Source organism: Chelonia mydas, chromosome 12 (assembly GCF_015237465.2).
Source record: "Chelonia mydas isolate rCheMyd1 chromosome 12, rCheMyd1.pri.v2, whole genome shotgun sequence".
NCBI lineage: Eukaryota > Metazoa > Chordata > Testudines > Cheloniidae > Chelonia > Chelonia mydas.
Window position 1 is genome coordinate 32,510,242 of NC_051252.2, and position 72,089 is coordinate 32,582,330.

The 72,089-nt window shown below is 44.2% G+C and overlaps 2 protein-coding genes, 1 long non-coding RNA gene and 1 pseudogene across 4 annotated transcripts; 2 read left to right on the top strand and 2 right to left on the bottom strand.

Annotated features, from left to right (window-relative positions):
* Window positions 1–18,614: 18,614 nt before the first annotated feature.
* Window positions 18,615–24,910, top strand: LOC102931077 (arylamine N-acetyltransferase, pineal gland isozyme NAT-3). The gene is made up of 2 exons (XM_007059269.4): window positions 18,615–18,757; window positions 21,393–24,910. The coding sequence occupies exon 2, from the start codon at window positions 21,398–21,400 to the stop codon at window positions 22,268–22,270; it is 873 nt and encodes a 290-aa protein (XP_007059331.2). The 5' UTR covers window positions 18,615–18,757; window positions 21,393–21,397; the 3' UTR covers window positions 22,271–24,910.
* LOC102941860 lies at window positions 18,630–42,497 on the top strand (annotated as a pseudogene).
* LOC119563682 lies at window positions 23,998–31,303 on the bottom strand. The gene is made up of 2 exons (XR_005222202.2): window positions 29,234–31,303; window positions 23,998–24,067 (listed from the first exon to the last, which is right to left on the bottom strand). It is a non-coding gene; the product is annotated as an uncharacterized LOC119563682 (long non-coding RNA).
* A 2,698-nt stretch (window positions 42,498–45,195) lies between the features above and the next one.
* Window positions 45,196–58,502, bottom strand: MPHOSPH6 (M-phase phosphoprotein 6). Of its 2 annotated transcripts, XM_043526163.1 has the most exons (6): window positions 58,469–58,487; window positions 58,291–58,432; window positions 50,697–50,809; window positions 49,473–49,563; window positions 46,561–46,658; window positions 45,196–46,114 (listed from the first exon to the last, which is right to left on the bottom strand). In XM_043526163.1, exons 2-6 carry the CDS (start codon window positions 58,339–58,341, stop codon window positions 45,979–45,981), a joined length of 489 nt encoding a protein of 162 aa, XP_043382098.1. In that variant the 5' UTR covers window positions 58,342–58,432; window positions 58,469–58,487; the 3' UTR covers window positions 45,196–45,978. The 2 variants fall into 2 exon arrangements, with proteins under 2 accessions (XP_043382098.1, XP_037733426.1); XM_037877498.2 differs by having other exon boundaries at window positions 58,291–58,502.
* Window positions 58,503–72,089: the final 13,587 nt, after the last annotated feature.

Sequence of the window (72,089 nt, forward strand, 5' to 3'; positions counted from 1 at the left end):
AGTTTTGAAAAGAAAAGTTTGAAAGGAACTCAAAACCTGTGATCACTGACAGCTAATAATAAATAATAATACCCAGCACTTATCCAGTGCTTGTCATCTTCAGAGTGCTTTACCATCATCAACTAATTATTTAAATGATACCTAGAGATAGTGATAAAATGCCTGCATCCTCTAGGCACCGTATAGGGCCAGATCCCTCTCTGACTTACATTGGTGTAACTCCATTGACTTCAGTGGTGCTCCTCCTTGCTCTGCACCTGCATGAGGATAAGTGAGAGGAGAATCAACCCACCTGTAATTCCTTCTGCTACTTATCCACCCGCAACACAAATGGCTCTGTAAAGAAGGGAGAAAATTATTTTGCTTTAAAAATAAGCACATTGCTACGATTTCTTAGTTCTCTCCAGTGCATCCTTCACACTCATGCCAGGAATTACAAGTTAATCCAGCCCTACTATTTCCCCTACTCAGATTCCTGGCTCCACTCTGGAAGCTTTCTCTCCTGGGAGCGATATAGGACTTCTGCTCAAACTGTGCTCGATCCAGGGCCTGGCTCAGGTAGAATTTAGATCAGTTCAGGATCACTGCAGTGACCCAACTCCCAGCTTCTCCACCCTGCCCACATGCCTGCAGTGCAGGGGGGCAGAAGCTGCTGGCATAGAGCTGGCTATACTGACTTTATGCCTCCTGGGGATTCCCCTAAACGGGCATAATCTCCAGCCATCTTATTAGGGCATATTGCTGATTATGTGGCAATACCTGAGCAGTACAAACAACCAGAAAGCAGGAGAGGATCTGGCTCTCTGTTACGATTCTCCTTTTCTCCCAAATGTCCGACATTTAGTCTTTGTGGTTTTTCTTCTTAATTTTTTGAGCAGTGCATGTGGAGCTAGTGAAATCCAAGGAGTTACGCCCACTTACACCAGGGCTTAAGTTGGTCCGAGAGGGACAAGTCTACTGATTTATGGTGGGTGGGGGGTTACATTAGGATCCTTCATTAGATGAAATAGCATTGATGTGATGTGTGTTACATTCTGAGGTGCAATCCAAACCAGTAGAGGGTTGTCACCTCTGACCCTATAACCTTTAAATGCCTTAAAACTTTGCTACTGTAGCTCTCTGCTGGGAATGTCCACAGTCAGAAACAAACATGCACTTTATGTCTGTGTATTGGGCAGTCCTGGTCCAATGTTTTGGATCCAGAAGCCTGCCTGCAATACCACGGATTTCCACTCGTCTCCACTAGTCTTGGTTAACAACTGACTTCACACTTTCCCCAGCCCAGAATTTCCCCCCAAACACGTATTATGAAATATCCAGCCCTGTCCCGGACAATCAGCGGAATGGTAACGTTCATTGCTCTTTAAAGAGTCAACATCCAACAGTTTGTTACTTTAACTGGAGTTACGAAAATGTTCAGTTCAAACACAACTCTGGACTGGTTTAGATTAAAAGTAAAACAAGTGAATTTTCATTTCAAAGACAGAGGTGTTAGGGAGTACAAGCATAAGGGTTAAAGTCGGCAATTGTGACAAAAGAAATATAGATAAAATGCTTTCTACTATCTAAAAATTAGCAAAGAAAACTTGGTTCAAAGTAAAATCCTCAGCATGTGTTTCCATCAAAATGGCTGATGGCGCTCCTGGATCAGGATATATCCTCCAAAGTCAAAAGGCTGGTACCCTTGTCTTCTTAGGTGAAGGATAGATAAATTGGGTTTCTGGACCCCTCTCTTTTATCGTCCATTGAATCTTTGAAGAAGATTCTTCTGAAGGAGACATCCAGACAAAAGTCTATTTCCAGCTGCGAAGTAGGCAACATGGAGTCTGTCTTGAAGGGCGTGTTCTGCTGCATCTTCCCCTTCTTGGGTTGTCTGCTAAAATGCAAATTATTTAGTTTCTGCCCCCTCTGGTGCAACTGAATGAACATTAGACATGTGATTGCCAATCTCCTTCCCCCCACCCCATAGTGTAACAATTGCCTTCACATCCCTGTTAGCTTGATGGGTCTGTTTATGTGGCATGTAAATACATTCTCATTGTCTTTCCAAGTACTTTGGAAGTCATTTCCAGGTGGGGAAATGACATTCCTTTGTCTAAGGTGGGTTAATTCCTGCGTGGCTGGAAAACACATTTTAAGAATTATAATTTCAGTTGATGTCCATAACTTTGCATCAGATGCTTGCATCTACATCACACAAGACATTAATAACCAGTGAGTCACGAGCTTTTCACTGACACCTTGCATGACACTTACCAGATACATTTCATGACATTAAAGACTTGGGGTACACTTGAACTGGTTAAGCCAGCTACAATTCATTACCAGATATTTTGGTGCCCCTAGCCTTCTGCCCTGGGGCTGTTCTTAAAGTCACAGTGTGTCACCAGCGTGAGATTTTCAAATCCATCCAGCATTGGCCTAAATATGCTTCCATTGAAGTCAGTGGTAAAATTCCCATTGATTTTAATGACAGCAGCATTAGGCCAATAACTGAATTCTTTTGAAAATACCGCCCTAAGGAAAGGAGACAGGAAACATTTGGTACAATAATAATTGATAATAGTATCATTAATACTCATTCAATGACATTCATTATCTTCTAGTTTGTCTGCACATTTGACATTATGCATTAAGTGGAGTTCAGTGTGACAGAATGGCGCAAATTTGCAGTGAAGACAATTCTGCTTCACAATTTATAAAGAGAGGGTCAGTTTCCCCCCCAGCTGAGCCACAAAATTCAAAGAGAGTTTAAAGCTATCAATTTTCTTTTGCTCACCTATAAGATGAAAGGAGTTCGACCTCAAGGAAACAGATTAAATTCGCATGGCAGCTTGGTAGATAAATAGAAAGACCATCCAGACAGAATACAGATCACAAAGCCACAGTGTTCTGAATCACAAATAGGAACGTCAAAAGCAAAACAAGGTGGGTTCAGAAGTGATCCAATAAAAGATATTACCTCCACCACCTTGTCTCTCTCATATCCTGGAGCCAATACAGGTGCAAAAACACGGCAACAAACGAAATATTGCAGGCATCATAATCCAATGTACCAGGGCACCTGAGGTGTTGGGATTAATATAGATAGACAAGTGGAATAACTCATTTTAAACTAACAAGAATGAAAAATAGCAAGACATATACCGCTTTGCATAAAGAAGTTCACCTAAAGCAGGATTAGGGGCTTAGCCTCAGCTCCCATTAGTGCCTATGGTAGGTTACATGCGGGCCGAGGCCCTCAAAGGTATTTCAGTGCCTAGTGCCCATTGAAATCAACCTGTTTACTAGAGAACTGGTTTAGAAGAACATAAACCTTTGTGGACATTCAAGTTGAAATTTTTCTTCTGGGTCCTACTGGTAGCAGCTGGCAATTCACTTTTGGAACAGAACAAAGGATCCATGGGCTACCCTTTTCCAGAGCTACCAGTCTTCCGACTAACAGAGATCAGTAGAAACCAGCAGAGACCCTGTTCCAAGTAAAGGTTAATCCGTCATTGAATCTCTGAAACCAAAAATGACAGTCAAGCTGCTGACCAGGAAGAAGGAAGTTCAAGAAAACCCTCCTTTACCCCTGCCTGTGCCCACAAAGGAAATAATAGTTACTCCAGCTCCTAGGAAGCCATGGTTTGAAGAGGGAGGGAAAGGTACCTGTCCCTCCCATTCCTGATTGCTGTTGTTGTAGCTGTGTTGGTCCCAGGATATTAGGTAGACAAGATAGGTGAGGTCATATCTTGTATTGGACCAAAGAGACAAGCTTTTGAGCTTACACAGACCTGAAGAAGAGCTGGAAAGCTTGTCTTATTCACCCACAGAAGTTGATCCAGTACAAGATAGTACCTCACCCACCTTGTCTCTTCCATTCATGAGGCCTTGAAGGGAAATACATGTTGGAAATTAGGATTCTTAATCACAAGGTATTCATAGAATCATAAACTTTAATATCAGAAGGGACCATTATGATCATCTAGTCTGATCTCCTGCACAATGCAGGCCACAGAATCTCACCCACCCACTCCTGTAACAAACCTCTAACCTATGTCTTCTAACCTATTTGAAGTCCTCAAATTGTGGTTTAAAGACTTCGAGGTGCAGAGAATCCTCCAGCAAGTGACCCGTGCCCCACGCTGCAGAGAAAGGCAAAAACCCCCCAGGGCCTCTGCCAATCTGCCCTGGAGGAAAATTCCTTCCTGACCCCAAATATGGCGATCAGCTAACCCCTGAGCATGTGGGCAAGACTCACCGGCCAGACACCCAGGAAAGAATTCTCTGTAGTAACTCAGATCCCACCCCATCTAACATCCCATCACAGGCCATTGGGCATATCTACCGCTAATAGCTGAAGATCAATTAATTGCCAAAATTAGGCTATCCCATCATATCATCCCTTCCATAAATTTATCGAGCTTAATCTTGAAGCCAGATATGTCTTTTGCACCCACTGCTTCCCTTGGAAGGCTGTTTCAGAACTTCACTCCTCTGATGGTTAGAAACCTTCATCTAATTTCAAGTCTAAACTTCCTGATGGCCAGTTTATATCCATTTGTTCTTGTGTCCACATTGGTACTGAGCTTAAATAATTCTTCTCCCTCCATGGTATTTATCCGTCTGATATATTTATAGAGAGCAATCATATCTCTCCTCAGCCTTCTTTTGGTTAGGCTAAACAAGCCAAACTCTTTGAGTCTCCGTTCATAAGACAGGTTATCCATTCCTTGGATCATCCTAGTAGCCCTTCTCTGTACCTGTTCCAGTTTGAATTCATCTTTCTTAAACATGGGAGACCAGAACTGCACACAGTATTCCAAATGAGGTCTCACCAGTGCCTAGTATAATGGTACTAACACCTCCTTATCTCTACTGGAAATACCTTGCCTGATGCATCCCAAGACCGCATTAGCTTTTTTCACAGCCATATCACATTGGCAGCTCATAGTCATCCTGTGATCAACCAATATTCCAAGGTCCTTCTCCTCCTCTGTTATTTCCAAGTGATGCGTCCCCAGTTTATAACAAAAATTATTGTTATTAATCCCTAAATGCATGACCTTGCACTTTCCGCTATTAAATTGCATCCTATTACTATTATTCCAGTTTACAAGGTCATCCAGATCTTTCTGTATGATAGCCCGGTCCTTCTCTGTATTGGCAATACCTCCCAGCTTCGTTTCATCCGCAAACTTTATTAGCACATTCTCACTTTTTGTGCCAAGGTCAGTAACAAAAAGATTAAATAAGATTGGTTCCCAAAGCGATCCCTGAGGAACTCCACTAGTAACCTCCTTCCAGCCTGACAGTTCACCTTTCAGTGTGACCCATTGTAGTCTCCCCTTTAACCAGTTCATTATCCACCTTTTAATTTTCATATTGATCCCCATCTTTTCCAATTTAGCTCATAATTCCCCATGTGGAAACGTATCAAATGCATTACTGAAATTGAGGTAAATTAGATCCACTGCATTTCCTTTGTCTAAAAAAATCTGTTACCTTCTCAAAGAAGGAGATCAGGTTGGTTTGACACAATCTACCTTTTGTAAAACCATGTTGTATTTTGTCCCAATAACCATTGACCTCAATGTCCTTAACTACTTTCTCCTTCAAAATTTTTTCCAAGACCTTGCATACTACAGATGTCAAACTAACAGGCCTGTAGTTACCTGGATCACATTTTTTCCCTTAAAAATAGGAACTATGTTAGCAATTCTCCAGTCATGCAGTACAACCCCTGAGTTTACAGATTCATTAAAAATTTTTGCTAATGGGCTTGCAATTTCATGTGCCAATTCCTTTAATATTCTTGGATGAAGATTATCTGGGCCCCACAATTTAGTCCCATTAAGCTGTTCAAGTTTGGCTTCTACCAAAATGTGGTCATATCTGCCTCCATATCCTCCTTCCCATTTGTCGTCCTTCCATTATCCCTAAGCTCCTCATTATCCTCATTAAAAACTGAGGCAAAGTATTTGTTTAGATATTGGGCCATGCCTAGATTATCCTTAACCTCCATTCCATCCTCAGTGTTTAGCGGTCCCACGTCATCTTTCTTTGTTTTCTTCTTATTTATATGGCTATAGAACCTTTTACTATTGGTTTTAATTCCCTTTGCAAGGTCCAACTCTACATGGCTTTTTGGCCTCTCTCACTTTATCCCTACTTGTTCTGATGAGAATCTAGCAGTAACATTTGTTCCCACATGAAGGACAATCAGTGGATTCTTTCCCGCTCCTGTTAGGATCCTCTTCAGCCTCAGGTCCACATCCCATATCTCAGCACCCGGGAGACAGCACACCCTTCTGTTCTCTGGATCAGCCCTTGTTACAGGCCTGTCTATTCTTCTCAGTAAGGAGTCCCCAATCACACAGACCTGCCTTTTCGTGGCGATGGCGCGATTCTCCACTATCTCCTGTTCCCTCTGGCTGCAGGTCCTCTCGATTCCTATTGTCCCTTGCAATCCTCTGCAACCCATCCCGTATCCTCCTGGGGCTCATATTTGGTGTTATCTCTATTGACTCTTGCCCTCTTCCTATAGGACTAGCTGGATATCTAGCTTTGCTTGGCTCCTTTTACAGATCTTATCTGGCTGACCAGTCTGTTTCTGAGGTCAGTCATGGAGCTGCAGCTCCCTATGCACCAGCCGCTCCATTCCTGACAACGGAAGTTCTGATTCCCCTGGGTGAATGCCAGGAATGGAGGGGAAGGGCTAGTGAACAAACTTTGAGCTAAGGGCTATTTCATTCCTTTCTTAGCAGGTTGATAATCAGACAGCTGGAAAAGGACTCCTGGGTCAAACCCCAGTACCCAGATCCAAGCACTTCTGAATTTTGAAGGTGTCGGAATTGTGAATGCAGGTCCAGATCAGAATTTTTAACAGTCCATTTTTCTTTAGAATGGTCTGAATCAAAACCTCAGACCCAGACACCCTTCAGCTTTGGAGTTTTTGAAATCCAGATCCAAATATGGTAGCTTCAGCTCATGTGCAGGTAAGCTGTCTGGGGCAAATTCTCTGAAGCATGCTCAGCAGATTCCCTAGTGCCATGCGCAAGGGCCTAGTCGCAGGGTGAGAGAGTCTCCACTGAGGAAGGGGAGACACAGAGTCCAGCTGTACTCCATGGCTGCTGCAGGTAGGCGATTTAACACCCTGAAATGGTGTTTTGTCCCAGCAGCTGCACTGTAAGGAAGATGTTTTAAACTAGTGAAGCCATTGGGTTTATTCTTTGCACAATGATTACTTCAGCTGTTAACAGAATTTCGTGAGCCACCACCAAAACAAGTAGGTTTATTACTGGAAGAGTATGGCTCAGGCTGCATGGGAATGATGGGATTCCCTTTTGACGCCCAAGTTCCTAGCTCAAGCTAAGAAAATTGCCCAGAAGCAGGTGGAAAATGCTGAGTGCCACTGAGCCTCACCCTTTATACTATGGCAAATCTGCTTTTTGGAAAATAGAGGCCATGGTCAGATGCCCCAGTGGTGGGTGGCATGGAAGAACCTATGTAGGTTTTCCTCTGCTTCAGCATCACCTGAGAGGTAGCTCTGTCTAGTAAACTGGCTTGTGCTAGCACATTTCTGCTTAAATATGCCATGTGTGTGGGGTGGTGGTGGTGATTGAGGGAATGGGGGGATGGACTGATTTGTTGTTGTCATTCAATACTGCATGATTTTCACAGAGATGTTACTGTCTGCCTTTGTATCCATTCATAAATACTGTTGCACACAATGCCAGGGAATGTAAGATGCGCTCTCTCTCTCTCTCTCTCTCTCCTGATGGCAGGGAGCTTGAGGAGTGATTCAAGCAAGGAAGGTGATCCGAGAAGCTGTGATTTTAATGGACTGAGGGGTGCAGTGTAGGAAACAAGGAGCTAGAGGGGAGAATGACAGTAATCAAGACATGAGATAATGACGGACTGGATGAGAGTCTGAGCTGTAGGGATTTCAGTGGGAGTTAGGTGTCTAAATACCTCTGAGGCATCTAGGCCAGAAAGAAAAGTTCAGCTCTTAGAGGAGTTACAGAGGATGATGTGGCAAGATCTGGACACTTGCCAGTGCACATAACATACATATTATTATTAGACTGAATGTGTAAACATGCGTGTTTTAAATCAGCACACTAATCCCAAGAGCACATATTGTTACTTCCAAAGGCAAACAATGACTCCCCTGGGTCATGATCATAAGTCAATAACCTGAATCAACATTACTAATCACTGGCAGGCAGGAAAGTGAGAATTGTACAGGTACAATTACTGGAATATAGTATCTAAGCAATCCTTTGCTCTTCTGTATTTATGCAAGAAGAATTGATCGCGTACGTCAGCGGTTTCACATTTCTTTTTATACTATTGTAGTCAAATTGCACCTGGATGCCAGTCCCAGTGTCTGATGAAGACCCCCAAAAACTGAACCAAAGCTTCTTTTCTGAGTGGAAACATTTGCAAGTCAAAGCAATCAGTGAATTTCATTTTTACAGGTGCCGGTCTTGGCTGAAGTTCTGAGCCAAGCACAATTTCTTTTGTACTTTGACACTATGTTTCACCGAGCAAATGAAAACAATTTTGAATTTAGCTCAGAAGAGCTTGGCTTTTTACAGACTATTTTGTCTAACTTGTCTTGAAAGACAACAGGACCTCCATAGTTAAAAGGATCTTGTGATAGAAGGGGAATTGGAAAGATCCTTTAAATAAGGATGTCTCCAGTACTTCTTGCCCTGGGATGAATAGTTTTGGTTCCAAGAGGAGAAACAGGATAACGCTAGGGGAGAAAAAAATCTTCACTTCTATGACAAAGCTGGTTACAGATATCCTGAGGCTAAGGGATAGATACTGTGGATCCTTTGGGAATGTAGAATGAACAGATACCTCTATTGGTCGGAATGGTGGGTCTGATGGGGCCATATTACACCAATGATTTTTAAACAGCACTTCCCAATGACTTTAATGGTGAGGCTCTGATTGAAAAATAATCAATGGTGTTATATCACCCATGGCATTTCAAATACCGTATATTACACCTTTACAACAGAGCCATGGTAATGTACTAGGACAAAATGGAGATTAAAGCGGAGTTGACTTTGAAGGTGTTTTCAGTTACTGAATCTGTACGGGCAAGTAAGCTAGATGAAATGCTCACATAGATTTCCTTAGGCTCAGAGAACCTGCTTAACTTGTGTTACAAAAGAACAAAGATGATCAGTTTAAAGAGTAGAGCTTTGAAGAGATGATCAGTTTAAAGAGAAAACAAACTCTTCATCTTGGGCAAGGCACATGGGATTGATTTTTGCGGATAGAATAGTTTCCCTCTTGTGTACCTGTGGCAAGAAGAAATGCAGGAAACAGAGTCAAATTCATGGCTAGGACAGGGTAAGTGATGGCAATTTTAGTGAAACCTGCGGAAAAATTGACCCTTGGAGAGTAAACACAGTGGGACAGATTCACAAGCAGGAGTAGCTCCACGGAAGTCAGTGGAGATCAACTGGTGTCAATCAGTTTAAGAGATGATCCAGTGTAGGGATACTTACATCATTTACTTACATCATTTTAATAGCATATTTTAACACCCTGGTGGGCCAGCTGACTTGGGGTGGTTTGCCATTAGACACAGACTCTTTTGGTTCTAGGATATATTGGTTAATCTGTGCTCCAGATTGGTGGTGACTGGATACACTGGCTATTCACTAGTCTAGGCGTAGTGTGTTGGGATACTGCCGGATCTCAGTTCTGCCTCCAATGGACACAGACCCACGTCGCTCACAGCCCAATTAGCACTAATTTCTACTCTGGCTGGCAGGCCTAGCAGAGATGCATATTTAAATGATAACATTTAATTGCCTGATTTTCAATGGTGGGGCACATACTTGGCCCCCTTTTATGTGTGCACAATCTAGCTTTCATGCATACCTACACATGTGCCCACACATTGGTGCAGGTGCTAGAATATGCACATACAAAAGTAATTGGGCATCATGCCAGCGTGTGGATGTATTTGGGTACAGATGCACACAATTGCTTGCAGATGGAGGCTGGGTTTGAAAATTAGGCTTTAATGCCATGAACTTTTGGAATGTGCTGCAAAAATCTATTGTAGTATTTAGCTGCTCTCACATGAGCTTGTGCCAGTTGTGAATAAAAGTCACAGAAGTTCCTGTTTGGTATTATGAGCATTACTGCAAATCTTTGGACGTTGGACTTTGGCTGGAATGGCTGCAGATTAACAATTAAACTATCAGAGATAATGAAAATGAACGCTTTAACTCTGGTGTTTTACCGGGACTGTTGGCACTGAGTGCTAGAACTCTTCACTTTCCTATAGCTTGGGCTGTGGGACTATACAAAGCAATGTAAATGTTCAGTCTTAGGCTGGAGCGAGCCTGATTGTCTACACTGCAATTTTAAGCCGTGCAGACTGAGCCCCACAAGCCCAAGACTGCTGATACATGCTTTGAGACTCAGTGCCCCCGGTTTTTTATTGCTGCATAGATGTACCCCTAAATGACTTACCCACTCGATGGTGGAGCAGAGAATTAAATGCAGGTCTTCTGAATCCCAGGCTAATAGCCTAACCACTGGATTGTCCTTCCTTTAGGAAAGTTTCTTTTTCCCAAGGCAGCTTTGGACCAGTGTACCCGAATCCTCCATAAGTTTTGTCTATGAAGGACTCAGTTAAAGAAATTCCTCTCTCTTAGGGCGAGGAAGTTGACCTTTCACAACTACTTCTAAAGGAAGTGGGAAGAGCTTTCTGGATCCAGAACGAAAAGATTCTTTGCTCAGGATTTTCAGGTGAGGCTGCTCTTCTACCAACTGGTGGTAGAATCTGCTTTTTATGAATACATTTTCCATTCATCTGCACTGATAGCTTTGGATCACACCCTTTAGTATCTGTTTCTTATGTTGACACTTACCAGTGAACAACGCAAATTTTGGGGATGATCCTCCTTCAGACAACAGGTGATACATTTTATCACATAAACAAGTCAGGTATTATGCATTCTTTCCCATCATTCAGCCGATGCCACCACAATCTCACCAAGGTTTGTCTTTTGGCATATTCTTAGGTCCGGTCTACACTAAAAAATTAAGTTGACCCAGCTATGTCACTCAGTGATGTGAAAAATCCACACCCTTGAGTGTCGTGGGTAAGCTGACCTGACCCCCAGTGTAGACAGCTCAAGGTCGACAGAAGAATTCGTCCATTGACCTAGTACTGCCTGTTGAGGAGGTGGATTTCCTACGTTGATGGGAGAACTCTTCCCATCAGCGTATGTAGTGTCTATACTGAAGTCCTACAGTGGCACCACCACAGCACTGCAATTGGGCTGCTGAAGCATTTCCGGTGTCAACAAGCCCTTAGTTCCTTTTAGACTATCAGAACTCTCAGTGATAATTGAAAATATAATACAAACTGAATTATTACTATTTTAATTCTGTTTTCCCTTAATTCTTATTGTTATATTCAACAAGAAGCTGTAACAGTATATTGAAATAGTACTATACCCTTTGCAGTGTATTGAATAGTACTATACTCTTAAAAGTTCCTTTTAATCTTAAACTAACTTTAATTCCAGACAATGTTCCCCCTAATTTTTGACAGGCCGTGTGCGCAAAAAATGTCTTCTGTGCAAATTTTTGACAGGCCGTGTGTGCAAAAAATGTCTTCTGTGCAAATTTTTGTGCGCGCGGTGTTTCGCCGTGTGCGCGGGGTTTAGGATCTGTGTGCGCGCACATGCACACAGCTTAGAGGGAACAGAGATTCCAGGTGAGTTTATTTATTCCAGCCTCCAGCATGGGAAATTTGATACCCAATTTTGTTCTACATTAGATAACTTCCAGAGTTAGCTATCAAATTAACATTCCAATGCCAAACACTAAAATGCTTTTTTTCATTTCAAATTAAACATTTGTTCATTAACCAAAATTAATACAATAAACAACTTGATTATAATTAATCCTATTTTCTAATACAAAAACATAACTCCATGTAATTGTTAAAGGACACTCCCATATGTAAAAGCATGTATATGTAACTCAGCATCTCACTGATACTAAACAACTTTATTACAATTCTTAAAACAATAGTAACTAACTACAGTTAAATTTATAACTATTTTAACTTGGATATTTAGTGAAATTTAACCCACAGCACTATACTTAGAACTTCAGATATAATCATACAAAGAAATATTTGTTGTCAATTTGATTTCTCACATAACCATCACAATCTCTCTTTGGGCTACTGGTTTTTTATTTTACAAAGATGATAAAAGTTACACTTAAGCTAGTGGTTCCCAACTTGAAAATCTTGAGGACTTCACCAAAAACTTTTATATTGATTTACATCTTACCAGGAGTCTTTTAAATGATGGCTTGTACTAGTGAATGACCCTTGGGGTTCTGCTTGTTTAGAGACAAGCAAAAGTTGTCCCCGAACCAATCTGAGGACCTGTTTTATGTCAACACCAACTGCTATCCCGCTCTTCCAACATCTTTGGTGAAGATTTAATTACGACTCTCTTAAAAGCAACTTTAGCAAATCTGCCAGAATAGTTACTTGTCTGTCTGGTAGAGATGCCTAGGTTATGGTATTCTTTTATTATCCCTATACAGTACATGAGATGTCTACAGTGGACATTTACTTTGTTGTTGTCATATATTTCATATTATACCAATTACCAATGCAATATTATGATCTTGGAAAGGTAACAATCCCTTTAGATTCGAAATGATTGGAATCTGTACAACTTAAGAAAGGTGGAAACCAAAACAACCCCAGAGGGGTGAAACAGAGGATAAATTCTTCCCTGTGAACTTCACAGCTGGGATAGTTTCAAGGATGAAAGAAGGCTGTCTGGCTGTCCTCCTTTCACACAATTTATTGCTCTTTCCAAAGAATAGATAAGGGTTCCAGTAGGCAGCATAAACCTGTAACTAATCACCAGAAAGGAAACAAAGCACTAATTCGTACCTCTCAAAGATCACCCAGAGGTTTTCTTGGCCTTATAAAATGTAGGTCTTTCAATTTCAACATTAAACCCTCTATCAATTATTCCTTAGTAATACGTTGCCATTTCTAAATACAAATAAATGACATCACACATGCCTCGATCAAAATTAACCCCTGACATGCCACTCCCGCATTTGCTAACTGAATCAGTTAGTATGGGGGTTAGTTACCATCTACAATTAAAAAGAAAAGGAGTACTTGTGGCACCTTAGAGACTAACAAATTTATTTGAGCATAAGCTTTCGTGAGCTACAGCTCACTTCAGCGGATGAAGTTGCATGCGATGAAGTGAGCTGTAGCTCACGAAAGCTTATGCTCAACTAAATGTGTTAGTCTCTAAGGTGCCACAAGTACTCCTTTTCTTTTTGCGGATACAGACTAACACGGCTGCTACTCTGAAACCTGTCATCTACAATTAGTCTCTCATCCAAGTCTTTTTCTTTGTCCCTTATACTGGGAAATTGCATATAGGATATCACCATTTGTTTGTTAAATACTCCTTGGTGGGTTCTGCCAATGTCCATGAATATTATAGTTTGGTTCAGCAAGTGAATACTACTAAACAATAGCTTAGGGTTCCCTTTTTCTTCAGGTTTATATGAGAATAAATCCACACGAGGCCTTTTCTATCTCTTGGGTAAAGGGCTAGCTCGCTAACGCTCCTCCACCCATCCCAATCCACCAATCAGGCACAGCTCTTCCTAATCAGGGCTACGCCAGAGCAACTGCTGTTGTTACAGTGCCCAGAGTGCAGCCTCAGTTGCTGTTTCCCAGCACTCTGTCACACATCTCCCCCCTTACCTGAGAGGAAGGTGTTTTCTTTCCCTCCTTACTGGAGGAGCTGCCCGGCGGGGCTCCCTTTGTCATCCTCCAGATTCTGCTTGTGGGGTCCACTCATTCTTCACTCATAGCAATCACCACTGGCGGGGGGGTGGTCACCTCCATAGCTCGGTTTCGGCCCATAACTCTTCAGGCCATGGGCGTCCTGGGGGGTTGCTCTCTCTAGTCTCCTCCTTTGTATCTGCTGGTGGCTCAAGGACTGTCCTCTGCCCCAACACTGCCACAGCCCTACAAACCTTGTGTCTGACAGCTACTGCTAATGATGACAGGGAAATACTCTTTTCCGAGCTCCTTGGACCATCCGAGAGGCAGTGTGGTCTGGTGTTCAGAGACAGCCCACGGAACTAAGCTCTGTAAAGAAAAGGAGTTAGGCACAGGTGCGAGAACTTGGGGTGCTGAGAGTGCAGCAGCACCCCCTGGCTTGAAGTGGTTTTCATCATATACAGGCACAGGCGCCGACTCCGTGGATGCTCCAGGGCTGGAGCACCCGTGGAAAAAAATTAGCGGGTGCTTAGCACCCACTGGCAGCCAAGCTCCCCTTCCACCCGCCTGCAGCCCCCACTGATCAACTCCTCCTCCTCCCTGCCAGCGCCTCCTGCAAGCCATGGAACAGCTGTTCAGCGGTGTGCAGGAGGCGCTGGGATGGAGGGAGAGGATCGGGGACAGGGCTCGCTCGGGGGAGGGCGTGGAAAGAGGCTGGGAAGAGGTGGGGTGGGGGTGGGGCCTTGTGGGAAGGGATGGGGTGGGGGTGGGGCTGGCGGTGGAGTGGGGGCAGGAAGAGGCGGGGTGGGGGCTTGGAGGAAGGGGTGGAGTTCGGGCGGAGCCTGGGGCTGAGCAGGGTTTGCCTACCCCTAGGGAAAATTAGAAGCCAGCGCCTGTGTGAACAGGGATTACAGTTTGGTTCAGTGGCTCTCAGCACTCCCTCTATACAAATTGTTCCAGCAACCCTGGAGTTAGGGTTTGGTTTATACCATATATATTCACCATCTTCTGTACATCAGTGCCTTACAGCATACAGATATTTGCAGTGTTGTTGTTGCCGTGTTGGTTTCAGGATATGAGACAGTAATATTACCTCATCCATCATGTCTCTCGATTTATAGATATGACATTCATGCATGAAATGGAGCCATAAACTAATCTGTGAATCCATTTCCTTAAAAAGTTCAATAGATTACCTTCAATAAACAGAGTTGACTTTGTGTTTCCTAATCCATTTACATGAATACTTTCCTGGAACTACATTTTCTGATTTAAAAACAAGTCAAGTTTAAACAAAAATAAGACACAAAGTTTGTGTTGACAAAAGTGACACAGCAGTTTAATCTCTTGAACTTTGATGCTTGAGAAGAGGTCTTTTCAAATGCAAATAGTTTCTTCTTTCTACAGCACAAGCCCAAAGTCCAATAGCTAACCCTGAGGTGTATAGGAACCATCAGGATTAGAACGGTAAGTACTCACATGGGTTATAAGTACATTAGAAAAAAGTATATTGTGTCCAGTCACATTCTGGGTCTGAAGAAATTGACACACTCAAAATCTGGGTTATCAAGTTCCCCACCAAGGCTCTTTTTTAAAAAATTGGTAGTTCCTTGCACATCAACTCAGCCTCAAAACTACTGGTAATGGCTCAACCAAAGGCAAGTGTTTAGGTCTGAGTTCCTTTGCCAGACCAGAAGAAGAGCTCTGTGTAGCTGGAAAGCGTGTCTGTTTCACCAACAGAAGTTGGTCCAATAAAGATATTATCTTACCTCTCTCTAATATGCTGGTACCAACATGGCTACAACATCACTACAGACAACTTTCTTTTCTGTAAACTTTATATTTGGAATAGTTTTCTGATCACTAATAATGGTTTTTTTAAGGGGCCTTTAACATAAGCCTATCAGAGTGCAAGGGAATTGCATCAGTTTGTTAGGTGTGAAGACCAAGTAAAATTACAGTGACATCTAGTGACCATTAAGATTTCACCGTGGTACCAGCGGTAACAGAAGAATATATATTTGTTGCTAGAGAGCATTTTAATCACACAGTTTTCAGAATTTGATTATTAAAGTAGGTAAGAGAATGAATTAAAATGCTGATGGATGTAATAACGTGACCAACCCTATAATTTATTGAAAACAGGCTTACAAATTCTTAAGAATGCAAAGGATGATTACAATCAGACCTGGTTAATGTGAATGCGTCACAAATAACATGTTTATTCAGCCTGAAATATGGGAGAATGTGGTTAATAAAGAGTTCTCTGTGGTCAGAGAAACAACCAGATCACCTGCCCATCCCCAATAAGAGAAATTGGAGAAATTGAATGTAGCAAAGATCTGCAATTGCCCATTTATTAAATGTATCTGTATAAACAGCTAGAGCTGTACAATTTCATGTGAAGACAAATATCAGTTATAGAACAGTTTCATGGTCACTATACTGTTGGGTTGTTAAAAACAGTGATTGTGCTTTAATTCCCACAGACTGCACATCAGTTTGAAATCCCAGGCAAGAGAACACTCTGCCTGGATCTTGGGCTGGGAAGACCTGCACTAAGACACACATGGAGGGGATAAAGTCTGAACACGGACTGTTTGGACTCATAAGACTCAGCTGTGTCCTTCTGCATTGAGCCGGGGTGCTTGCTGTCATTTTAACCCCCAAGGGGTTCCAATAGCACCCTCTTTAAGACCCACAGTGGTGACTGAATCCTAATGCCTTCACGGGGGCTGCCACAGTCCCACTCTGCCATTCCTCATCCACCCAAACTGCTCTGATGACAATAGACGTTTCAGGTATTCAAGGAATGCAGGACTGGACTCTGTGATCATCCTCAGTAAGGAATCAGAGGGCGCTCTGTTCATTTCAGAGTGGTGTGTCTGTTATACCTACCCTGTGTCCCAGCTGGGCCATCAGCAGAAGGGCTCAAACCTGGGCATCTCTGGTTCTTTGCAAAAGCCTCTACTAGAAGACCTCTCTTTGTAAGCCAATGCTTCAGCAGGCTCATCGCTCTCAGGCCAAGCCGCCGCTAGAGAGGGACAGAGCACAATGCTGAGCGGGTGGGGTTACCCTGTAAAAGAATAGTCCCCACCGCCAGCAGTGTGCCTGCTGCCCAGGAGCTCAGCTGCCATAGGAGGGGTCAGCATGCACCACTTGAACCCATTCCGGAGCCTGCTGATTAGCAGGGCTGGGGATGCTGCAGAGCCAGGGGGTTGTGACCTGGGGGATGGCGCAAATACCTTGTGCTGCTCCCAAATGACACTTTGTAGCGGACTGAAGGGAAGCTGCTGATGAGAGCTGTGGCCAGCCTTTCCCTCTGTATTGAAAGATCACTAGGAAGCAGGTTCTTTCAGGGCATGATCCAGTGCCCACTGAAATTAGTGGAAAGACCCACTAACTTCACTAGGCTCAGGGAGAGGGGAGGGATGGAAGGGGAAATATGTGAGGAGAGGGTAGAGATCTGCCCTGAAATCAAGAATGTTCTGCACGGAGGAAGCAGTTAAAAGGCTGTGTTGTGGGAAATGGATTCTTTTAGGTGTCGGACTGGCAGTGCTTACACTGAGCCTGGCTCTAGTTAGGGCTCTCAGTCCCTCACTTCCCCATAACGCCCCAAATGGGGAAATTCCTAGTGAGATTTAAAAAGCAGAAGAATGCTTAGAGTACACTGCTGTCTGATTGCTTGGGGTTTGGCTTGCTCTCCAGTAAAACACTGGGTTCTGACTCTATAAGTACGGCAGGACCTAACCTGGACAGTTAAATCTGTTAAGTGTTGAAATCTGGAAAATTATCTTTGTCTGTTTACAAACATGGAGCTTCCCAGGGGTTGTCCACCTATATCAAGCACCCTGTTCCCTTGATGATAACGTGGCTTGGACCTGAGCACAGTCACATGGAGTGAAAGACCATCCACAGATGGCAATGACAAAGAGCAAAGTATTGAGATGGGGGACAGGTTGTGCAGTGGGTTACCATAGAGATCTGTGCCTGAACTTATTTATCTGCCCAATCAGCAGTTTAGTGAAATGTTTTGTTGATATTAAATTAATATTAATTAATTAATATCAACAAAACTGAGCACAGAGAATTAATACAAAAGAATCTAGAAATAGTTGAGACTTGGGAGGAAAATAGCAAAATGAGGTTTAGCTTAGAAAAATACATACTAATCCTTAGGTGGAAAGCAATATGAGTTATATTTAGTGATGGGGGGAATCCTACATAGCAGTAGTTATTCTTTAATTCTTATGTAGCAGTAGCATCCAGAGGCTCCAAGAAGACACAGCCCCTACCCCAAAGAACTTACATTCTACAAAATCTACTGTAATCCACAAAGAAATGTAGCAGCGACAAAGGATAACAAATTAGACACTAAGCTACAATACAAGAATTTGGGTTTGCTGCCCAATCAGCACAAGGGTTTATGTTTGTGTTCAACAGTGCTAGAATCTTGTCATTCTTGTGACATATCAAATAGTGAAAATCTTCTCAGGTCAACTGTTCATGAACTTTCAGCCCTAAATTCCTGACCAACACTTAGCTGCCTAATTTCCTGAAAGAAGTATCACCCTCCGATATTATAATGTTATTGAAAAAAATAACTCTCCCTCTCCCCCACAACCAACCAGTGGATTTAGCCACTGAAAAAAACAAAACAGTGTGCATTCTAATGAGCAGAGTTAGAATCCTCATTATGTCAGTGCAACTAAAATTTGCTAGCTCATTACAGCTGAACTCCTCCCTCCTCTGGCTTTGGCGATCAGTTACAGAAGAAAGTGAAAGTGACGTGATGAAAGAAGGAATTTCTCTCAAGAGAAGCTGGAGAACTGTTGTGTATTCCCAACTTCACTGCATAAAGGACTGAAAACCAGGCCAGACGGTTTACTGCCTAAGGAAGCGAGAGTGAAAACTGATACACTTGTGGTTGAACTGTTTTTACAGGTAAGACACTTTTTAAACCTAGAATCTTTGTGGCTGATTTGGTTATAAACGCGCATTCAAATCTGGCCTATGAACAAACATTGCAGGAAGTGGCTACACTGCATAAGAATTGAGAGGGAATGTTGAACCGATTTCAGATTTGACTTCTCTTGTGTCAGTGTAACAGACTTACTGGCTTATTCTCTCAATTATCAGCCTCAGCCAGAATACACATTCACATCATCTGGCTTGGTTCAGATGCCAGTGTGAAAGGTGACCCAGAAATAACCATGACAGACGGACAGATTCAGACACTTCTGATGTTATGCCTGCTTCTGATAATTGTAAGCAATAATAAATCTTATTTTGTTTTCAAAGCCAACATACTTTCAATACATTTAAAATTAGAGCAGCAACAACACAGTAAGATTTCCCTTGAAGTGGAAAAAATCATTTAAAATACTGTCTTTACTGCTACCCAAAAAGAAACAAAAGGAATTAAAGTTGGATAGCAGGGTTGACAACTCTTGTGATATTTGGTGGTTTTCTTAAAACTTTCAAAGCTGGACTCAGGTTATTACTTGACAATCTCAGATCTCATTTTTTTTTTAAAAATATTTTTTCTAGCCCTCATGGTTGCTGTGAAAAACTTGAAAATGTGACCTCTAAATGCGCCAGTACCAGAACATAAAGAAAAAGAACCCAAATTTATTATTTTTTAAAATCTCATGATTTTTAAGCCAACTGTGTGCTTTTTGGGGGCCCGACATTTGAACTTTTGGGGTTGGTGATACTGGGATAGCTACAATTTACATTTCTATACATTCTGAACAGCACCAGTTGGGGACATTTCTGACCCTGCCTGCATATTGTCCTAATTGGGAGCAATATTGTTTTATATTTGGGGTATTTTCCCCATTTCTTTCATATGATGGGGTTTTTGTGGGTTTTTCAGTACTGCACACTGATAACTTTACCCAGATTGAATACTTCTTATATCCTTAGTGTAGTAAGTTTAAAATACACAAATCATGTAAACCAAGGAGGAAGTGCTACCTAGAGAGCAGAGCAATGGGACTTTTATCCCACGGGCTTAGGACGCCTTTTTCTTAAGGCACAGAAGGTACCTGAGAATGTTTGAGGCCTCTCGGATCAATCATGTGCTCTCTGACCAGTCATTCTGAATCTGATCCTCAGAGTAGGCTGATGTTTGGTGGTTTTAACTCTTTGGTCCTCTGGGTATAACTGTCAGCCTATTCGTCCATATCAAAATCCCTGCTTCCTTCCCAAAGAGCCACCTATCCCCTGCATTTTCTCCACCAGGTCCTGGCTTCCCTCCTGCATTGCTTACTCTGAGCTGTGATCTTGAGTAGCGATCTCTGCCCACCCAGGACATTAGATTCTGGGAACAGCCAGCTAGCCTGCGCACCTTGATTTGATCTTCAGCTGCTGATGGCTGGCTCGTCTTTCATTCCCCCAGCAATGGGAAGGAGAACCTGGTCTCATTGCTGGCCACACTGCCCTTTGTACACTGAAGTCTGGGAGTCCCCAGAGCGTGTTGAATTGATGGGTGGCGCATTCCCTAATCCCAGTGCATTTTGGGCTCCCTCTCAGGCCCGAGAGTTTCTAAAAGGCTGTGTGGCAGGAACAAGGGTGCAGATGGAGAGGGTCAGGTCCTGCTGCTGTCAGGTAAAGCGGTTGTAGATCTACTTGACCATCCTTGACAATTGACTTCCAGGCACAGGGCCTGCTGGTTGCCTCTGAAGATTGTGGGAAGGAACAGTGAGTAGGGAGAATAAGGGCAACCTATCTTCCCTGTTGTATCTCACATTATGTTGTGGGAGGGGAAAAGCCTGTTGTGGATATGATGCTCTGTCATGGTCATTGATTTCCTTCTTTTGGAAAGTGAGTGTCTTCTTCCTGCTCTGAACACCTCACTTAGACCAGTGAGGCACAAAGCTGGGGAGCTAAGCCACCAGGAATGGTGGTGAGTAAGAGGCAGAAAACGAGCCCCTCCCATTCACTCCTGCTAAGGAGAGGAGAATGGAGATGCCAGACTCACTGAAAGCCCACAGCGCCAGGAGTGCTAATCTGCTTCTAGCTCCTGTCAGCACTAAGAGCAGAAGACAGTGGGATGGATGCCCTCTGCCAACCAGCATGAATAACACAGGAAATATTTAACCAAACCGTGCCTAGAAGACTGGCCCTGTAGTTAAAGAACTGGATTGGGGTTTAGGAGTGCTGGGTGTGGTTTCTGGCTCCCACTATGACTTTGGGTACATCCTTTAAACACAGATCCTCTAACTCTCCCTGAGGTAGGCACCTAAATATCTTTGATAATCTGGGCCACAGTTGTCTCCCTGACTCAATACCCCACCTGAAAAATGGGAACAATACCACTTCCTTTGTCTGACTGGTCTATTTAGATTGTAAGCTCTTCTGGACAGGAAGTACCTCTTAAAACATGTATGTAGAGTGCCTAGCACACCTGGAGCCACGAGGCACAATGGTAAAACAAGCAAACTCATCTCCTTCTCTTCTGCAAGGGGTTTACTCATTTTAAACAGGGTGTAAAGAGGTTCTGCTCCTATGATGGATGGTGACACTCATCCAAGCATTTCAGACACATACTATTGTTCTTTTACTCACCGTACAGGTAACATGAACATCACGGAATATTTCGCCAGAATTTCTTATAATGGCTCCTACAAAAACCTGGATTTCGAGACCTTGACTGCAATATTCCAGCACCACATCAGGGCTGTTCCTTTTGAAAACCTCAGCATCCACTGCGGTGAAACCATCAAGTTAGACTTAGAACCAGTTTATGACAAAATAGTGAGGAAGAAACGCGGTGGCTGGTGCATGGAAAACAACCACCTTTTATCTTGGGTTCTGAAAACACTGGGATATGACACCACCATTATAGGAGCAAAAGTTTACAGCCCAGAAGAAAATGCATATAATGATCATATTAATCACCTTCTGCTAAAGGTGGTCCTGGATGGGAAAGCCTATATAGTGGACGGCGGCTTTGGAATGGTCTATCAAATGTGGCAGCCAATGGAACTGATTTCTGGGAAAGACCAGCCCCAGGTTCCCGGCATCTTTCGCTTCATGGAAGACAATGGGATCTGGTACTTTGAGAAAATCAAAAGGAAGCAATATAATCCCAACCAAAGCTTCTCTAATTCCAGTAATCTGGGAAAAAATGCATGTAGGAAAGTTTACCTGTTTACCCTTGAGCCACGAGAGATAGAAGATTTCAGGCCCCAGAGTGTGTATCTTCAGACATCTCCAGATTCCCTGTTTGTAACAAAGTCCATCTGTAGCCTCCAGACCACTGATGGCCTTTGGGCTTTAGTTGGGTGGAAACTCACCAAGGTAAAATACAATTACAAGGAGAACATGGATCTGATGGAATCCACAACACTTACAGATGAGGAGGTGGAAAAAACACTGAAAGACAAATTCAGAGTAATGCTAGATCATAAACTCATCCCAGTTAACAGCAGCAGATTGTCTATGTTTTAATTTATTGGCCAGAATATAATTACATACAGCAACAAAGAGAATCTCTTTCCCAGCATTCAATTATTGAAAAAAATGAAGGACTAGGCTGTCATTTTCTGCCTAGCATAGAACAAGGGGTGGCACGTAGCAGTGCTACCCCAGCAAAGAAATTGTGACTCTTGGAGCTACAATTTCTTCCCTGCTTCTCCCCTGGCTTCAGCTGGTAAATTACGTCTTCCAGGCTTATGCCAGTAGCAGAGTACTTTCCACTCTGTTGGGCTCCACTGCACTGGCTGGTGCATAGGGTGGGGTTGGGGTTGGGGGCTGGAGGCAAGTTTCTGCCCCTTCCCTGCTTCTTTAATCCCATGGAGCTGCCCTTTCCATATGCAGAATGGCAAAGTGAAGATTTTTCCAGGGACTGAGGTGAGGCTGACTGGCCTGTAGTTCCCTGGATCCTCCTTCTTCCCTTTTTCAAAGATGGGCACGACGTTAGCCTTTTTCCAGTCATCCAGAACCTCCCCTAATCGCCATGAATTTTCAAAGATAATGGCCAATGGCTCTGCAATCACATCCGCCAACTCCTTTAGCACCCTCGGATGCAGCTCATCCAGCTTTTCTAAATAGTCCTGAACCACTTCTTTCTCCACAGAGGGCTGGTCACCTCCTCCCCATGCTGTGCTGCCCAGTGCAGTAGTCTGGGAGCTGACCTTGTTCGTGAAGACAGAGGCAAAAAAAGCATTGAGTACATTAGCTTTTTCCACATCCTCTCTCACTAGGTTGCCTCCCCCATTCAGTAAGGATAAATACGTTAAAGATATGACGGTAACGAGGGTGAAATACATACTTAAGATAGCTAGAGTTGATGTCTCTTATATTATGATGTGTGATGGGACACCCATGTTGCCAGCTAGACCCTGCAAGAATTTCATTTGAAAATCTGGACACACTGTACTGAGCCCATTTCCATGGTATTTCACTATATGTTCTTGCTTTAGAATTTCATTTCCTCTTGTGGCAGGAAGAGGGAAGGCATGAGCTGTTATAAATAACCACCGCACGTGTGCAGCACAGCTGACTGGATTCACCATGTGAGAGTCTGGGGGCACTTGAATATCACAGCAGATGGTGCAGAGGGAAGTTATTCTGTCTACATGGAACACTTTGCATTTCTGTTTCTTAAACCACATTTAACTCATGTGAGTCCATTTTTTGTGACTGCTCAGCATTTTAATCATATCTTTCAAATGGCACCACTGATGGATGGCAAAATACCTATTAGCTGAGTGAGTCAATGCCCCTTGAAGGAAAGGATACAATTTCCTGATAGAGCCCCTATCTGATAGTAAACTGATACTAAGCTTGATTTTAATGCAAAAGCTTCTTTTTAATAATTCATCATCAACAACCAGAATATTAAATGACTTTTCACCTGAAAAGGAATCTGGGCTGTTGATCAATAAGAACAACAGAACACAGGTCACTTTCTGTGCCCCTCACATATGGAAGCAACCCCATTAACTCATGTATCAACTATGTGTATGACTAAGATTTTGTAAGACAACAGCCCCTGTTATTAACCAGTGCATACAATGGTTACACCCACGCACATCACACAACAAAATGAGCCTCAGAGATATTTTATTGTACAAGGCTGGTCTTCATAAAATATTTCTGAACATACAAATAATCATGACAAACAGAACAGTCTTTATGAATGCTTAGTTGTTTTTGGCAGGGGAATAACAGCCCTTTCCAAGTCTCAGTGATGAGTGTAGGACCAATTGGTAGATTGATTAAAAAGAAATGACCAAGTTCTTCCTGAAGGAGAATAAAAGTCATTAATATGCAATAATATGATGAGTAGAAATTATATGCATTGCAGCCCTGATATTCTATGATTCTATTCTATTATTACAAGCACCCCATAGCTAGGAAAGGGCTATTATCCCCATTTTACAGATGAGGAACTGAGGTGGGGAGAGAGAGAGAGACTAAAGCCTAGATTCTCAGTGGTAGTCAGGATTTCAATAGAAATTAGGAACCTAAAAACCTTTGAGGATCTGGGCCTAAGTGACCTGTCCAAGGTCACACAGAGGGGCTGTGGCACAGCAGGGATTTGAAGTCAGGTCTCTTCAGTCTCAGAATAGCATTCTAGTCAGTAGGCCATCCTTTCTCTATAAGCCACTGTCATAAATATAAAGGGAAGGGTAAACACCTTTAAAATCCCTCCTGGCCCGAGGAAAAACCCTTTCACCTATAAAGGGTTAAGAAGCTAAAGATAACCTCGCTGGCACCTGACCACAATGACCAATGAGGAGACAAGATACTTTCAAAGCTGGAGGGGGGGAGAAATAAAGGGTCGGCGTCTGTCTGTGTGATGCTTTTGCCGGGGACAGAACAGGAACAGAGTCTTAGAACCTAGTAAGTAATCTAGCTAGAGCTGCGTCAGATTCTGTTTGTTTAAATGGCTGAGAAAATAAGCTGTGCTGAATGGAATGGCTATTCCTGTTTTTGTGTCTTTTTGTAACTTAAGGTTTTGCCTAGAGGGATTCTCTGTGTTTTGAATCTGATTACCCTGTAATGTATTTACCATCCTGATTTTACAGAGGTGATTCTTTTTTACTTTTTCTTCTATTAAAATTCTTCTTTTAAGAAACTGAATGCTTTTTTCATTGTTCTTAAGATCCAAGGGTATGGGTCTGTGGTCACCTATGCAAATTGGTGAGGATTTTTATCAAGCCTTCCCCAGGAAAGGTGGTGTAAAGGTAAGGGAGGATTTTGGGGGGAAAGACGTTTCCAAACGGGCTCTTTCCTAATAATAATAATACCGGTTAGACGTTTGGTGGTGGCAGCGGAAGTCCAAGGGCAAAGGGTAAAATAGTTTGTACCTTGGGGAAGTCTTAACCTAAGCGGGTAAAAATAAGCTTAGCGGGTTTTCATGCAGGTCCCCACATCTGTACCCTAGTGTTCAGAGTGGGAAAGGAACCTTGACAGCCACATAGAGAATGGATACACTACACCTGGGCCTGAGGGCTACCTGAAAGGCTGCAGAGTGCTCCTCTCCTCCAGCCCATATGTACGTTATTGCGGGCATGTTGGAGCTGTGTTTTGAACAACACATAGGAAATTTTAGGGTTTCCAAAGAATGGGGGAAATACAGGCAACACAGACTCAGCGCCCCAAACTAGATGGAGCAGTTTGACAGACAGGCCTGATGCTCAGTCCAGAAGTGCTGGAGGAAACTACAAGGCCAAATATCCCAGCTTTACAAGCGACCAAAATAATGCATGCAGATAACATGTTACTCACAGAAATACTGACACCTGGTGACTACGTGCTGGCAGAGCCCACCTGGTCATCTCAGCTGGCCAAGGGGCACCTGGGAAGTTACATACACTTACGGTGAATTCACCCAGCTGTACTGGCACCACGGCATGCACCTAGCTTGCTGGAACCTCTGCACTTCCATGTGTATGAGGGGTGGGTGGGAAAGGCTGCTTAGGAGTAGGCATGGTACTCTGGAGTGGACAGAATGGGCCAGAACTCCAGGCCAGCTCTACACAAGCCAGTGCAGAGGGGAAATTTGTGATGAGCCAGTCCATCAGCTAATGTGGATCCCCACACCTGGGCTGGAATGACAGCCCAGAAGGGGCTGTTGTGCAGTTCCAGACCCTCCTCTTGTCACAGTACCTAGGTAGGCTGCTCCTTCTGAGACTCCCGCAAGTGCACCCCTTCCAGGTGACAGGCCCGTGCCTCCACTCCTCCTTGGGGTGGGAGTCTGCAGTGCAATCCAACCACTTTCTGACTGGCTCTCTGGGTTACACCTCCCTGGTATACCATGATACCGAGCAGCTCCCCGTGGGCTTGACCCTGCCAGAGTTCTCCTTTGGAGCTAGTGGTCAGTAATACTATGCAGTGACACAGAAGCCAGTTCTCTAAATCAAAGTATGATTTATTTGTCCAAACAGTACACAGAGCTGAGAGTAGATTTAAAAAATAACAGAGACCTACATGCATATTGTTTTACCTATGCTTGGCACTCCCTTCCAGCCCTGAGGTAGACATCACTAAGCCTTGGTGTCCCCTATTCTTTCTGGGTACCACGTTACAGCTAGCTGGCTGCAGATCCTGGCTCTCAGGACAGTCTGTCTGTCAGCCTCACTGCTGACTCTGTTTCCCTACCAGCTGAGCTGACCATATTCACCCTCCCTCCCTTTCTCCCAGGGCAGCTTTTTAACCCCTGAGGGTCTTTTGAACTCAGCCTTAGCTCTGGGAAGAGAAAAACATCTTAAGCTGGATGGGTCCAGCTTCTTTCCCCAACTGATGGCCAAGCCCTTGTTGTCTTAACTCCTTTAAGTGGGAACCTCAGAGACTGTCTTATCTTTGTCATTGTTTTACTGTTCCTGGGTTCTTTAACAACCCCCTTTTACAAGCTGTTTTGATTTAACTCTGTGCAATTGGTCAGGCAGCAGTATAAACCTGAACGAGAAAACCAAGTCAGACATAAGATTTCTATACGGTCATACAGATATTTCCAGTTTGTCATAACGCTGCAAAAACAGCTTTAGTAGAGGGAACCAAAAGGACTGGTCTCTTAGGGTATATCCACGTCCACAAGATGTGATGGCAGCTCAGGCAAATATGCCTAAGCTTAAATCCAACAGTGAAGCCATGGCATGCCATGCTTCCAGAACCCAAGCTAGCTCATGTCTACATGAGCTGTAATCACAGCCCATGACTGCCACGCAGACATACCCTTAGTTGACTCTTCCCTCAGTCACTCTCCCTGCAACCTGTGGCCTGTTACACAGCTAAACACTTCTCTGTCAACTGTTTTGGTGCTCACTGTTCTGGACTTATTGCTCAACATACTCAGAGAGGAGCTGATGAGATCACTGGGCCAAGCACGGGTCATTCAGCAAACCCACATTCTCACATGTCAACTGTTTGGTCTTTTCTTAATGGTATCTCAGCTGTTGGAATCTTAAAGGCAGAGCAGCCACATGGGCTCAGATAATCCAGAGTACGTTGTCTAAAGCATCCACAGCAGTAAGCCGCTGAGCCCAGGGCTCATGCTACAGTGCTGAAAATAGCTGTGTAGAGAGTGCGGCTTGGGCTGGAGCTCCGAAGCTGAAGTCCACCCCCATCCCTAGGCTTCAGAGCCTGAGCTTCAGCCCAAGGTGCAACATAAAAGCACAGTCTCTTACAGCCGTTAATGCTGTAGTGTGAGCCTGAGCCTGTCGAGTTGGACTTAGAGGCTCGCTGTCATGGTCTGCTGCTGGCTGTGTAGATGTACCCTCAGAGACTGGCTGGGAATAGAACCCCACCTTCACTGAATGAGGTGCCTCCAGGGATTGATATAGGGACACAAGAACTCCTCACCATACACTACCAGTTCAAAAGTTGCCCAGCCTGTCTGCAGATCAGTGACTTTAGTGGAATGAATTGGTAGCTCTCCATCTCAGTCTGGGCAGGTGTCATCCATGTAAACACCACCATCACAGTCATGGGGGCTTGTGGATACTGAGCAGGGGGGCCAAGGACTGGAAGTCCATCGAGCCTGAACTACTCTGATTGTCCCTGGAGGGCAGGTTTGTGGGGGCACTTTGGAACACTGCATAAGGAAAATTTACCCTGGGGATGCCTGTGCTGTGCTCGCTCTCAATTCAGCATGTAAAGCAGAAGGTTTAAACTTATTTAGGTTGTGAGCCTTTTGCTCTGTGTTTGTACCGCACCTAGCACAAGGGGGTCCTAGGCCATGACTAGGGGTCCTAGGACCTATGACGATACAAATAAACAAAATTATTATTATTAATAATAATGTATAACACAAAAGAAGGCACTACCCCTCTTTCCCTAAATGGCTCTGCCAGAGAGTGAAACACTCAGTTCTGCTATATGGTGAAAAGGGGTTTGCATCTTTAAGAGCAGGAGTTTCCAATGCAAATATTTTCAGGGAACTTTGGCGAGAGCCAGAAGGGAAAGCCTGACACTTGCTAGTTTACAGGGGATTGCTTAGGTGTCCTATTCTTAACTTGATCTGTTAGATACATTCAATGGCATACAGAAATGACTTTTTTTGTGGCTGCAGCATTCCAGTGCTTGCACCTATTTCTGCTATTCATAATGGGGAAGTTTTAAAAATAAACCAAGAAAATGTGTTGTAAGGCAGCAGCCATACTTTTCTAAGTAAAAGTAGCAAGTTTATGTGTTTTTAAGCTAAAATGTTTGAAACTTAAACTAAGCATGTCCAATGGAAGTGTATAAAAATCAGCTCCAATCTCAGATGCAATGCAACTGTACAAAAAACGAACAGTTTAGCTGCATGCAAGAGACTCATACTTTGCAAGTTTTTCATGAATGTTAGCAGTGATGAACTATTTCTTACCATTCATTCCAATTACGAGAAGATACAGATATCCCCAGCGGGGCGGCGAGTTGTATGGGCCCATGGTGCCTGGGCTCCAACAAATTCAGGGCCCAGAGGGCCCGGCTCCACCAATGTTCGGGGCCGGGTCTCTCTCTGCTGCTGGAGGGGAGAGGGCTGGGGGGAGTCCTCCTCTCTCTCTCCCCACCCCCAGCCCTGGGGCAGCCTGCTGCTGAATCCCAAACTCCTCATCCCCGGCCCAGCCCCACACCCCGCACCCCCTCCCGCACTCCAACCCCCTGTCCTAGCCCAGAGCCTGCACCCAAACTCTCCCAGAGCCTGCACCCCAAACCCCCTCCTGCACCCAAACTCCCTCCCAGAGCCCGCACCCCTCCCATACCCCAAACCCCCTCCTGCACCTCAAACCCCTGCCCCAGCCCAGAGCCCGCACCCAACACCCAAACTCCATCCCAGAGCCCACACCCCAAACTCCCTCCCAGAGCCTTAGGCGTGTGTGTGTGTGTGTGTGTGTGTGTGTGTGTGTGTGTGTGAGAGAGAGAGAGAGAGGTGGGGGGGGACTTGGACCTGTTCAGGGCACCACCAAAAATTATACAAACCTGCTGTCCCTGATCCCCAGGGAAGTTTGCAGATAGACAGAATTAATGTGTGAATCTTGCTAGCTGATCCCATGAATGCTGAATGAAATCCTGCTGCTGTGGGAATAAAAATAAATGAGTGAGATCAGATTCAGGGCCTATATTTTTTGCAGTCCAGGTTTGGAATACAGACTGGTTACACACACACACTATCTAGTATACCAGGGCTTGCTCTCATTTCAGTATGATCACTAGTGAGGTGAGAGCAGTTGCACAGAGCAATCCAGCCTGTCACAAGAAGGGACACTTGCTCTAGGAAATTTAAAATGCAAGACACATGGCTTACATGATTTCTGCCTGTCTACACTCATGAAGTCAGTGACTTTATATCAGAGACACAAACATGCACCGGCCCTAATTGAGACCACACCCATTATGGTAGGCACTGTACATATACCCAGTGAGGGACCGTCCCAACCTTAGAGAATTTACAATCTAGATAGAGGCAAAGAAATGGTGGAATGGGAAATGGAGGCACAGAGTGGTGATATGATTTGCCCAAGGTCACACACATGGTCAGTGGCAGAGCCAGAAATTGTGTGGCAGAGGCAGAGTTGTGAGCACTGTATGTGTAATGTGTGCATTCTGGTTTTGGTGATTGCTAATAAATAGAGGATAAAGATATTACTGTGTAAGGTTCTTTCACTGGTAAAAGGTCCTGCACACCTGCAGAAGTAGTATACACCCGGAGCCCTATGTATTGGGAAAGGGTGTGGGTACTTAAATTGACCAGGTTAGTTATACCCTGAGCCCTACGAATTGGGTAAGGGTAGGTGCTTTTTGCCTGGAGCCCTGCGGACTGGGAAAAGGTGGGGTGCCCTAATCTGTGCAGGTAACAACTCCCTCCCTATCAGAGAAGGTATATACAATGCCACACCACCACATACACAGTCACATTTTAATACAATGTACCCCACAGCTGTTAATGCTAATTCAGTAAAATTTAACTTCACTCAGTAAAATTTATCTTAATTCCATAAGGCTTTGTACAGGATATTGTGAGTTTGTCACAGTTGATATTATCTAATTCTACACAACTATGCTAGATAGAGCTTTTACAATCTCAAGGTAAAACCCTCCATAAAGTTAACATTAAAAATATGTTAAACTGACTGCCAACTTGAGCAAATAAATTCACAATAAACTTAACTATACCATTAACTAATTTTAATATAGCAGTATCATGTCTTTTCTTAATCATCTTCCCCTTTTCAAACCAAATCCTCCTAGTCCTTTTAATCTCTTAATACGGAAATTGCCATATATTTCTATTATTTTTTGTTCCTCTGGATCTTGTTTTATTTCTTGTATTCCTTTTTTTTTTAAAGTAGGTGACCAAACCCTAGTGCAGAATTAAAAGTGAGGCTGTATCACAAAAGTCCTCTAATATTTTCAGTATAATTCTCTATCTCCTCCTTAATACATTTTTACAAATAATTCACGTCCTTGAACAGACTGTAATTGATAGCTGAGCAGATGTCTTTCTTCAGCAGTCCACAATAACACCCAGGAGAGGTTATGACTTAGTCAGAACACACCAGGGAGTAGGAGGTGATTCAGTGACACTGAAAACTAGTTGTAAGTTCTGAATTCCATTTCCTTATCAGAAACGGTGGGCAATTTACATCGGGTCACATTTTCAAAAATGCCCTGTAATTTCAGGTGCCCAACTTTTAATGCCAAGGGTGTGACTTTCTAAGTCTTTGAGTACCTACAACTCCAAAGAAGGCAACAGGAGCTCCTGAAAAATCAGGCCCACGGTATCTAAAACGGAGGCAATCAAAATTAGATTCCACCTTTGAAAATATGACTCTTCACCTCTTTATGCCTAATTTTCATTCAGCTATAAAATGGGCAGACATGGACATTTCTTGCAATATCCTTGAAATACTTTATTGTATTAAGTTTATGTAGTATTGTGGGCTTGGCTGGGATTGTATGGGCTGGATGAATGCACTATAAGGTGGGTAGAAAGCTGGCTAGATTGTCGGGCTCAATGGGTAGTGATCAATGGCTCCATGTCTAGTTGGCAGCCGGTGTCAAGTGGAGTGCCCCAGGGGTCGGTCCTGGGGCCGGTTTTGTTCAATATCTTCATAAATGATCTGGAGGATGGTGTGGATTGCACTCTCAGCAAATTTGCGGATGATACTAAACTGGGAGGAGTGGTAGATACGCTGGAGGGGAGGGATAGGATACAGAAGGACCTAGACAAATTGGAGGATTGGGCCAAAAGAAATCTGATGAGGTTCAATAAGGATAAGTGCAGGGTCCTGCACTTAGGATGGAAGAATCCAATGCACCGCTACAGACTAGGGACCGAATGGCTAGGCAGCAGTTCTGCGGAAAAGGACCTAGGGGTGACAGTGGACGAGAAGCTGGATATGAGTCAGCAGTGTGCCCTTGTTGCCAAGAAGGCCAATGGCATTTTGGGATGTATAAGTAGGGGCATAGCGAGCAGATCGAGGGACGTGATCGTTCCCCTCTATTCGACACTGGTGAGGCCTCATCTGGAGTACTGTGTCCAGTTTTGGGCCCCACACTACAAGAAGGACGTGGATAAATTGGAGAGAGTCCAGCGAAGGGCAACAAAAATGATTAAGGGTCTAGAGCACATGACTTATGAGGAGAGGCTGAGGGAGCTGGGATTGTTTAGTCTGCAGAAGAGAAGAATGAGGGGGGATTTGATAGCTGCTTTCAACTACCTGAAAGGGGGTTCCAAAGAGGATGGCTCTAGACTGTTCTCAATGGTAGCAGATGACAGAACGAGGAGTAATGGTCTCAAGTTGCAATGGGGGAGGTTTAGATTGGATATTAGGAAAAACTTTTTCACTAAGAAGGTGGTGAAACACTGGAATGCGTTACCTAGGGAGGTGGTAGAATCTCCTTCCTTAGAGGTTTTTAAGGTCAGGCTTGACAAAGCCCTGGCTGGGATGATTTAACTGGGAATTGGTCCTGCTTCGAGCAGGGGGTTGGACTAGATGACCTTCTGGGGTCCCTTCCAACCCTGATATTCTATGATTCTATGTATAACCTCTCTAGGGGGGAGATGTAACAGATATTGCAACCCCATGTAGTATCTTTGGGGTTGCAAGATCTTGCAAGAACCAGAGTCTATCCCTGGCTCTGCTGCACACTTGGGCAGGTCTCAGTGTTCTAGGCAGATTTGGGACCTTTGACAAACAGCATGGTCTGGAAGTTTGGAGCCAGGTTTTCCCGAGTTCTAATTCCTGCTTTGCCAACGAGGCACTGTGTAGCCGTTGCCAAATCACTGAGGGCTTGATCGTGGCAAGGTGCTGCTGATGGCCCTGATCCAGCACAGCACTCCAAGCACTCGACGTCAATGGGACTGTTCATGAGCTTAATGCTAAGCACATACTTAAGTGTTTTGCTGGATCAGGGCCAACATACCCTGCATTTTGCAGGATGAAGCACTTGATCTTTTTGCCTCACTTTCTCCTTCTGTAAAATGGGGATCATACCTGCTCCACAGAGGTAGAATTAATTAATGTCTGTACAACACTTTGGGCATGGAAAGTGCCACGTATTACTATTGAAATAAACGACTTATTTTTTCTAATATATACATAAAATTGTGTTTAAGATGTATTTGTCATGGTATTCATTGTTTATCTATAAAACATCAAGTCAGTGCAATGAAAGTTTTAAAAACATCAAAAAAAAAAAAAAAGGGAACTTGCTGGTGAAGAATGGTTCTATGTACTTGGTCCTTTGAAAACTGAACCTGCAACATCTGAACAACATATTCAATTTCCTAAGAGGAAGGAAAAGACTGGCTTTCCGAATGCCAATGGTTATTGTATGCTGTTCAAGAGAAAATACATCATCCAGCAACAGAGGAATGTGTATGGAATTTTTCTTTTTTTTCGGGGGTGGGGTGGGGGAAGGGGGAGACTGAAAATCTAGTTCATTCTGATGTTAACCAGTGGAAAAAATAACAAATCTCTTAAAAGGAAGATACAAAGTTTAATCAGCTCATGGATCAATGAAGTCCAAATATGTGCACTCATTTCAGATGGACTCTGCCTTCTCTTGGATTTTAAGATCTAGTACTGAACAGCCCTGAGGCAGATGTGCATTAGTTAGAAAAAAAAGCTCGTAGAGGGGAAGTCTTGCAATCTGTGTCTGTTCCTGATTTACCGATCCAAAAACAAACAAACAAACACCCCCCTCCCCCCCTGCAAACGGGTGCAAAACCGGATACAACTGTTGGTGGGTCATTTTCAAAGGTAAGCTCCTTTTAAAAACCAGATTCTTTGTGTACTGTTAAGGTCCTGGAGAAACATGCAATCTCAACTGTCCATAGGACCAAGGTTTGTGAAAAATGGTGCATGAAAAATGCTGTAGAAATGGAAACAAAACACAGCCATCTTGGTTTAATGCCATCTCTCAAAAGTGGCAAAACAATACTAGAAATATGTATTGGCTTTTTCTCTCTTATTTTTAGCACCACACCTATTCATCTAAACTCGGATATTCCAGATTCTACAGCCTGTTCCCAAAAATGATTAATTCTTTTGTTATTTTTTTAATTTTGCACATGCAGTAGATTCTTAATAAAGGAAGCAAAGACAAACAAACTAGCCAATAATAGAGTTCATATTAAAAGAGGTAAGATAATTCACAACAATCTTTTAAAAATAACTTTAAAAAAAATGAAGTTATTAGACTGTGCTTTCCTTACTGCAAAATGGTCCATTTTCTGGGAACAATAGGTTAATAGTAGTTAGATGCATGATGGATCATTTGCAAATGGATTCACTGCGATAGCGTGTACAGTCATGGTAACTGGATGTGCAAATATAGTGCATCAGTGCCCATACATTTTTACATGTGCATCTGCATTCCTAGACTTCTGACAGTCAGGCCTCAAAATTTCTTTTGTTGATTATTTTCTCTGTATAATGGTGGTCAATACATCTGTGAAATCGTCTTTCAAATATTCTGGTTTTCAACCAAAACTTTCTAATAGTTCCACAACTCAAAATAACTGTAGTTTGCACCTCCTAAGAGTTTATGCAGTTCAATTACATTATGGAGCTGCAGAGAGGTCTTACATTACTCAGAGGGCCTAGGGTTTGCATTGGTGTGACCTGTTTTCACTATTTAATGACCAGAAATTGATTGAGTAGGATAGTTATTTCTCCACTGGACAGTCAAAGCTGCCCCTACTGCAGAAAGCAGAACATATGTTATAAACCATTCCAACCTGCAATTACACTCCAGTAGGTTTGGAGAATTTTCACAGCAGCTGCTCTCACGATCCTCTTCTTGGCCATATTCTGGTGTTACTTAAACCTACCCAAACACTAAAATTCCTTTCAGCCAGAGTTGATTCAGGTGATGAGGTTCAACAAGGACAAGTGCAGAGTCCTGCACTTAGGACGGAAGAATCCAATGCACCGCTACAGACTAGGGACTGAATGGCTAGGCAGCAGTTCTGCAGAGAAGGACAGAGGGGTGACAGTGGATGAGAAGCTGGATATGAGTCAACAGTGTGCCTTTGTTGCCAAGAATGCCAATGGCATTTTGGGCTGTATAAGTAGGGGCATTGCCAGCAGATCGAGGGACGTGATCATTCCCTTCTATTCGACATTGGTGAGGCTTCATCTGGAGTACTGTGTCCAGTTTTGGGCCCCACACTACAAGAAGGATGTGGAGAAATTGGAGAGTCCAGCGAAGGGCAACAAAAATGATTAGGGGTCTGGAACACATGACTTATGAGAAGAGGCTGAGGGAACTGGGATTGTTTAGTCTACGGAAGAGAAGAACGAGGGGGGATTTGATAGCTGCTTTTAACTACCTGAAAGGTGGATCCAAAAAGGATGGATCTAGACTATTCTCAGTGATAGCAGATGAAGGACAAGGAGTAATGGTCTCAAGTTGCAGTGGGGGAGATTTAGGTTGGATATTAGGAAAAACTTTTTCACTAGGAGGGTGGTGAAACACTGGAATGCGTTACCTAAGGAGGTGGTGGAAGCCCCTTCCTTAGAAGTTTTTAAGGTCAGGCTTGACAAAGCCCTGGCTGGGATGATTTAGTTGGGATTGGTCCTGCTCTGGGCAGGGGGTTGGACTAGATGGCCTCCGGAGGTCCCTTCCAACTCTGTTATTCTATGATTCTATGATTGCATCATAGAATCATAGACTTTAAGGTCAGAAGGGACCATTATGATCATCTAGTCTAACCTACTGCACAACACAGGCCACAGAATCTCACTCACCCACTCCTGTAACAAACCTCTAACCTATGTCTTCTAACCTATTTGAAGTCCTCAAATTGTGGTTTAAAGACTTCAAGGTGCAGAGAATCCTCCAGCAAGTGACCCGTGCCTCACACTGCAGAGGAAGGCGAAAAATCCCCAGGGCCTCTCCCAATCTGCCCTGAAGGAAAATTCCTTCGTGACCCCAAATATGGCAATCAGCTAAACCCTGACCATGTGGGCAAGACTCACCATCCAGAAACCCAGGAAAGAATTCTCTGTAGTAACTCAGATCCCACCCCATCTAACATCCCATCACAGGCCATTGGGCATATCTACCGCTAATAGCTAAAGATCAATTAATTGCCAAAATTAGGCTATCCCATCATATCATCCCTTCCATAAACTTATCAAGCTTAGTCTTGAAGCCAGATATGTCTCTTGCACCCACTGCTTCCCTTGGAAGGCTGTTCCAGAACTTCACTCCTCTGATGGTTAGAAACCTTCATCTAATTTCAAGTCTAAACTTCCTGATGGCCAGTTTATATCCATTTGTTCTTGGGTCCACATTGGTACTGAGCTTAAATAATTCTTCTCCCTCCATGGTATTTATCCCTCTGATATATTTATAGAGAACAATCATATCTCTCCTCAGCCTTCTTTTGGTTAGGCTAAACAAGCCAAGCTCTTTGAGTCTCTGTTCATAAGACAGGTTTTCCATTCCTTGGATCATCCTAGTAGCCCTTCTCTGTACCTGTTCCAGTTTGAATTCATCCTTCTTAAACATGGGAGACCAGAACTGCACAAAGTATTCCAGATGAGGTCTCACCAGTGCCTTGTATAATGGTACTAACACCTCCTTATTTCTACTGGAAATACCTTGCCTGATGCATCCCAAGACTGCATTAGCTTTTTTTATGGCCATATCACATTGGCGGCTCACAGTCATCCTGTGATCAACCAATACTCTGAGGTCCTTCTCCTCCTCTATTACTTCCAAGTGATGCGTCCCCAGTTTATAACAAAAATTATTGTTATTAATCCCTAAATGCATGACCTTGCACTTTTCACTAATTGCTAATGCTGGGACTCTCTACTAACTTTGGACAGCATGTGTTGCCTACACCACGCATAGCATGAATCTTTCACTGAAAACCATTTTATGATTCATCCTGAGAAATTTCATCTGGCAGTAAACACTCAGCAGCTCCTTGATGAGTTTATCTCAATGCAGTAGATTGATTCCCTGAGTTGACAGAATGGTACTAACAGTCTAAAAATCAGCTTACCATAGAGCTTCCATTGTGTACACAGAAATATTTCAAGGTAGGTTTACAAGTTGTCAAGAAAATAAACATTTGAAGCGACATGGAGCGCTCAAAATGGTTTGTGTTCTGAGCAAGGGGACAGGCTGTAAGAAAACCTTCAAAGTATTTTGTGCACAGGACCCACTTTCAAACGGAGCAACTTACAGACACTTGCTGTGTCTCCCACTTGGAATGTAGCAAGTCATTGAGAAGGGTCAGAACATTTCAATGCATGACGTCTCAGCTGCACAGCAAGGCAGGAAAACAAGCTGAATAATTCCTATGCAGAAATGCTGACAGTGAGCAGTTATTTGGGCTGTTCAAACTTGCCTGCTTGGTATAGGCTGAATCTTGCTCCTTCTTCATGTTCACAAAAGACTCAAGACGACATAATGGAACTGGTCCAGTTCTTTTGTATGCCAGCTGGGGGTGCATAATAGGGTTGAGAAAGCCTGGTTCAAAGGGCCAGATATGGACCAGATCTCGCCAGCTGAGGATTTTTCTGGTGTAAGGGAATCCTTGGGTGCTGTCAAACCAGGTAACGGGTTCCTATACCACCTCTTGCTGCTGTCATCACAGAGGTTGTGTGGTGAGCATTTCCAGTTTGGGGAAAGAACATGGCTACATTGTGCTGTGCTCCAGCAATTCCTGGCCAGTGGCATATTTCACAGCAGCCCAGTATCAAACAGCCCACTACCCCCTTCATCTGCACCTAGGTGACGGAGAGCACGGCTGAGAACAGAGGCTATGGTTTTAGTCTTTCTGGGAGTTTACCTGCCTCTTCTGAGAATCTTTATTCCAACACCAAAGCGTCACGACTGTATCAAACTAGACAGGATTAGGGTTTAGTGATTTGTGATTCTCAAAAAAAATAAAAAAATAAAAAAAAAATCAGACGTTTAGTTAATCATCAGATGGTCTGAATTTATAACAAGACTTGACACTTCTATAGCACCTGTAATCCAATAACCTCCAAGTGCTTTACCAATGTGCAGGGAATATTATTTTCCTCGTTTTACAGATGAGGAAACTGAGGCATACAGAAAATGAGTGGCTTACTTATGATCTCAGACACACACTCAAGAACAGAACCCAGGACTCCTGACTCCCAAGTGCCTGCTCTGACCACTAGATAACACTGCTTCCTTCATCATTTCTTCAGATGAGAATATGGACATGAGAGCTGTCTTCTTCAAAAACCTGTTAACGTTTCCTAATTTTGTCCTATTTGACTGAGTCCTGGTATCACACTAACCTAATGTAGATACCAAAAATCTCCCTTACATACATATGGGCACGAGGGGGGCATTGCTCTATTGTGTCCATCCTTGTCAAGAGATGGTCCTGGACCAAAAACCGAGATACCAACATCTATGCCCTATTGTTACTCCTGCATTTCTCTACTACAAGAATTGGGTTTTTTTCCAATACGACTCAGTATTCAATACTACTTCAGTAGGGGCTCAGTAGATCATAGCATTTGTGCTAGCCGGAACCAACAAGAAATCCCTTCACACTGTCATAAATAATTAACTTTTTTGTTAATGTTACTTCCTTTACAGGCAATATGTATATCAAAGAATATTTAGCAAGAATTGGATACAAAGGCTCCCATGAAAAACATGATTTGGAAACCTTACCTGCAATCTTCCAATACCACATCCGAGCTGCTCCGTTTGAAAATCTCAGCATCCATTGCGGTGAAACCATTATCTTGGATTTAGACCAGGTTTACAACAAAATTGTGAGGAAGAAGCATGGAGGACGGTGCATGGAACACAACGAACTTTTATGCTGGGTGCTGAAAACACTGGGATATGACACGACTCTTTTAGGAGCATATATATATATATATATATATATATATACACACACACACACACACACCCCACACCAAAACACATATGCTTCCCACATGACCCACCTTCTGCCAAAGGTGGATATTGATGACAGAGCCTATATCCTGGATGGAGGCTTTGGTGTGTCCTATCAAATGTGGCAACCAATAGAACTTATTTCTGGGAAAGACCAGCCTCAGACTCCTGGCATCTTTTGCTTCACAGAAAACAATGGGACCTGGTACTCTGAGAAAATAAGAAAGAAACAATGTGTTCTCAACCAAAGCTTCTCTAATTCTGATCTTCTGGAAAGAAGTGAGTGCAGGAAAATTTACTTGTTCAGTCTTGAGCCATGAATAATCAAAGATTTCCAGTTCCAACGTACATATCTTCAGACATCTCCAGATTCCCTGTTTACAAAGAAGTCAATCTGTAGCCTGCAGACCACTGATGAGTTTCAAGATTTAATTGGATGAACAATCATTAAGACAACTTACAACTACAAGGACAACACAGATCTGGTAGAATTCATGACTCTTAAAGACAAAGAGGTGGAGGAGACACTGAAAGATAAATTCAGAGTAACGTTAGAGAGAAAATTTGTCCCAATTAACCTCAAAGGATTGTACGTGATTTAGTGTAGTATATAAAACATACAATAATTCTATGCAATTGCAGCATCTTTCACAATCTAGTATGACATTCAATAAATGACCTAAAATACATTAATACCAGGTTAAAATGAGAACTTAAGTTCAGAAAAACAGGCACTTCAGAGTCCCATGTTGATTAGTTACCACTGAGAGAATAAATGGAGCCCACACACACTTTTGTGGGCACAAATTCTAGAGACTGGTTTGAGGCTGGATGAAGATTTGGGAGGACATGTGGTCCAAGGAGGAAAAGTTTTCTAGTGGCTTAAGAACACAACTGGGAGAGGAGTACTGGGGTTTCTGTGCTACTGACATATATATGCTCTGTGACCATTAGGGAAATTACATTGGCTGAAATTTCCAAACTTGGCTGCTTAAATTTAGACACCTGAAGATCAGACCAGTTATTTAGGTCTGAAATGTGGATTTAGAAGTACCAAGAACTCAACTCCATTTCCCCATTTGTAAAATGGGGATAATATACTTCCCCACCTCCAGGATGTGTTAGGAGGAATAATTCATTCATGTTTGTAGGGCACTTTAAGGTCCTGAGACCAAAGGTGCTACAAGTGCAAAGTATTATCCAATTGGTCTCTCTGTGATTGAATGTAATGTAATGTAAGGAACCACCCGTTAATTATTTTTAGTATGTCCATATTTTTCTTAGGATTCTTTTGTAGAGATACTAATTCACATCCTGTATAAAGGATGAATTGTAATATGGTGCCCAAACTTGCTTCTCTATTGTGCCTACTTCCATTCAACATGGCCACAAATTGAAATTCTTTAATGACATATACAACTGGGAATGTTATCAAGGGGATGAGCATAAAAAGCATCCAACTGAATCAAGTCTATTTAAAGAAACTCCTTGTCTAACTAATGAGTCCCCTCTTCTAATATCTGTGGTTTTGCAATTCCAGTTTCCTATTTTAAAAATGTTTCTCTCTGTCTTGTTGCTATGTGAATGACCCACAAAAACAGAGAAACTGACTGTGCAGGTGAAACAGCGTCAAAACAAAGTTAAGAGAGTAGACCACTGAGAAAAATAATTCTCTCTCCAGTTGTTTTTCCTGATGATAATCTTACATACTGCTTTTAACAATAGCAGGTTAAAGAAGATAATCAAGATCTTTTCTTTTCAGCGGATAGCCTCCTTGTTCAAACATGATTTATGCAAAACTCTCATGAAATACAAAAATACATTAAAAATAAATAAATGAAAAACAACAGTCTTTGTAAGTATCAATTGTAATTAAGTTTTTATACCCTAAATATCAGATAAGTACCAAGTGTTTCAAATAAAACTCAGCCCTTTCTCTTTAGCTGGGAGGAATTTTCATCTGGTGCTCACAGTCCATAGCACAGAAACCCCTCTTTTCTACGTAGCAGACCACTGCTTCCTTTATGCTGATAATAGCTCCTTCTCTCTCCTTCTCCGGTTGGCTTCAATGTAGCCTTTGACATCCTGGTTATTCCATCCTCCTGTGTCCCTCCAGAGGTGCCTCTAATTCTGCTGCCTAACTGCTCCTGCTGTCTACTAAAGGCCTATTCCCTGTAGAGCTCCACATGGGTCAGTCCACAACTCTTCCATCCTCTGCACGGTCATTTATAACAACTCTCCCACAGAGATTTTTCCCCAGACCTGACAATTATTACTAGGTCCTGGCTTTACAGTGTCAGGGCAAATGGAGCTCTGCTGATTTACACCTGCTAAAGATCAGTTTTTCAGCGTGGCAAATTCTCTGAGTTGATAAATACAGTAGTTATTTAGCTGTGAATACTGTACCCCAAAACTCTCCAAAGACACATAACTAGGCCTAAGATAAGAATGGTATTAAATATAAAGAAACTATAAGAGTCACCAAACCAGTCTCATACCATTAGGGAGGCCTTGTGATAGGTGCCTTCCCACAGGAAAAGGAAAGGAATACTAATTCCTAAAAGGATCCGGCAGGCTGTCATAGGAGAGATTTATACTCCTGTTATGCTGATAAACATGGGATCTTACATCTACAGGGAGCTGTAGCTCAAGAAAGCTTACGCTCAAATAAATTTGTTAGTCTCTAAGGTGCCACAAGTACTCCTTTTCTTTTTGCGAATACAGACTAACACAGCTGCTACTCTGAAACCTGTCAACATACATCTAATGGGCAATTCAGCCGACACCTTTCCCCTGCAATACATGTTAAAGTTAAAGTGGACCATCTCTCTTTCAGGCTAGTTTAATGAGACTCCAAACTATTGTGCAGCATTTTAGCTGCAGCCTATTGTCACATCATGTGGCACCAACACTGCTAAAACCACATTCCAACACGTGCAAAATGTATCTGGAATCAGGCAAGCATGGTATCTTGATTTACAGGAAGACAAGGAAACTTTGCTTTCAGGCTGAGATCTGAATAATTGTAAAATTAATGGGAGCTGGGTGTTCAAATCCAATAGATGGCTCTGAATAATCTCAGCCTAACTAACCATTACATATATCCAAAGCCCAAAGGAAAATACCATCCATTAACAAATTGTATACGGAGTGTCTTTCAGAAACAATTACAAGTAATAGGAGAAAACCAGTTCAAACTTCATTTCACCATTGGAAAAAGCAATTAAAAAACAACAAGGAACAAAGTTTAATCAGCTCATGGATCAGTGGAGGTAAGATACAGGATGAGCACTCACTTCAGCTAGACTCTGCCCCTATGGCTTTCAAAGTCCAGCATCAATTAGATCAAAAGAGACAAGATAGGGGGAAGTGAAGGGAAGGGAAGTTGTGTAATCCTCATCTATTTCAAACGTTGGCAACTACAGCAATGGTAAAAATTTCAACCCAACTGGCACCAAAGAGAGGAAAGAGAGAACTAGCTCAATTGTTGCATTATTATTTCAGACAAATCATTGAAGTTAATCATCTTTGAGAGTTATTTTCTCTTGCAAGTTTCATTTCATCTAACTGTGTAGGCAACGGCTAGCAAATATAAAAGGAAACCACCAAGTTTTAAAGCCTCTTCGGGGGGCGGGGAGAGGGGAGGAAGCGGGGCGTGGGGGTGTATAAAAACACTGCCCTATTTTCTATTATTCTATTGGATCCCGATATGTACAATTTAATTATTCACAGCATGCTAGATAAGCTGTTAATCCATTCTCAACAATGCTGGATGCATTGACTCACGAGTGCATCCAAACAGAGGGTGAATAAAAAATAAGCTAGCTACCTGCCTCAGTTTCCTTGTTACCACCACCAAGCAGGAGAAGAAACCGAATACTTGCTAACTCATTTTGTAGTTTTCCTGAATTTCTTCTCTGGCTCCTCTCAGCCAGCGTACCTCATATGACACTTCAGGAAGAGCAATGATGGCTAAGGACATGTGCTTTCCTCGCACAATGCAATATTAGATAGTGAATCTGGACCTAAAAGGTCACTCTCAAAGAGGACAGGACAAATAGTTCTAGATGTCTGAAGACAAAAGTTTAAACTATTCTTACTGGTATGAACTCTCAATGAGCACATGAATGCCAGCTGCTGTAAAGACTGCAACCATCACCTTTTTCCTTGGTCTCATTCTTGGTCAGAGTTGTGCCAAATTCACACATTATTCATTTCACACCATTTGCACAAACAATTCTGCTGTTCTATGCACCTCCCTCCTCCAAACTTCGCTTTATTCGCAAGCTTGAGAAAATGGCTACTTCCAAACCAAAAATGCTCATTCTAAAATCCAAATTACATCTTCAATCAGAAAGGGGTCCTTTTTGATTGAGAAACAGGTCCATTTATGCTTTAAAAACTGCAGCTTAACAAAAGTGTCCACAACAATGGGTCTATTTTTGAGTTTGTAACAAAGGCAAGAATGCTTGATTAAATGTAGATTTGCATCATGAACATTTCACATCTACACTTAAGCCTCCATAGTGGTCTAGTTATAGTAATGAACTATGTATAGCAAAATTTTGTAACACACCTAGATGACTTAGAAGCCTAGGATCAGATTTTTAAAGATATCTAGGTACTTAAAGATGCAGATAGGCATCAGAGAAATACTTACTGGGATTTTCACAAGCATCTAGGCACTTCTGCAACTCCTAGTAGGCACTTATATTTTACTGATTCTACAATACCGTTGATGCTCCAAGATAGCTGCGTGAATAAGGAGGTTGCCCTAACCTCAGCAGCTGTTTTTAAAGTTGCATTTGAATAGTTCATTTAGTCATCATCAAAAGCGGTTCAATCAAACTTCTGGCCAGTAGGGCACCAACCTTTAAAGATTACACACTGCTTATAATTGTTGCGGGGTTATGCACATTTTCTTATAACCCTGCAATAATAGAATGTAAGTTTTCTGTGAAGCTGTTGAAATTCAAGTCACTTCACCTTCAAAACCTTCCACACAAACACACACAATGCAGAGTACACTCCAGGACTCAGAGATATTTCACTACAGAGCTGGTTTTGTTTTTCTCCCAATCACATGCAGCTATTCTGCCTTGGAATGAAGGACACAGAAGGTGTCCTCTCTGCATACATTCTCTGTGCAGAGAAGCGTCTTTGTAAAGTTTAATGCTCTTTTTATTATATGCATGCCTCAACTAATTATTCAATAAAAGGAACTTTCAGACAAGATTATGTGAAAGCAACAGAATGTCATCAGTTCAGGAATCCTGAAGCCCAAGCAAAATTTTAGTGACATCTAGTGGTCACTAGTGTCTCACTAGAATATAATTTCCCCAAAATACCTTGCACTATTATTCAGAAATCCTGCCATCACCAAATAAATCTATTCATATAACAGGGGAGTCATTTCCTAGTAATAAGCAAGAAAGAATAATGGGATATATTCTGATTTTTTCTTGTGATGAGCAACAATAAATCACTTTGTAGTTCAGGTCACATTTGGGAAGAAAAATGTCTTGTGATCATTAACTTTTGTTCAATTGATGATTTTATATAGTCAAGTTTTAAGTAATTGAACTAGTATCATTTAATTAGCTCTGAAAACCTATATGAGATCATGAATCATAGACTTTCCACCTTTATGACGCTCCCTTACTAGGTTAAAAGTGTATTTCTCTTTCCATGTGTGATCCATCTTGAATATCTAATGAGGTGCTTTTGATATTTGGATTATAGTCCATATATCATACATGCAAACTACTGTAGATGTACGGCCTCTTACTTTATATAATTGAGTTTCGTGTCTTGCTTCACTGAGCTGTTCCAAAAAGAGAAGAAAAAAACCGACTCGTGTCCATAATGGAACTGCCCTACTTGCTTCCATTTAGCAAACTCCTCCAAATCCCTCCTTTCTCGAGAGGGCCAGCATCCTGGACGAGCAACCTGGACAACTAGCCAGGGAAATAAAATAAGAGAAAGCATATTTCTTGCTGAAGGTTGGGATACAGAAAACTGCTATAATTTTAGATGTGACACATGCTGACAACAAATTTCAACATGCCCAGAGCACCAATTGACGGAAGGCCAGTACTGTCTTTCTGTGCAACAACGCTTGAAACTGCTTCATTACTTTTTAACTAGAAAAGGCATTTCAACTCAACTAATATTTTGGGGCATGTGCTTAAGGCCCAGTTTTTTAAAGCTATTGAGGTGTTGCTGTGCTCAGCATTGCAATGCTTAATTGATTTAGGATCCTAAATTTCATTCTCAAAAGGGATGTAGGCATTTAGGAGCCTAAATCCCATTGATGGTCAATCTCTAAAGCCCTTTTCAAAATTAGATTTAGGCTCCTAAATCAGTTAGGTATTGCAATGCTAAGTGCATCAATGTCTAAATACATTTAAAAATCTGGGCCTGAATCTAAACACTATCAAACAATGCACTACACATCTCACAGGCTATGTTAAGTTCCAGTGTTTATATTATATTACCTAAACAACAATAATCAGACACAAAAGTCTTTTAAAAAGTTTTTATTCAGTTTAAGATGTGTTTCTTAAGCAGCCATTATGCTCCTATCACAGATCTTGTTTACAAGATTGGAAAATTTTTGCCAGAAAAGAAAACCACAACCAAAGGAACATCAGAATTTTTTTTTTTTGGAGGCAAGACATTGAGCAGATCATGATTCATACGTGTCAAAGTGAAAACATCACCCAATATAAATGCTTCTATTACAAAAACCTCTCTTTAAACAGATTTTATAAAAAAATAAAATTCAACGAAATGGATTTAATCTCTCTGTTCCTTTTTCAAAGTATTTTTAGAATTGTTAAAGAAACGTACGTTTCTGCAGACTATTTCTTTCAATTTAGAAAGTGTAAGGGGTTTCAATTTATACAGTAAAAAAAACACTGAAAGCAGAATTGCTTTATAAGATTGGCCACAGCTCATCTTTAGCTGAAATACTTGCGTTCAGTTACCATCATAAAATGTAAAGATCATTGCTCTCAAACACACGGGATAGCCATCTTACTTATGCACAATATTTAAACAGCTAATTGGCTTAGAGCCCCATGGTCAGTACAACTTGCTCAGACAGGAAAGGATGTATGACATCCATTTTATATGTATCCACTTTGAAAGTATGTTTGTCATGTGGACAGCAGAAATTTCAATCAGAATAGACTTAGATTTTACACACGTATCTTACATTATTTGGTGGAAAATAAACACTCCCCAGTTCATGTTACTCTGACCTGTAGATGACATTTCTATTAGCTCCAATTGTGCAGTTCACATCAATCCTGGGGTTTTAAGAACATTTTCTTCGCTTTGCTAGGTCTCATGTTACTGTTCTCATCTTCACCCTGTAGCACACGCTGGTCTCTCTTTTTCAAGAATTTCTTCCCGATAGTTCTGACTAAGGTTTCATATCTGTTAAGATATTTACATTAAAATACAAATCACTATTCTTCATAAAATCAAAGCAAACTCGTGCACAGCAAGTCATAAATCCTATCAGCTATACCAATTTGTGGTGCAACAAAGGATTGCCTATGTCACTCCTCTTACAACACAGTGTAAGAGACACAGCTACTGCCTGTATCAAGATATCAGCATAATATTAAGGGGCCAATTTTGCTTTCTGTCACACAGAATGACACAGTAGAGAGCAGAAAGGTGTAGCGGAGGGTAAAAAATGGCCCCAAGTTATTTCCCCAGGAAGTAATGAAGCTACTCCATTGAACACTTTCTTCAAAATTCTTATTTAAAAATATCTTGTGCACAACACAAAAGTTTGCTATTTTATAAACACTCTGATGAGAGTGCAGCAACACATCATCTTGGTAATTTTAACTATGCCATAAAACATAAATTACCTTCTGGCCATTTCTTCATCTGATACATCAGCCTCGGCTGTATCATCTGCTTCAATTTCTTCTTTCTTGTACCTAGAGTTCATTTGGATCATTAACTTCTGAAAATGAAATGGGAAATCAGTTTAACAGTTAACTCGTTCACAGAATTTCAATTATATAGATATTACTGATAAGAAATTCATTTTTAAAATGGACAAGCAAAATTCTGGGGGTATAGAGTCCTAACTGAAGCTACTTTCCCTTCTTTGTAGTATGAATTTAGAGCTAGATCATGGATTTATCATGAGCCATGAATATAAGGGAGCACGCAGCCGTGCTTTGCTAGGTGAAGACAAGGGAATGAATGAACTGTGACTGGCTGCTTCCCCCTTGCTCCCCAGGTTGGTAGTGGTGGTGATTCGCACCAGTGCTATACCTGGTGGAGCTTAGTTCCTCCTCTGTTACCCCACCTGCGCAGTGATTCAGATAGCTTGTGTAGGGGAGTGTCTTAGGTCCTCATACAACCCAGCATGGCCCTGAAAGCAGCTCATGACCCAGCCCTTACAAAACTTAAAATAAAGAGTTTTGTTATAATTTTCCTGCATCTCAAAATTGTTCTAATATAAACACACCTATTTTTGGTTCCTTCCTTGTTTGCGCACCAGCACGGTGCCTGGCATCTGGGACTAGGTTTTCTTAGCACTCTTTACGATTGTTGCCATTTAATTTAAGTGGTAATGCACTATCGATCGTAGTGGATAAATCTTTTAAAAAAGTTATGTAGCAGATCTGTTTTTTCATTGTCAAGTATTATCTAGTGTATATAATTCCCAGATCTTAAGGGTGGGTCAAATTTCGGAACTAAGCCACTTGAAAATGTTTATTTAGCAGGGAGAATCTGTCTGAAAAGCTTTACAATAAAATGCTATTTGCATTAAAAAAAAAAAGCCAGTGAAAATGCCAACCCTGGTGAGACAGTAATCATAATTCCCCCTAAATCATATTAGATCTGAATTGAGCATCAGTAACTTTTCATCTTAGGCAGTTATTTAGCTGCGAGAGACAGATTAATGGCAGTCTTGTTGTTACTATAGACCATAGACTGTGTGACGTTGAACAGAAGTTAAAGACACCTCTGCTCAAAAGAGTTTTTATTTTAAAGGCATGATTCTGTAAGACCTTATTTACATGAGTAGTTTCCAGTCAACAGGGCTGACAGTTTGCAGGTTTGGGCCCTAAATTAAGCAGCAATATGATCCAGACTGGAAGAAAAGTGGGAGAGCAGTGAGATTTGGCAGTTGTTTTGCTGAGCAGTACCTGGAACATGGAGGCTTTGTTCTCTGAGGGGAGGAAAATGTATAGGAATCATGAAACTATTGAGCTGTTGACATATGGCGGGGGGGGGGGGGGGGGGGGGGGGGAGGGAGGCCAGATATTTACCAGAAATAGCACTTTATTTATTTCCAAAATCTTGGCTTGAATCACAATCACATTGAATCACAGTGTGGAAATACATTTTATTTAAGACAGGGCCTGCAGAAAGCACTGCATTGACAGAATACCAGCAAACAGCATGAGCTCCTCCATATCACCGGCATGTGTGTCTTAATGCTAATCTGGAGCCATCTCTATCTAAGTGGAGGATGGCAATTCAGACTCCAAACTCATTCAGCTGAGATAAACAACATGGGTGTCAATGGACGTTAGTGTGTGACATGGACTTGTGTCAATCTGGGACTGGAAAGACTCATTTCATAGTGCCAGACAGATTTCATCCCTCTTGACTTGGGCAAAAGCACCTCAGAGGTGACAGGCTCCATTTGTTCAAATGGATCAAACATATACAACACAAGTGAATATACCACTTTTCATCCACAGATTTTTTTTTTTTTTTAAATTATTAGGACCTCTTTTCACAGCTGGATAAATCAGGCAGAGAGAAGTAAAGAGACTCGGACCAAGGTCACAGAGCAAATGAAAGGCAGAAGCAGGAACAAGTCTCTTAAGTACCAATCCAGTACCTAGGCTGTTACTGAGGCAGTGTGATCAAAAGTGAATACTCCCCATAATGTTGTTTTTTCTGTACAGAATTGCAAACATTTAATAAAATCATTCAATCTGCTTTGCCTGCATTTTAATTTATTTTCAAATTCCTGCAATCAAACAGCTCTACTTCTAAAGGTTGAAAACAACAAGTGCAAGCACAGAGAGAGCATATTAACACATGAATTAATGACTGAGTATCAACAACCCAGTTAGAAGAGCTGCTGATTTTGCGGACCAGCAATGGGAATGTTGAATAGGAGGAAGAAGGGAAGTTGAGTTGGAAATTACCATTTTCATCCTACCTAGCGGAGCTCAAATTAGAAGCATGAACATGGACACATATAGGCAATAATCCACTTTGTGCTATAAACTATATAAAGCTCAATTGACTCTCACTGAAGTCAACCAAAAGACACTTCTTGATTTCAATGGAAGCCACGTTGAGACCTAACTCCAATTTATAGTTTTTCTTAGTTACTAACTGGTGCGGTGCGTTGGTGCCACCCTCTCTGGACAACTGTAGCCCAGCCCCCAATGGGGCTGTCTGTCTATTCATGGTGCCCAGGAGTCTGAAAACCCTTTCTTCACTCCCCACCTACTCCACCGGGTTCCAACTCAGGGCCCTCAAGTTAGGTAAGCAGGATCAGAGTTCTTCAACTCTGACAATGCCCTGAGCTTCTTCCTACCTTCCCCTGGATCTCTGCAGGTTCTCCAGCCTATTGGTCCGTTCATCCCCATCTGCTTCCCAGCCCTTTTTACCCTCCTAGCTGCTGTGAGGCTTCCAATCAGCAGTGGCTGGCAGTGCCTGTATTAACCCTTTGGTTGCTGGTCCAGTGTGGGGTACATACACTCCATGACCCTAACAGAAGTAGAACATTTGACAGTACCTCAACTTCTGGATTGAACCCTTTAAAGGACATTCTGCCATAAAGTAGGTCTTCACATGGCATAAAGCTTCTCTCTTCTATTATAAAACTCCTGCACAATAAACAAAGCCAAGTATTTGTCTGAACAGCATGTCTTAACATAGTCACAAGAACCAAAAGCAATAAAAAGCAAAACCAAAAAAATGAAGTGTTTTAGGCCAGGTCTAGGTCTGAAAAAGTTTGCCGGTATAAGAAATGTTGCTTTCCTCCTGCAAAAAAACCCAGCCAGACCCAAAAAACCCACACAAACCCCCACACCCCTAGGTGACATTTCTATACCAGCAAATTTCTAGTGTAGAGCTGGCCCTAGTAGAGACTGATAGGAAATAAAACCATGTGGTTCTCTCTTCAAAGATTGTTTTCTTTTCTCTTTTAATGAACAAACCAAGAGACAAAAAGAAGTCCACCCCCAGGAATTATCACATACATGTACTACAGAAGTGTTCCACCTTCTCATCCCCACCCTGCACACGTAAAATACTGAATATCAGTAACTTTAATCACATGTAATTAATTCTCTGAACTCCAGATGTTAAGAAGAGACTCCCTCTTGTTAAAAAAATTCCCTCTTTTAAAGGACAAAATAAACTATTTTTAAAATAGTTTTTTTTTACTGTTTATAGCACCTCTTCAGAAGGCAGGAATGGAAGTTTGTGCCCTTACTAGAAGAGGTTTTCCTTATTGTTGCATCTCCATTAGGGATTGTGCAACTGGATATTCATGGATTGATCTTGTGCCTGAATGAAACCTTAATGAAATCAGTGAAGCTGCATGCAGGAGCCAGATTCTCTCTCATGGACTTGATTGCAAGATTGGGGCCTAATTTACAAGGTTTCAGCCATTTTTTTTTAAAAAAAAGCAAAAGCAGCATTAAATCACCTGGTCACTAAAAAGAAAATAATTACATGGATACTAGGAAAACATACAGATGGAAAAAAAAAGGGGGGGGGGGGGGGAGTAGGTCAAACAGTGGACTTATAAACCTTGAGAGTGGTTCCTTAGAATAAAATGCTGCATAAGTATGCTACACCTACCAATCTGACTATTTTACTAATGTCTACTGGCGACTAAGAGTTACTATTATTCTTGAGGTATTTCTTGGACAGAAAAGGATTAATAGACAACACTTTGTTTTGCCTCCCAAACAGTCCAGATATAAGTAATGGAAAAATATGACAAACTTACTCCTTTTCTTTGAGTTCTGGTAAATCCAGATACCAGTGCTCTTCACTGATTATCTTCTTTTCCTCCTCTTCTAGTTGTTTTTTGGTTTCTGAATCCAATCCTCTTTGCATGAACTGAAAGAAACGCACACAAAGATTTTTCTGCATGAAGTGTCTTTTCCCCATATGTGAGTTACAACTATTTAATAGGTTGCCTGACATTTATTGTTCATGCAATATTTCATGAAAAAAGTTAGGAAGTTTTGCCTGACTCTTTTAAAAGTCAGCTCAAAGTTAGGGCAATTGCCAATGTACAGACAGAAACAACGGCAATATTAAAATTCAGTTGCATCACCACTTACATACCCAGGTGACCAGCACTCTAGTAACACTGGAGATAGTTTTGACTTCCTTGGCTTGTTACCATCCTGCAATTCCTGGAGGTCTGACAAAGGACTGAGGAAAATTTAACGATTTCAAAGCTGTGGCTGCATACCAGATGCCGAATGGTTATACTCCACCACATAAAGCGGTCAGGGGACAAACTGGACCTGGCTTAGGCCAGGTTAGCATTTGTTTTTTTCCGGTATTCTTTTGAGGGCGCCCCCTTGTCCTCCAGATTCTCAGATTTCATTAAAAAAAAAAAAAAAGTTCGACTCTAATCCCCAAGGCTGCAAAGAGAGCCCTTATAGTAAACGAACGTTAGGCCTGGTTTTCACTTAAAAATTAGGCTATGTCTAACTTAAACCACTACAGCAGCACAGCTGCATCTGCGCTGCTAGAGTGCTTCAGCATAGCCACTCACTACAGCGATAGTAGGGGTTTTCCTGCCGCGGTAATTAATCTACCTCCCCAGAAGCAGTAGTTAGGTTGATGGAAGAATTTTTCCATTGACTTAGTGCTGTCTGCCCCAGGGATTAGGTTGGTTTACCTACATTGCTCACGGGTGTGGATTTTTCACATCCATGAGAGACATAAATCGGTCAACCTAACTTTTTTAGTGTAGACCTAGCTACATTGTTAAGGGGCGAGAAAAATTCACACTGCTGAGTGCTATGGTTAAGCTGACCTCCCCCCCAGTGTAGATGCCACTCAGAGAGCGGATTAACGACAGCAATGGGAAAACTGAAGGAAGTGTCTACACTATGGCAGTAGTGTAGATATGGAGTAATGCAATGATGTTTGAGGAGTTCACAGAGAGCCTGGAACAACAGCTTGAAGAAGTGTGAGCTGCCCATTTCATCTCCATGAAGTGTTAACTCAAGTGAGTTCAATTAAAAGTCAATGTTAACAATTTCAGTGACCAAACCATGACCGAACGTTGAAGGTTCACTTTCTCCAAAACGAGAAAAGCTATAAACATTTCTTTTTAAATTAATGCTCAGGGTTTGACATCACCACGACTGGAGCTGGGGCCTCAGGCCTGGCCTACAGACAACTTTTGTACCAGTATAAATACGTCTGTTAGGGGATGTGATTTTTTTTTACTCACAGTAATACTGATACAACCCCTAGTGTAGATGTAATTATACTGCTATAGCTTATTCCCCTTCCCAAATGGGAATGTTATACTGGTATAAGAACATTTATACCAGTATAATTAGGGCTCTACCAAATTCACAGTCCTTTTTGGTCAATTTCTCAGTCATAGGATTTTAAAAATAGTCAATTTCACGGTTTCAGATGTTTACATCTGAAATTTCATGTGTTGTAACCATGTGGGGCCCAACCTAAAAGAGTGTCGTGGGGGGTCACAAAGCTACTGTGTGTGCGTGTGGGGGAAAGAACACAGGACATATGAGGGTCATCACTTTTGTGGGGGGACAGGGCTGGCCAGGGCCCCATGGTTGGGGGGAGCTATGGTCCCTGCCCGCCATCCAATGGCCCCTTTAAATCTTGAGCATTGGGCTTGGAGAAAGGGAGCGGCAGGGCTGGGGGCGCCCCATCCAGCAGCTCCTACTGTGCGCTGGGCTCCTGCTGCTAGTCCCGGAGCACCAGGGGAAGAGATACTCCCAGGGTTCAGTCAGACCTACCTCCAGGAACCTCCCCTGGCCGCAGTAGGGGAGGGGCGGGGGGCGCTGCAGCGAAAGAAGAAGTCCCATCCCTCCTCAGCCCAGAGGGCACTAGCAGCTGGAGCCCAGTGCATGGTAGGAGCCCCCGGCTGGTGCACCCCTGGACCTGCCCCTCCCCTACAATAGCCAGATATCACAGGGGAGATCAGATTTCATGGTCCGTGATGCATTTTTCATGGCCATGAATTTGGTAGAGCCCTAAGTATAATTGCATTCATAATGTGCGGGGGTGAAGGGAGTTGGAGGAGAGGCAGGGGAGATAGGTGTACCTCTAACTGCACTGGTAAAGCAGTACAACCTGTATTTAGACAAGCCCTTAGGCACATCCCTATCACACTTACATCTTTATCTGGCATTAGCCATGAGTACATCCAAACCTTACCAGAGAAGATGCTAGCAAAGCACAGCAGAGCATGCATGACCCTATTTTAAACATCTGCACAATCTACTGTGACAAATCATTTTGGTGTCCCAAGTAGACAGAGATTGGCTCGTGGATGGAGATTGGAATGTGCCACTACTTCCCCACCCCAAACAAATATATTTATAAATGGACAATCAGAAATTAAAAGTTGGTTTATCATTTTTCAGGCTATGCAAAACATTAAGTGTATTATTTTAATTATTTAATTTATATATTAATTCAATAGCATAGTCTGAAAAGTGATAAGCCACCTTAATTTCTCATGTTCCATTTTTACTGCTATATGTACCCAACTCTGTGTGAGTTTCTTAACTAAAGAAAACGGAGTTTTGTTTTCTGAAAGAATTCAAAAACATGTCAAAGCCTTACATTTAAAATTACAGTATCTGGATTTTCTCATAAGTGAGTAAAATGAGAGAGTCTATGTGGAAAAACATGTTAATCAAGGAAACTGGTTAGCTAGACTTAAGTCTCAATGGGAGAAGTTTTATTATAAGCACCCAATCAATGTTCATTTTTATTGATTATGTACCTAAAAACAAATGAACTAGGAGATCTCTTGGATACAAATATCTGGTTACTTACATTTAAAATGATAAAAAAAATACAGATTGCAATAATTGCAAAGCACATAAAACATGCCGAGTGTTTCTTTGGGTCAAAGTTTAGTCTCCATAGAAACACAGATGTAAGCCTTTGGTGAGCAGCGACTTGCAATTGTGCTAATTATTCTGCTACCTTTATGGAAAGTGAACTCTGCTACAACTGAGGACTGAACTGAGACTGTAAAACTCGTTTCACTTAGTACTTTGAAGGACTATGGCCCCAAATACCAAGCTAAAAAAGGAACAGCACAACTAAAATGTAGCAAACAAGGCATGAAGTCTCTGCTATATTAAGTTATAAATATTTAATGAATATTTATGTTTTTAAAAAATTAATGGCAATTCAGCTTCTGTGTTGTTCGGCAGAAACAGAGAGAGCATCAATCATGCCAGTGTGTACTCTACTGAATTATGTGATGCATTACACGACATGAACCAGAGTCCATTAGCCACTGAGCTGAGACTAATTTCACTTTGGACTTGATGCTAGATTCACAATTCCAAGGGCGATGGCTAGGTCAGTACTTTATTAATATCCCTCTCTCATGCTACTACATTTATGAGTTGTTAAAAGAGTGGGGGCGGGGGGGGGGGAAGAGGGAGGGACAATGGTCTAAGTTAACACCGTTATAGGATATTAAGCCAGAACTGGCCAGAAAAATCAGTGCACAACAAAATCCAAGGCTAGGAAATATTTCGAGTCAAGGCAGCTCAACCAAATATGGCAAGCAAAGGGAATATTTTAAATTAAAGATATAAAGAAAAAGAGTTTGAACACTTATGTTCATGATAAAGAGGCCAGCACAGATAGCTCATGGGAAGAAAAGAATTTTCAGATGGTTTCCAGCAAAGAAATCCCAGTTTTGCTTATGCAAGATTTTGCTGAAATAAGGAAGGTAGTTCACAGTATGTTTCTGGATCAAAACAACAGACACCCTACAGTTCATAAAACCACTGGATACTTCTTATGGGAGTCTAACGAGTTAGATGTTTGGCTACAAGTGAAGATATCGTGGTACTCATGATAGTGTTATAAATGCCATTTCACCAAGGGTTAGCACAGCCATTTTTTCTAGTGTTTGTAGTACAACTACCGAGTGGAACTTCATGTCATCAGTTTAGTAGTTACAACAGAAGAACTATGGATTTTCTTTAGCCAAACCTTCTAATGTCATCATTGCCAGTGCCATGTTGTTTAGTATATTTCTAGAGTGCTAACAATGAACATCTGAGAAAGCTGGGGAACTGATGAAGAGAGCAAGCGAAGCTAGAATTACCTGATGCGAACTTTTCCTTAAAGGATCAATGATATATACCTTTAAAAATTCTTAACAAGGACAAGAGGGGCATTCACTACATAACTGACCTTATAAACCAAAACAAATAAGAAAAATGTAAAGAGAAAAGCTGGATGAGGTAATATCTTTTATTGGACCAACTTCTACTGGTGAGAGAGATAAGCTTTCAAGCTACAGAAAGCTTTTCTTCAGGTGTAGCTTGAAAGCTCATCTCTCACCAACAGAAGTTGATTCAATAAAAGATATTACCTCACCCCAACCTTGTTTGTCTAATATCCTGGGACCAACATGGCCACATGCATACAAGAAATATTTAAGTCAGTTAGTGAGGTGAAGAGGAACATAATTTGAAATGACAACAACAAGACAAGGCAAATTTAAATGTGTGGCCTTGTTTATCCTGGGAAAATGTACTGTGGTAGAAAAGGTGTTAACTAAGAAAATTAAAATACAATTTTGCCCTTAGTGCAGAGAAGGACAGTTGTGTTTAAAACCATATTAGATCATTGTGGTTAATCCTAGGTTTCTACATGCACGTCCCTTGCCAAGTATTTTCTACCCGTGACTTATGATTCATCCATTAATTTGCTGAGTCAGGGTCTCATTTACTGTACAGGACCCAGTCCCGAATCAGGCAAATTTCCACCTAGATCAGGACTCCAGGTGTGGGTCCTGAATCATGCAACAGCAGCAGACACTGTGAGCCCATCTCCCCTTCCATCCACCCAAAATCTCAAGGAACATTTAATCCTCATCCTTCATTATGTTATTTGACCACTGTTTTCAAGATGGGTTTTCCTACACTACGTATTTACTACAGAATTCTTACAATAGGTTTTTGGTTTACACTGTATTTACATGTTTTTATCTACACAGATGAGCGTACCACCCTGTGGCTTATGTTATACTTTGGTTTAGTTTATATACACCACTGGTGTCTATGCCTCCTACAGGCCTGATGACACGTATCCCTTTGCACTGGTTCAGGACAAGGGCCCTCATTCCAGAAACAGCACACAGCACTTTGATTCAAGCCCCTTGTCCAAGCTGGCTGGCCTGGCTGTGGAAAAGTCTGTAGCAGAGAAGGGGGTGCTGGTTATAATACCATGTCTCTTCCTTGTTTACACTGCAAAAGCCATCTTATGACCTAGCTCTGCCTGTGTTTAGTCTCCCACCTCCATACCCTTCAAACATGCTCTTCTCCATGTCCTTCCAAGCCCCGAGACGCCCTCAGCTTCCCATCGCCCCATATCACTTAGTCCCATGTAGTCTTTTAACCCCTCCCCCCATACTTCCAAGTATAACAGCAAACAGCAATATACAAATGCCTAGGCAGAAACACAAATCCTCACCCTCAGCTTCCATGCCAGCCCCCCCAATGCCCTGCTCCCTATCCTCTCATCTCTGGAGAGCCCTAACTAGTTCAGCTTCCCCACTGCCAAGGTCATCTCCCCTGCTACCCTAAAGAGGCATTCTTCCCCATCCGCACCACCCCTGGGAATGGTTTCCTTTCTGTGACTCCCCAATTCTTTCACAGTAGGGAGCAATGCTAAAGTACCCTGGAAAATGTGGGGGGGGGGGAGGGGCATTATCATAATAGGGGAGCAGTAGTTTTGGTGAAACAGAGCATAATGTGTATTCTTCAGGAACCTAGGTAAATTTAAAACAAAATGTTTTTCTGGGTCTGTGACCCCTCGTGACCACTCTCCCCCTCAAACATGTCTCCCCCACACGTCTCATGCCGTGTGCAGAATCCTCCCAGATCTCTTCCCATAAGCCCAAATCCCAGTGCAACCTGCCCTTCCTCCCCTCCAAGCCTCCTAAATACCTACCCCCCCGCCCCCGCCCTACACGTCAGGCCTTTGCCTTACAGCCCCACAATCCACCCAGGGGTCACCAACCCCAAACCTTGCTCCCTAAGCCGACAGTCCCAGCTCTGCCACCAGGGTAGGCTCCCCCAATCACCTCTCCACCTGGGAACCCCTCTCCCATGCCTCCCTAGGGGAGCAGCTTACCCCTCAGCCCCCCCACCTGATTTCAACTCCCCTCACTCCCTCTCCCAGAGCCCCCAGCTCTCCCCATTCCCCACTGCCCCCAAATCCTCCCCAGGGGGCATCTTGCTCCATACACCCCCCATCACCCGACCCCAACCCCCCTCACTCTCTGCCTCACCCCCCATCCTCTCCCCATCCCGCCCCCCATGCTCTTCCCCAGGGCCCCTATCCCTCCCCACCTGGGCCACCCCTCCCCAAGGGACACTCCCACTCCCTCCCCCAAGTCTCCCCATTCCCCACTGCCCCCAAACCCTCCCCAGGGGGCATCTTGCTCCATACACCCCCCATCACTCGACCCCAACCCCCCTCACTCTCTGCCTCACCCCCCATCCTCTCCCCATCCTGCCCCCCACGCTCTTCCCCAGGGCCCCCATCCCTCCCCACCTGGGCCACCCCTCCCCAAGGGACACTCCCACTCCCTCCCCCAGCTCTCCCCATTCCCCACTGCCCCCAAATCCTCCCCAGGGGGCATCTTGCTCCATACACCCCCCATCACCCGACCCCAACCCCCCTCACTCTCTGCCTCACCCCCCATCCTCTCCCCATCCCGCCCCCCATGCTCTTCCCCAGGGCCCCTATCCCTCCCCACCTGGGCCACCCCTCCCCAAGGGACACTCCCACTCCCTCCCCCAGAGCCCCCAGGTCCCCCCATTCCCCACTGCCCCCAAACCCTCCCCAGGGGGCATCTTGCTCCACACACCCCCCATCACCCGACCCCAACCCCCCTCACCCTCTGCCTCACCCCCCATCCTCTCCCCATCCCGCCCCCCATGCTCTTCCCCAGGGCCCCCATCCCTCCCCAAGGGACACTCCCACTCCCTCCCCCAGGTCTCCCCATTCCCCACTGCCCCCAAACCCTCCCCAGGGGGCATCTTGCTCCACCCCCCCCCATCACCCGACCCCAACCCCCCTCACTCTCTGCCTCACCCCCCATCCTCTCCCCATCCCGCCCCCCACGCTCTTCCCCAGGGCCCCCATCCCTCCCCTCCCCCGGGGCAGGCTGCCCCACACCCCACCTAACATCCCTCACTCGGATCAGCTCCGCAACCCGCCCCTCCGCCCGGCCTGCCCCTGCCCGGGCTCCCAACGGCGCCCCCCCGCCCCGCGGCCTGCTGCTCCCCCGCGCGAGCGGCCTGCCCGCGCCGGCAGCCGCCGCCTCTCACCTTCATGCGCAGCAGGTTCTTGGACAGCTTGGTCTTCACCTCCCCGGCCATTGCGGTGCCGGGCCTGGGCCGCGGGCGGGCCCCGCTCGATCCCCGCCCTCCCCTGCTGCTGCAGCCGCCTCCTGAAGCCGCGCACAGGCCGCCACGCGCACGGGCCGGGAGCCGGCGGGGTGGGCAGGGCCAGATTTCCGCCCAGGGGCCTCTGCGGCCCGGCTGGAGCGGGAGGCGAAGCCGCCGCGCAGCTGCGATGCGACCGGCTCGGCCCAGCCCGCCCCACGGGCCTGGGGCCGCTTCAAGCGGGGCTGGGGTGTTTTACAGCGGAACGGGGCACCCCCTCCCCCCGAGCCTGGCGTCTGCACGGGGACAGGGAATGGGGCTCAGACAGAATGGGGAGACCCCCCCCCCCCAGCCTGGCTCTCATCGGAAGGGAGCGGGGCTCAGATCCCACCTGTAGCAAACTCGCCTGAGCTTGACTCACATGGGGGGACAGGGATGGGGGTCAGACCACCATAGATGGGCAAGGGTCCCCCAGAGCCTGGCATAGATATGGGGGAAGCTGGGAGCAGAATTCAGGCACCATGGGGCGGGGGGGGGGGGGGAGGAGACCCCCTAGATCCTAGCTCACATAAGGAGCAGGGATAGGGTTGCCAATTTTGGTTGGATGTATTCCTGGAGGTTTCATCTCATGACATAATCTTTAATTCCTGGAGGCTCCAGGGCAATCCTGGAGGGTTGGGCTCAGATCTCCCACAACAGCAACCCTCAAACCTGGCTCATGTGAGGGGCGCACAGAGATGGTATGTGTGTGGGGGCTCCTTTAAGCCTGGCGCACACGTGGGCGGGGCATGGAGAGGTTTACACACCTTGGGGACAGGGACCCACAGATCCCAGGTCACGAAGGGGAGTCATGGAGAGGGGCTCAGACCCTCCCAGATAGGTAAGTCCCCTCCAGAACCTGGCTCACATGAGGGGGGAAGGGAAGGTGGGGGGTCATATAGCTGTCGCTGGGAGGGGGGGGCTATAAAGTGTGACACACATATGGCTGGGGAATGTGAGTCTGACAGGTGCCCCTGCCCCCTATTCTTCCCCAGTCCTCCTGTCACTCACCCCCATTTCTTCTTTCCTCTTGTTCATCCTCCCCTCCTACATCCCTTAGTCTCCCTCCTTTCTCCATCCCCTGATCTCCCATTTCCTTTCCCTCTATTCCCACCTCCCCTCCCAGTGAGCATTTGCTTATATAGTTTATTTTCTTTTCAAAACACAGTTTTAGCACCTTCTCAATATTCTGCTGTACTCAGAACAAGAATCCTCATTTGACAGAGGCATATTGGAACAATATTCCTGTTTTGTTTTTTAACTTGAGATTTCTGCTCGGAGCTGGATTCAAACCTCACAGTACCTGGGATTCTATTCAGATTTAATAATTGTTAGAGCCCCTCAGAATCACCCAAGTTCTAGGGGTGGTAATTTCTCAGATAGTTAGCCTGTCTCTCTGCATATGCTCAGTGTACTCCATTAGGATTGCAAATGGACCCGCAAGTCATAGCGTGCCTAGCTGAAGAAGCAAATTCTTTTTCAAAGAACATTTTCGTTTATCCTTCCCCCCGCTCCCCCCCCCCGGTCCCTTAAGGGCCCCCACTCCAGGCTGCTGGCTCGTCAGCCATCATCTCTCTTGGGTAGAGACTCACATCTCTCTCCCTCCTGACTGGGCTTTTTTTCTGGGCTGCACAGATCCCTGCCTACGCTATGTTATTCCCAGCAAGCCAAACGGCTTAACCAGGCCAACGTTTGTGCTTCGCTTTTAATTTGAAAGTTATGAACGATGTAATTGCCAGCAGTTATAAGTTACCACACAGATTTTTAGAAGTAAGTATATTTATTCTTAAGGTGAAAGCATTACATAGAAAACATATGAAAAACAATAAGAGTTCCTACATGCATGCAAAACCTTACCAGAGGTAACCCATGAGGTCTCAGTAGGCCAATACCTTCCAATACCCCCCAGGAACGATTGGGGCCCCCTGTGGACAGCAGGTCCTGTCCATTTGCTGGATCAGAAAGGTCATGTACCAGTTTAAACCCAGGCTATTTATCCAAACTTCTTTCTTTGTCTGTTACTCTCTGGGGAATCCAGTTTGAACTGGTATACCTGAGCCTTTCCAGATAGTGGTATTTCTCTGGAGGTGTTACAACCTGAGTGAATTTGCCTAAGCACTCCCCCTTCCCCTCCACCCCATACGTGGCCAGCCAGAACGTCAGGCTTTGCAGTTTCCTAAGCACAGAGATAGTTCCTTGCACCCCTTGTGGGGCAGGGAGGTTTCAGGACCATGACCCAGCCCAATGGGGAGCTCCAGGACAGTTGTGCCATCCCAGAGCTCCCACTGGGTTGCGGCCTCTCCACACCACAATCCACTGCTTTACCTAACTGAGCCCCAGCTGGTGTAAGTAGTTGTATAATGATTTACTCCAAATGAAGATCTGGCCCAGTATGTTCAAGTCTGAAGCGCTTTGTTTTGTAGTCAATACAGCATGGTAGATGTTACGTTTATTTAGAGAGGCAGAGATTGTAAAAACGGTGCCTCAAGATATGATCTACTTGGGCCATAAAAAAGCATCAAAGAAATGTTTTTAGATTGCATCTCTGAGCATCTATACGCCTCAACTGGATGGTGAGGAGGCTAGACAGCTGTCAGACATATTTTGGGTAAGATCATGCTTGGGTATTACACTGATTAAACATTCCATTGATTTCAGTGGAGATCTTCACAAGTTACACTTGTGTCAAGGAGAGTAGAATCTGGCCCTTGCTCTTCAACCTCTGATGATATGAGGTTAGTCTAAATGAAAGAATTAAAAAAAGTGGTTCTAGTGATGGGAGGTAGGAGGGTCATTCTGAATGACCTTCCACCCCAATTCTGACAGCTAAAATTGCAACTCTGCTTTCAACCTACAAATGCATTTATTTTTTCCAAAAGAGAATATCTCACTGAAACAGCACAGGGGAGAACAAAACTTAAATCATCAAAGATTCTACATTAAACGGACAGATCAAAGATGTTATTTCCTAGGAGACAGAGGGTCCTTTTCTTCAGTGAATATCAAAGTTAAATCAAAGTTTTAATTAAAATTATTTAAAGAGTAGTTTCTCTTTAAACAATGTGAAATAGCTCTTAAATGGTCTTTGTGAACTGATTTCATGCTAAGTGGGTTCCAGTTTTAGATAGTGCAAAGGTTACCTACCTGCTAATATTATTTTTCCCCTTTAATAAGTGCATTTATACTTCCAGAATGATTGTAATTCTAGCACACTATACCTATTTCAAGCATTGTACTGGCCTTTGAATTGACTAGGATTCCTTTAGAACTACCTTTGGATTCTGAGTTGCCTTTTAAAGGCCTCTGAATATTTTAAACTGATTATTTCTGTAAAAACAAGCCCCTTAAAGTGTGGCAGCTAGGTCATTAATTTGTGCCAAAATCCTCAACTATATTGTAATTAGGGATAATACATATGTGCCATGACTCACCAGGAGCTAAGCTCCTTGTGCAGCAAGCCTCTTGCTAGCCATATAATAGTTAATTAAAATTCAATACAAAATGACCACATGGGCTTTTAAACTCCACAACAAATAAATAGATTGTCCTATGGTATAACTGAAGATGCAGTCAGTTTGTTAAGCCCAGGTCTCTGTTCAGAACAAGGACCCTCCACTACTGTCCCAACGTCACCTAGCACTTCCCTTAAGAAGATGTAAGTAAGCTTTTTTTATTTCACTTACTGGATCCTGATTGCCTACTGCCTTCTCTTGGCCTTTCTAGCCACTGGATGTCTAAAACTTGTTAGTTCTGCTGGTTCCAGAGCCTGAGTTGCCTTTTTAGGCAGTACTCAGAGGTCTAAACTCACTGCCCCTCTTTCCCAGTGATACTTTTCCTTTGGGCTGGTGATGCCTCCAGCAAGGAGTAGGGCTAGTACACTCCATCACAATGTGTCTAAAAACAAGCAAATGAGACAGAGGTAGGTGTCGGTGGTGAGTTTGAAAACTGTAAAATGTTGTAGTGGCCTGTGGGTTGCATACTACTGTCCTCCACTGAATGCAATACAACTACTTAGTTGTGTATCCTAAGCCCTGTACAGAAATAGCAGCTAAATGAGTTTTCTTTTAGCTTTAGGGGTAGAGTCCTGTGTATTGAAGGGGAAAGAGCTGATCTCTATCTCAAATACTGCCATGACATTCTGAGCAGATATAGCATTCTAACAACTCTGAAGGTCCTAGGTGGCCAGAGATGTTAAAATATCATTAGCCTTTGATGCATGCATGTGTAATCCACTGGTCAGTATGCAATTTTCTTTGTAAAAATCCAGAGTATATAGATCTGTTACAGCTCTTTGTTTGAGTGGTTAGCTTGAACTACAGTAACTCATGCTTTTAGTTCGTGAAGTCCCCAGTTCAAACCCTGGTGTTGGCTGAGATGGCAGTTTTCACACATGTACATCTGATTATCTTACACCGAGCTCCTGTGTTCCTTTGTGCACTCCAAACTCCTGTGATTGCAGTGGGAGTTTGGGGTGCACACTGAATGCAGCACTAAGTCCTATATAAGAGTTAATCTGGAAACATTCTGGGGGCAATAGACTCGCATGTGCAGTTTCATGTTCCTGTTGATTATGTGGAATCTGTCTTTCCCTCTGAATAGATTTTCATAACCTTGCACCTCAAAAGATAGAATGAAGAGTCATGAATTTAGAATGCATCTTCAACAAAATAAGGGAAAGTGTCTCAAAATGACAAAGAGATGTTTTTATCTGAGGAAACATCTGTTCTCAATCTGGGAAACGACAGTTTCTCTAAAGTGTTTGGCAGCCCAAACGGCAGGGAGGCTATTTATGTAATTCCTTTCTGCTTATGGATAGCAACTGCCTCATAATAGCCGCTCGGCTCCTTAATTTCAACCCCGCTCCTACACTGGAACTGCTCTAGATGTCTGTTATTTCCTTGGTATGTAGGAAAGCCTGGAAGTTTGGTCCCATATTGCAGTGACTTTCCTGTCTCCTGATGCTGGGGCCTAGAGCCAAAAGCCTTTACGTAATGTCAGTCTCTTTGCTTTCCTTGAAAAATAGCTAGAGGGCTTAAACATTCTGGCTTTGCCATAATCACAATTAAAAAAGAAAAAGGAAATCATCATAATCCATTTGTTAAGTATAAAAATGCAAACCAGCAGAAATGGTGACGGTTTGCAATTTCCCAGGTCAATAAATGGCTCCCATGACTTTAACATTGATGCTGAAAGCTTGTTCCAGAACGACTGAACCTTTTTATAGTTTCAGCCACTCACATTGCATCATGGCATGAAAAGTTGGAGGTTTTTTGTATTTTTTCCTCAAGAGGGTCGGTCCTGATTGATTAAATTGTCATTGTTTGAGTTAATAGCTGAATTATAACTTGGCATTTTTAACAGTGTGATTTGTTTAAAGAGACAGCTTTTTGATACAGCAAACTAGCTGATAATTTTTAAGTAGAAAAAGGAGCTTTAATTTGCTATGTGTACTCAGCCTTTCACCACTACCTCAAAAAGCATTGGGAAATAATGTAGAGATTATGACACAAAGAGAAAGTACACCAGATTCAAACCTACTCCTTCTTTAACATATCATAGGCCTGGTCTATATATGGTATTTATATGGCCTCCACATAGTATCTGAGCACCGTACCATCTTAAATGGATTCAGCCTCCAATAGGATAGGGAAGTACTGTTATCCCAATTTTACAGGAAGGGAACTGAGGCCCATAGGCCCAATTTAATGGAAGCGAGGTGCCTACATACTTTTAAGGATCTGAGCCAGAGAGACTTGTGCCAGACTCCTTGCCCAAGGTCACACCAGAAGTTTGTGCAAAGCCAAGAATCAAATTCCCGTCTCCTGAGTCTAAAGCTAGCATCCTAATAATTGAACAATGCTTCCTCTACGTAGCAAGCTTCAGCCAAACATTACAAAGCAATTTATAAAGGTAGGCAAGTATCATATTTTACATGGAAAAACAGAGTGGCAGAGGACTATTTTATCACATGGGCATGGATTTCTTTGCACCAAAATGATGAGCCATGTGATCCAAAGAGCTTCTGAACACCCCCAAATTCCTCTGACTTCAGCCAGACTTGAGGTTATTTAGCACCTCCCAGAGCGTGCCCCGTCCTGGACCAGCTATCCAAATCCAGGTAAAAAGCTCATAATTTCTGATGCAAAGAAACTCGTGTCCATGTGATGCAGATGTTTTTTACTCTCATGAACGGTTACACATGTTCTTCATATGGCTAGCTGGTTGCTTCCAAGCACCTGTACAGTATATTTCTCCCTAACCTGATTTAAATCAGCATTCCACAATCGCATAGTCCGCAAATCAAACAACAAACATGCTTGTCTTTAATGTAAAACCCGTGGCAGCAGAACAACATATGTAGGGGAGATACTGGTTAGTGCAGGGAGTGGCAGTCTGGAGACCTTGGCCTTATTCATATCTGCGTTACTCCAGGTTTATCTGATGTAACAACATAGTGGTAAATTAGACCTATGAGCTGTAAACCCCGAGTCAGTCACTAATTTGCAGCGTAATCTTAATCTACCACTCTGAAACCTGTCAACATAATCTTAGTTATTCCATTAAACAGTTTTTGCCTCAGTTTCGCCATGTCAAATGAGATACTTGCCTACTTTTACAAATCTTTGGATGACGCATGCTACGTCAGTCCACAGAAAGCATTATTATCATTACACCACTACTTTTATCAAGTCAGTGGTGACATTAAACTTCAAACTTCTTATACGCCTTAGGTCCCGGCTGTTCTTTTGCTAATATGGCTACCGTGGAATTCACTGAGATTGGAGGTCATAGACTGATATGCTGTAGGTCAGTGTTTCCCAAACTTGGGACACCGCTTGTGCAGGGAAAGCCCCTGGTGGGCCGGGCCAGTTTGTTTACCTGCCGCGTCCACAGGTTCGGCCGATCGTGGCTCCCAGTGGCCACGGTTTGCCGCTCCAGGCCAATGGGAGTTGCTGGAAGCAGCGCGGGCCGAGGGATGTGATGGCCGCCTTTCCTGCAGCCCCCATTGTCCTGGAGTGGTGAACCGCGGCCAGTGGGAGCCGCGATCAGCCGAACCTGCGGACGCAGCAGGTAAACAAACCGGCCCAGCCCACCAGGGGCTTTCCCTGAACAAGGGGTGTCCCAAGTTTGGGAAACACTGCTGTAGGCAGATTGTTTTATGACCACTGATCACCCTCAATGTAGAGTCACAGAGTTTAAGGCCAGAAGGGAACACCAGATCATTTAGTTTGACCTCCTGTATATCACCATCCACCAACCCCACCCAGCACCCGCATATTAAACCCAACAATTGAAATTAGACCAAAAATATTACAGTTCACAGGAATTCAACTATTATGTGCCATGGGAAGACAATAAGAGGGACTGAGGTGCACCAGCCCAAGGACAAGTAATTGATTGTGAGGTATACCCAGATAATCCAGCCAAGTGAGTGGCATCTCATGCTGCAGAGCAAGGCAACCCCCCCCCCACCCCCCGCAAGTTTACTGCCAATGTGACCTGGGGGGAAATTCCTTCCTGACCCCACATCTGGTGATCACCCTGCAGGTAACTATTTGAAGCTCTGAAGCATGAGCTGTAGGAACACGAGACACAAACCAGAAGGGACCCACAGGAGTGCAGAGCCCTGCTCCCTACCCTCAAAAGCAACCATACAATTCCACTTATAAATTTGTACAGCTCTCTTTTAAAGCTAATTAAGTTGTTTGCCCCCACACCTCCCACTGGGAGACTGTTCCAGAACCTCACTCCTCTGATGATTGGAAATCTTCTAATTTCCAGCCTGAATTTGGTCATAGTCAGTTTATACCCTTTCAAGGTTCCTTCCCCACTCTGAACTCTAGGGTACAGATGTGGGGACCTGCATGAAAACCCCCCTAAGCTTATTTTTACCAGCTTAGGTTAAAACTTCCCCAAGGTACAAACTATTTTACCTTTTATCCCTGGACTTTATTGCTGCCACCATCAAGCATCTAACAAATATAACTGGGAAAGAGCCCACTTGGAAACATCTTTCCCCCCAAAATCCCCCCAAGCCCTACACCCCCTTTCCTGGGGAAGGTTTGATAAAAATCCTCACCAATTTGCATAGGTGAACACAGACCGAAACCCTTGGATCTTAAGAACCAGGAAAAAGCAATGTGGTTCTTAAAAGGAGAATTTTAACTGAAGAAAAAGTAAAAGAATCACCTCTGTAAAATCAGGATGGTAAATACCTTACAGGGTAATCAGATTCAAAACATAGAGAATCCCTCTAGGCTAAACCTTAAGTTACAAAAAGACACAAAAACAGGAGTATACATTCCATTCAGCACAACTTATTTTATCAGCCATTTAAACAAAACAGAATCTAACGCATATCTAACTAGATTGCTTATTAACTCTTTACAGGAGTTCTGACCTGCATTCCTGCTCTGGTCCCGGCAAAAGCCACACACAGACAGAGAGAACCCTTTGCTTCCCCCCCCCCCCCAGCTTTGAAAGTATCTTGTCTCCTCATTGGTCATTTTGGTCAGGTGCCAGAGAGGTTATCTTTAGCTTCTTAACCCTTTACAGGTGAAAGGGTTTTTCCTCTGGCCAGGAGGGATTTAAAGGTGGTTAGCCTTCCCTTCATATTTATGACATATCCATTTGTTCTTCTTCGAGTGCTTGCTCATATCGATTCCAATTAGGTGTGCATGCGCTGCGTGCACGATCGTTGGAAGATTTTTACCCCAGCAACACTCATTGGGTCGGCTGAGGCGCCCCCTGGAATGGCGCCTTCATGGCGCTGGATATATACCCCAGCCAACCCAGCGCCCCCTCAGTTGCTTCTTACCACCCGTGACAGTCATTGGAACTGTGGAGCACAACGTGGCTGATCTCCACTCTCCCTAGCTTTCTCTCTTAGTACCTGTTAATAGTTTTAATTAGTTGTTAACAGTTAGTGTAGTTTAGATTAGTGTACTTAGTTGGGTGGGGCGGGGTCTTCCCTGTCCCCCGTCCTGGTACCAGGGCCCATGCTTGGGTCTCCGGGCTTCAAACCCTGCTCAGCTTGCCTGAAGCTGATGCCCTGGGAGACCCCCATGACTCTTGCCTAAGGTGTCTGGGGGAATCCCACCAAGCGGACAAGTGCTGCATTTGCAAAGCCTTCAAGCTGAGGACCAAAAAGGATCGGGACTTTAGACTCAAGCAGCTCCTTATGGAGGCGGCACTTAGCCCGGTCCCTTCCTCCAAACACCGGGACTTGGTGGCGTCTTCGGTGCGGAGTGCCCCTGTGGCACTGACTGGTCCAGCACCGCGTTCAGACTCTGCTAAAGACTCGCTGCGTCAGGCCCCCCTGGCACCTCCACCACTGCGGCGCCGGTCCCTGTCTCTGGGCCAGAAGAAGAGACCAAGCAGGTGCCGATTGCTTCTTCTTTGTCGGTTCGACATGCACCGACACTTCCCGCACCGCAGTCAGAGCCGCGTCCATTGCTGGAGCACACAGGGCAGGTAATGGCTCCTGCACCGTTGACTCTGGCACTGCAAGGGCCATCAAGTCTGGTGCATGTGAGCTTCCCCGGTGCACATCGCAGTCAAGCTAAGGCTGCCTTCCACACCGGAGACCTTCTCTACAGCATGGGACTTGATCATGCTCACAGAGCTGACTCCCCTGCAGCCAGCGGCACCTCCGGTGCGGGCAGTGCCGTCGAAGGGAAAACCGTCCCTGATACAACCTCCGTCGCCGAGTGAAGGAGGGCGGCACTGATCTTGGTCCTGGCACCTTTCATGGCGTCACTCACAGTCTCGGCACCAATCCCGTTCTCGGCACTGGTCGTAGTCGCGACGCTGCTCTGGCTCACGAAGATCTGAATCGCAGTACGGCCGGTACCGATTGGACTCTCGGCACCGCTCCCAGTACCGTCAGAGCGGCGCTCAACCCGGAGCCGTTCCCAACGCCGATCTCATCGAAGGTTGCTGTCGAGATCCAGATCAGGCTCCCGTACCGATACGACCACAGGCACCAATCGACGTCTTGGTATCATTCTACATCACGCCACCTGTCCCCAGCACCGTACAGCACCGGGGAACTCTGCACCGACACTTTCGGCACCGTCTTGGCCATCTCGCTCCGCCTCCACGTCGTGACGCTCACAAGGTGGCCACCACGCCCAGGACCAGGGCGAGGACGGTGCAGGCCAGTGCCTGGATGAAGGCCAGGACCTGGGCCAAGGACCTCCACAGTGGTCTTTTTGGACCCCCTGGGCATACCATCAGGCCCAAGGGTTCCTTCGGGGGCTTTCTGTTCTGCCCCTTCAGAGCCCCAAGTACCGGAGGCCACTGTGTCTCCCCCTCCCCCCGCCCGGGGGTTCTGAGGGGACTGCTCCAGCGCCAACACAGGCCCACACCCCTAATGTGGTGGACCTTGGGCAACAAGTTCCTCCACATGACCCCACGCAGGATCCCTTAGTCCCAGGGGTATCTTCCTCATCCTCGCCTGATGAGGCAGTGGCAGGGACTATGGTTTCGGGCCCTCCTCCTATGGACCTCTGCGTCCACCAGGAGCTGCTCCACAGGGTTGCGCACAATATGAACCTCCAGGTAGAGGAGGTGGTGGAGGTAGAGGACCCAGTTGGCGACATTCTGTCCATGGAGGCACCGTCCAGAGTGGCCCTCCCAGTCATATGAACTCTAGAGGCCAATGCCAAGTCAATCTGGTAATCGCCAGCCTCTATTCCACCTACGGCCAAGGGGGTGGAAAGGAAGTACTTTGTCCCCTCAAAGGAGTAAGAGTACGCTACACGCACCCCCAACCGTGTTCCGTTGTCGTGGCTTCGGTCAACGAGAAGGAACGGCATGGTCAGCAGGCCCCGGTGCCTAAATCAAAGGACGCTAGGCGCCTAGACTTGTTTGGGCGCAAGGTGCACTTGGCCGGAGACTTGCAGCTCAGGGTGGCCAACCAGCAGGCACTCCTGAGCAGATATGATTATAATTCGTGGCACTCTATGGAGAAATGCAAAGAGTCGGTTCCACAGGAATCCAGAGAGGAATTTGGGGCTCTAGTGGAGGAGGGCAAGAAGGTGGCCAGAATCTCCCTGCAAGCCTCTCTGGACACTGTGGACTCGGCGGCTAGGACCCTGGCCTTGGGCATAGCCATGCACCGCATCTTGTGGCTGCAGGTCTCTGGCTTACCACCAGAGTTGCAGCAGACCCTCCAGGACCTACCCTTTGATGGCCAGAGCCTATTCTCAGACAAAACAGACTCAAGGCTGCAGAGTCTGAAGGACTCGAGAACTATTATGCACTCTCTGGGAATGCATACCCCAGTAACGCAGAGAAGGCCCTTCAGACCGCAGCCTCAGAAGTCCTACCCTCCCCCTCAGCCAAGACAGGACTTCTTTAGAAGATGCGGCCGAGGTGGTAGAAGAAGACAAACTGGTCACCAAGCTAGCCAAGGCCAGGGCCCTCCCAAGTCATCGGCTGGGCCTAAGCAGAACTTTTGAAGGTGTGCCCAAGGACAGAGCACCAGCCTCCAATCAGGATCCTTCCCCGCCTTTCCAAGATTGTCTCTCCCATTTCCTCTGTGCGTGGTCTCACATAACATCAGATCATTGGGTCCTTCGCACGGTGGAAAGGGGTTACTTCCTTCAATTTGCTTTCTCCCCCCCACCCCATCCCTCTTCCGGGACTCTTCTCACGAACACCTCCTGCTACAGGAGGTCCAATCACTCCTAGCTGTGGAGGCGATAGAGGAGGTTCCAAGAGAGTCAAGGGGCAGGGGTTTTTACTCCTGCTACTTCCTAATCCCCAAGGCCAAGGGCAGGCTTCAGCCCATCCTGGACCTACGTGGACTCAACAAATTCATGGTAAAGTTGAAGTTCCGCATGGTCTCTCTAGGGACAATTATTCCTTCCTTTGATCCTGGAGACTAGTACACTGCCCTCGACATGAAGGATGTGTTCTTCCACATTGCAATCTACCCAGCACACAGATGCTTCCTTCGCTTTGTGGTCAATCAACAGCACTTTCAATTCACCGTCCTTCCTTTTGGCCTATCTACGGCCCCCAGGGTGTTTACCAAGTGCATGGCTGTTGTGGCTGCCTCCCTTCATCAACAATGGATCCAAGTGTTCCCATACCTCGACAACTGGCTTATTTGGGGCCACTCCAGGGATCAGGTGCAGTCTCATGTCCAGCTCACCATGAACATGTTAAATCGACTGGGCCTCCTGCTCAGTGTCGCAAAATCTACTCTGGTACCAACCTAGAGGATAGAATTCATAGGAGCAGTCTTAGACTCAGACCTAGCCCGAGCACTTCTGCCGGAAGCACGCTTCCAATCCCTGGTGAACATCGTCCACAGCCTGCAAAACTTCCCAACCTCGACCGTAAAAACATGCCTATGCCTCCTGGGACATATGGCCTCTTGCACAAATGTGACCATGCACGCCAGGCTGTGACTACATCCACTCCAAGCCTGGCTATCAACAGTATACCGCCCAGGTCGGGACAGCTTGAGCACGGTGATTACCATCCTGCCAGGGATATTAGCCTCTCTAGGCTGGTGGCTGGACCCCAAATCAGTGTGCGAAGGGGTGCCATTTCATGCCCCGAAGCCCTCCATGTCCCTAGTCACGGATGCGTCATCCCTGGGATGGGGAGCCCATCTCAGGGTCCTCCGTATACAGGGGCTATGGTTGGCAGGAGAGTTATCCCTGCACATCAACGTATGGGAACTCAGAGCTGTGCGCCTGGTGTGTCAGGCATTCCGAGAGTGCATTCAAGGCTGTTGTGTTGCAGTCCTCAGAGACAACACAACGGCCATGTTTTACATCAACAAGCAAGGGGGAGCCCGGTCGTTCCCCCTCTGTCAGGAGGCCACTTGTCTGTGGGAATTCTGTATAGCCCACTCGATCCATCTGGTGACGTTGTTTCTCCCAGGAGTCCAGAACACCTTAGCGGACCACCTCAGCAGATCATTCCAGACTCACGAGTGGTCAGTTTGCCTGGACGTCATCCACTCTGTCTTCCTGAAGTGGGGCTTTCCCCTGATAGACCTATTCGCCTCTTGCGAGAATCGGAAATGCCAAGTGTTCTGCTCTCTATAAGGACGCTCTCCGGGTTCTCTGTCAGAGGCCTTCCCTTCATTCCCGCTAGTCCGCAGGGTCCTGCTCAAGCTGCGCAGGGACAGAGCCCGTCTGATTTTGGTTGCCCCAGTGTGGCCCAGGCAGCATTGGTATACCACTCTCCTAGAGCTGTCGGTGGACACTCCAATTCCACTCCCGCTGTGGCCAGACCTGATCACTCAGGACCACGGACGTCTCTGTCATCCCGACCTGCAATCTCTCCGCCTCACAGCATGGATGCTGCATGGCTAACTCAATCTGAGCTGTGCTGCTCTCGCTTGGTACAGAAGGTGCTTTTGGGTAGCAGGAAGCCCTTTACCAGGTCCACGTACTTAGCCAAGTGGAAGCGTTTTTCCTACTGGTGTGCTCAGAGTCATACAACCCCGCTACAGGCATCAGTACCTATCATCTTGGACTACCTCCTGTCCTTAAAACAGCAGGGCTTGGCAATATCATCCATCAGAGTGCAACTGGCAGCTATTTCGGCTTTCCACCCGGGCGAAAACGGGCGTTCGGTCTTCTCCAATCCCATGGTTAGCAGATTTCTCAAGGGGTTGGAGCGCCTGTTCCCACGAATTCGACAATTGGTCCCTATGTGGGATCTTAACTTGGTCC

Coding starts and splice junctions, on each gene's coding strand:
- LOC102931077 (XM_007059269.4), top strand. CDS start 21,398: ATGAACATCACGGAATATTTCGCCAGAATTTCTTATAATGGCTCCTAC.
- MPHOSPH6 (XM_037877498.2), bottom strand. CDS start 58,341: ATGGCCGGGGAGGTGAAGACCAAGCTGTCCAAGAACCTGCTGCGCATG. Junction 49,564..50,696: donor CCAGAACTCAAAGAAAAGGA/GTAAGTTTGTCA, acceptor TTTATTGTGCAG/GAGTTTTATAATAGAAGAGA. Junction 46,659..49,472: donor GGTTCAATCCAGAAGTTGAG/GTACTGTCAAAT, acceptor TTTCATTTTCAG/AAGTTAATGATCCAAATGAA.